The sequence below is a fragment of the Sciurus carolinensis genome, unplaced genomic scaffold, assembly GCF_902686445.1.
Source record: "Sciurus carolinensis unplaced genomic scaffold, mSciCar1.2, whole genome shotgun sequence".
NCBI classification, from domain to species: domain Eukaryota; kingdom Metazoa; phylum Chordata; class Mammalia; order Rodentia; family Sciuridae; genus Sciurus; species Sciurus carolinensis.
This window is the reverse complement of record NW_025920127.1, coordinates 1,648,313-1,720,401: the sequence shown is the minus strand read 5'-3', so window position 1 is coordinate 1,720,401 and position 72,089 is coordinate 1,648,313. Positions and strand designations below refer to the sequence as shown.

Here is a 72,089-nt window from a genome sequence, read left to right as displayed (position 1 = left end):
AACCTTGAAATCCCCTCATTTAACAATTTGATTTTAGCCTGTGAGACTCTGAGCAAAGAACCTCGTCATTTTGTGACTAAGAGTCCTACAAAACTTTGGGAAAATAGATATCATTTTAATCTGCTAAAGTTGAGGGAAATATTGTTCAGGAATAGAAAACTAATGCACACTAATAGTTTCAAATGTTACATTTCTTGTATTTGGCATTTTTATTATTTAGAAGTTTTCAGGTTTTCCAATTTAATTTTCATGGTACTAGGTCAAGAGGGACAGTAAAATTGTGAATAATAGGGATCATGTTATACTTAAAGTGAACTACAACATTTGTAAATTTCAGAGTCTCTCAAGCAGAGAAATAGTAGATAACTTATGATTTCATACTTCTTTATTATGTTGTCTATGTTTTCAATATCATAGTAATGACAGTCATATATTAAAAAATGTAAAGTCCATTGTTTAAAATGAGTCAAAATTTTCCCAACATATATTCATTTATTTTACATTATATCATGGTCACATGTATTTACTTCTGAGAACATAATATAGAATTTTTTTTCAACTTTCCTAACACTTCCAGTTTTGAAACTTTGACTAAGGAACAGGGGATTCTGAATCACACCTAGTCATGATTTCTTTTTAACATGAGAAACAGTAAGAACAAATATAATTTGTGATACTGACACCAAGTAGACTCTGTTCAATATTCTGGTATGTGAATTATGCCATGAATTCATAAATATAACTTTTCCTGAAGGCAAATGTGTTAAACAGGAGATTTAAAAAATTACTACAGTGCTGCCTGAGCACAGTCTCCTGAGTTCTAGAAAATATCTTGTCCCATCGATTCTAGTGAAATGAAGGGGCTGAGCAACAGGAAAATACTGTGTGTGGGATACACTCCACTAAATAGTCTGGAAATATTATTTTGTACTTTGTGCAAAACATTTCATAAGCATTACCTTTTAAATCTTCATGGCCAGGCTATCAAATAAGTACCATCACTATCCCATATTGGAGATGAGTTTATTGGCATTTAGCAAGGTTAAGTAATTTGCCTAAGATCACCTGGTCAGCAAGCAGCTATGCCAAAATGTCAGTCACACTTACTTTCTTTGCTTACCTACTGTCCAATTCTGACTCTGAGTAAGAGGAATAGGAAACTTCAAGTTGAATGAAGTTACTTCATAAAAGCTGATGTTTTAAAACCTTTTAGAAAATTTTATATATGGCAGGTATTGATTTTAAATTTGATTAGATGTCTATTCAGAAATTTTAGAAAAGCAACTTCTTGGTTTTTATTATTGAATTATAGTTATACATAATATTGGGATTCATATTTGATACAATTGTACATTCATGGAATATAATTTCTACATCAGACCTCAATACTCCTCCTTTTCCCTCCCCTTCTCTCTCCCTCTGTTCCCTTTTCTCTATACTACTGGTTTATTTATACTTTCTTAAAATCATTGCTTTATAGATATGCATGAAGGTAAAGTTCACTGTGGTGTATTTTTATATGCACACAGCACAGTTTGAGCAATTTCATTCCACCATTCTCTTTTCTTGTATCTCCTCTCTCCCCCTAAGTATACTTTTTTATGATAGAATCTGTATGTATTTCACTATGCCACTCCATTTTCCTGTTATCTTCCAATATCATTAGCTTTTTGAACTGTTGCCAATGAATAGAGACTGATAGATTACAATGCTACAATATTTTAGTAATCGCCACATATGCGGTTCTCTATGAAGCTCCATGAGAAGCTCCATGCAGACAACCTGCTCTGCCACCATTGGCTACAGGTGTGCATGAACAACATCAAACCGGTCCTTTGGTAATTGCAATACTGAGCCCGCCAAGTCCTCACTGTGTTTTCTGCTTATTTTATCACCTATTGAGAGTTTTGCTAGGATTTTGGATTTGCCTATTTCTTCTCTATTTGTTAGGTTTTTCCCTATTTTAGTTTAAACTTAAGAGCTTCCATTCATATAGACTTAGAATCATTGTATTTTGCTGGAGGATCATTTCATGAAAGGTTCATCCTTGCCTTTTAAAAAATTTTGTTTGTCCCCAAGTCTCTTTAGTCTGATGGTATTATAACTATGCCACCTTTCATTGACTAGGTTGATGCTAATTATATTTTCCTATCCTTTAACATTTTTGTGTTCTTGTATTTTTTGTAAGCAACATATGTGTGCATTTTATGTTTAATCCAAACTTAGAATTCTAGATTCTAAACAAACTATATAGTCTAAACCTAAAATTTATTATTAAAACAATTTTTCTATTTATTTTCTCTTGGACCTATCAAGACATCAATTACTTTTTTGTTGTTGTTGAATAAAGAATGAACAGAATACATCTTATCTGTTTATTATTTATTTCTTTACTCAAAAATGAAATAAATTTCTCCTTCCTGCTTTATTCAACATCATCTAAAATTGTTTTTATCCTCTTTTCCTTTGTGGATTATCTAGAGATCATAATATTATCCTTAGATTAATTTTAATTGAATACAAAGTTTATCTCCTCTCCAATCAAATGTTATAAAATTTGAAACCCTTAATTACAGTATGCCCACCTTGATTGTTATTGTTTCATGTACCTTGACTGTACATGTATTTTAAACAGCACAAGATGCTACTGACATTTTGTATAAGTGATATCTGCTTTTATTTATCTACATATTTGCCCTTTGGCTGTCCTGATCGCATCTTGGAGTTCTGTGTTTCTTCTTAAGATTATATTCCTTCCACTGAAAGGAATGAACTGAAAAACTCCATTTTATAATACCTTTTACTAAAGTTCTTCTGGTGCATTAATCTTTTAGCATTTATTAGCTGCAAATATCTTTGTTTTGTTTTACTAGGGCTCACTCAAAGGTAGTGTGTCCTTTGTATCCTTCGGTTGCTTTGTAGAATTTTCTATTTGTTTTTAGATTTTGGTAGTTAATAGCAATAACATCATTTGAAAATACATATCACATTGCAAACTGCACTTTTGTATGTGTGATAAAAACTAAAATATATGCAAAGGATTTAATTTAATTAATTCATATTTTGTCTTATGTAGAGTATTACAATTTATAAAATTTAGGTGTATTAAATATTTCAGCATTAGTACAGGCTTACAAATTATATTTAAAATACTTATTTAATATGTCTAGTATGTGACTATTTTCTAATCTCTTTAAATATTCCATAGTGTGGACATAAAAATTACTCTCACAGGATATTACTTGGTATGTTTGCATTAACTTAATGTACACATACACACACACACCACACATTACACACATTTGCTATATATGTTCAGGAAATTCCTCCAAAGAAAATGGGCAATAAAAGGTTTATGTTTCCAAGTTACCATTAAACAGTGGCAGGATAAATGATCTTTCTACAGGGACATCTTCTACAGGGGTTTTTATATTCTTTTCTTCATGCTGAAAGTTTGTTCCAAAACTAATGCAGGATTGTCCATTTCTGGACATTTGTTGATTAAAAGAGAGTATGTCCTGTAACCTCCATACTCCTATCATAGTACCTTATATACAATAAGAGCTCAAAGAATAACTGTTGAAAAAACAAAAGAAGATATGTTTGGATGAAGGAATGAATGCCTCTGAATCGGAGTTTTCTGACTGGGTCCTCTCTCTTTCAAGTTACCTCCAAATTCATTGTTTTTATCTGGCCACTATACAGTTTTACACTAATTAACAACCTTCTCCCTTCATTATATACTTCCTCATGTATGATGACTTTATGGCATACAGTTTGTATGAGGTGCTGATTGGCATATTGTCTGGTCTCCATATCTTATGCCAGAGAATGCCAGTTGGGGTAGAGTCAGTGAGCACCTTGTTGATATCAAAATTACTGAATTCTCCAAGGCAAGTTTTTAAAAGACCTGGTGTTCCCTGACTTCATATGCTTTGTCTGACTCTTGATGTGAGAGGATGAAATGTTTTTTAGATTTATCCATGAAATATTGAAGAGAAGCAGAATGAGTTGCTATTCTCCCGTACCAAATGGCAGTGGAAATATCGCCAACAGACTCAGGCTGGAAGACACAAAGGAAGTCAGTCTCACCTAAGATGTAGATAGCATCTGACTGTTATTATAACCAAATATGAAGCCAAATTATGAGAGCAGATGAGATGTCATCGAGGGAGTACATCAACTGGTAGGAAGAGGGAAAGACAACATAACAAAATCAATAGCAGTAACTGAGGTATTGAAACTTCCCATGTTTATTAAGCAAATAAACATCTTGGTTATTTAAATAGCTGATTTAGAAATATAATGTCCATAATTTAAAAAGATAAGTTACATCAAAAAGCACTGCAAATGTCATATGTAGAATGTGCCTAGTGAATTGTGACAACTGAAATACACATTTTATGAAGTATTTTCATATCCAGAAACAAAAGTAAATACAAGCATTTTTAAATGTTTTTTAATTAACATTTAAACTTTGGAGTATGCGAGTGTCACCCATTATTGACAAATACATAGGAATGCTTCAATACATTTTTACTATATTTGTAATGTAATAAAACACAAATAAAAACAAGAATTAACCCTTATTGGAGAGTAACAATGCATAAGGGATGGTATTCAGTATGTTACATTCATTATTTATTGAATCTCATGATAATCCTATGAGATTGCTACTATTTATTACCTTCATTTTACCATTGACAAGTCATTATCACTCATGGAAAAGGCAGGTATTAGTAATTTCATGTAAAAATATTAAAAATTTTCTAAGACAGTGACTAAAGACATGATAGTCAGCCATGTTTTAAAAAATAAAACATCTAGCTATAGTATGTTATACTACATACTTTGGGGATTTTACATCAATGGAAATAGTTTTAATTATACAATCCTAAAATACTTGTTAATTCAAAAAATCTCATTGTATAATTTGTACCTCAGAGTTTTCCATTTTTTTCCCAGGACTATTTCTTATATGTTCCATAATGATTATCAAGAGTTACTTTTTTAGTCACCCAAAAATATGTTTACTTTTTATTTTTTTGTTTTTTTTTTACTTTCTAAAATTTTATAATCTTCTATAATACTGAGCACAAGAAAAAATATACAGTTTGATACAGTAAGAAAGTGGAATGCTTTGAATATACAAATACCTTCTTTATTACATATTTTGAGAAAATTTTATCGTATTAGTGTTTTACCTATGCAAAAATATGCAGAAAGCACATATGCAAAAAATACACAATTTAAGCCCTATAGCAGGAAAGTCAATAAAACACAGATGCTTCTTTTCATTACCAAAATGAAAGGGGGGAGACAATAACTAGTCTCAAAATAGGAGAACAGCAAATTGATTTCTCTTAGTGAAGCCATTCTGAACAAATGCAGAAGGGTTTTTTAATTTTTTTTCTGCAGAACCAGTTGTGAATGAATTCATAGTATTTAGGATGCACACTATGATACACTACCTAGATTCCCCTTCAGAAATTAAGGATTTGTTCTCCCCCTGTGGAAGTATTGTCACCTTTGAGGCTTGACTAGTTCGAGAAGCACTATTTTATGTCAGACCCCAAAGTTAGGCAGACAATGAATAATGCCGGATCAACGTGTTTTGTCAAGCCCTGGCCTTTAACCCCCACTGAGGATAATTTTGAATGAATAGTCCGGCCTCAGCCTCCACTGAGACCTTGTCAAACTTCAACTTCTGTCCAGTCCTGCTTCTACTACATCCTTTCCACAGGTGTTGGCCTTTAAAGCTTCCTACAAAACTTCTTGCACGCTAATAATCTCCATCTCAGCCTCAGCTTTCTTGGAACCCAGGCTGGGAAAGTGTTCTATGATTTGCTCTGTTATACTGAATAATCCACGAGGTGAAGCATTCTGGTGGCAGCGATAACTACTGGATGGGAACAACTGATAAATGTACCTCAGAATTAAGTAGCCAGGTCAGTGCCTGAGTCAGACAGTGCAAGCCACAAAGAATATGCATCCCTTTCAGTTTTGTTCTGGAGGAAGAGGCTATAATGATCCAGACTAGGATTCCAGGGTCACTGTCCTGTAGAAAGACTTGCCCAGTTTTGAATTTAGGCATATTTCATTATTATGATGGATACTTGAATAATGAAAATAAGCTTTGATAAATTTGGTATTTTCTAACGTGACAATCATATTTTTCCTTATCAGTACATGTTTCTTTTTAGTTCAAGTACTCCAATACATTTATTTTTAATTTCCAAATTTGAAGAAACACTACCAAAACCCTACAAATTTAATATTCCCTATAAATAGTACCAATGCAATACAATATGAGAACAATAGCATTGTCTAAAATTAAACATGGATTTAGAACTGCAAAAGGTTCAGTAAGATATATAATTATTCCAAGGTCTCAGTTTTATTGGTTTTTGTTTTTTTAATGTAAATACACAAACTTGAAAGACGTGTTGTTCCTGTGAGGTAAGAATAAATGGATTTGCATTTAACTATATTTTATTTTGGCCAGATTTATGTGAAAACTTAGTAATAATTTAAATAATAAAAATTTGTTATAAAATTAATATTGTAACTCTAGTTTGACGTTAAAAAAAAAACCTTAAAAATGCAATGTAAACCTGAATTGCTCTTTTGAAAATGGGTGGAACCTCGGGCCCCATAGAACCAGTGTTTCTGAACAATTGCTTTGAAGTAAATTTACTCATATCTATCACAAGGTAATTAAATTGAATTACTTTGACTTCACTTTCTGCTTACAAAGCTGCATTTCTTACCTTGCCTTCTCCTAACATAGAGTAAAGGAACAAAATTCCTTATAACTATTGTCTATACTGTGAAAGAAAAGATGAGTGGATTTAAAATGAGTTTGATATTTCTTAGGATTTTTATGGTGTCTCCCAAAGGTCCGAATTGATCATTTCCATAAGGGATGTGGTCAAGCCCTGATTTTTTACTCTTCCTTATTCCAATGAATCTTTACCTTTTTCATGCTTCATTTCATCCAGCTATAAATCTTCCACATGGATAATAATACACCAACAAATCAGTTTAAAGAGTTTGGCCCATCTTCCTGATGAGTCTTCAGGACTTAATTACTCAAGATAATACAACATAGTAAATAAAATACACCATTAGGTTTCGAGAAGTTCCAAAACCTTGTATTCATTGTCTCACAATTTCCACTTCTAGTACTATATCACAAAAAACTAACTAAAATTTAACACCATTCATAATATTCTATACCCAAAATTGCTGATTAAAACTAAATGTATACTATAGGATCACAGTTAAGACTCAGTGTTATGCAACTATTGAATGCAAAGAATTAAATGCAACATTTTCTAAAATCATGGTATATAAAATAAAGGAAAATGTACATTGTTTTAGTCAACCTTTTTTGCTGCTGCAACTGGCATACCCGACCAGAACAATTATAGAGGAGGAAAAGTTTATTTGGGGGCTCAGGGTTTTGGAGCTCAGTCCATAGAAGGTCAGCTTCATTCCTCAGGGCTGATGATGAAGCAAAGTATCATAGAGGAAGAGTGTAGCAGAGGGAAGGGGCTCAAATGATGATCAGGCTGCAGAGAGAGAGACTGCACTCTCAGATATAAAATATATACCCCAAAACCAATGTACTACTTCCTCTGGCCATGCCCCACCTGCCTCCAGTTACCACTCAGTTAATCCCATTAGGAATTAATTCACTGATTAGGTTAAGGTTATAACCTGTCACAGGAATGAGCAACTGAAGTTCCAAACCTTTGTTCTTTGTTCCAAAGAAACACAAAACAAAAACCATGCAAGAGAACTTTATTATAAGTAAAAGTAAAGTAAGGCTCAAACAAAGAGCACTCTCACGAGAGTGGGTTGTCTCCCAGCAGAGAACAACAAAGAAAACAGTGCTGTCTCCAAATTTATTGATGTTTTATGGTTGCCTTGAGAACTGGGTCTAACTTCACCACTCTTTGCCAATCAGGGGTTCAACTTCTAATTTACATTGATTGGTGGAGTTTTTGACCCTCGTTGCTCCTCTCCAGGCTTGTCATGATGGTCATTCTGTTTGGGGGGCTTCATTTATAAGTCAATCCTATGTTAACATGAGTATTGGGGTCACTGACCACATGGAATTTACCTTAGCACAGTTTCACTACTAAGAAAATTTCTGAAATATGTAGAGACACCTGTGGTCATATATTCTAGCTTTACAACAACCCCAGTTGACCCTGCCAAGGGTTAGTAATAGCTCCATTAATCTTTCCTTCTGCATATTTTATTATTTGACTCTCTTTGGTGCTATTTATTCACAAAGTTTGCCCACCTGTTGTTTTTCTATGTTATCCGATTATCCACTGCCTTAAAAGTAACTTCAAGAAAACCCATGACCTTACCATATTGTTGGTTTGCATTTCAATGCTCATTACTAACCACACCCCTGACCAAGGTCAGAAACCCTTAATCATATAGGGAATAAGGGGTGACAAAATCAAATTATTATCTACTTCCTGCTGATCAGGGTAGGTATCTCCAATACTGCTGTCAGTGAAGTGCTCTACATTTTGAGTTAAGGCCTATCCAGGGGGCCATGATATCTGATACAGGAGAAACAATTTAAACCCAACTTAGAGGCAAATGTTCTACAAGAAAAATGAGAAGACATAAGTATCAGAATAAGATTGATTAGCTATAATGAATTGTATCTAGACACTAGCAATTTCCTCCACTGGAAGTGCCAGAAATTCAACTAAAAAGTTGTCCCCGTGGCAAGACTGCTGAGAACATAGCATCTAGTGGGGAACGCAAGTCTTTTCTTTTCTTTTGTACTGGGGATTGAACCCAGGGGCACTTAACCGCTGAGCAACAACCCTACCCATTTTTATATTTTATTTAGAGACAGGGTCTTGATGAGGTGCTTGGGGCCCTCACTAAGGTGCTGAGACTGACTTTGAACTTGCAGTCCTCCTGCCTGAGCCTCTCCAGCTGCTGGGATTAGAGGCATGCACCACTGAGGATTTGAGTCACGGTGCCAGATTTGTCAAGAATGTAAACACAACACTCAGTCTGATTGATGGCACTTGTGTCACCCTGAGCTGTTGTGAGAACATCCAAGGCCATTCAGTGTTGTAAAACAACTTTTTTATGAGTGCCATCTCTGCAATAAGAAGAGAAATACCTTTCTCAGTGACATCAAGAGCTTTCTGAGTGTAATTGGCCAGGGTTTCCACATTCCAGGTTACATCCTCTAGACCAGTTGTTGGAATAAACAGTGAAGTTAATGATCCTATGTTGCCACCCACAGCAACAATCCCACAGGAAGGAATCAGAGGTGGACTGGGAATGAACTACTTCTATTTCTGAGCTGCTTCCTTGCTTACTTGCTTGTTCACTAGTTTATAGAGGAAGAGAGGCTTTGCTTAGAGGAAGAGACGCTTTCAGAGGAAGAGAGGCTTTGCTTAATTTTAGAGGTGCTACGCTTTCAGAGGTCTGCTTCTTAAAGGTGAGTCGCTTCTTGGAGGTGCAGGGTGTGGCGTGCGGCCTGCAGCCTGCAGCCTGCGTCCTGCAACCTGCGACCTGTGACCTAGAGGTGTGTGCTTAGTCCCGCGTTCTGCGATCTTCATTCTGCGATCTGCCATCTCCTCCCAGGTTAAGAGAATGTCTTATATACTAAGCCAATCAGCTTAGGATTAAGAGGCACGGTTGGAGCATGCACCATGGTACCAATTAAGAATGAGGAACATCTGTTGACCACTAGCGCAGAAGAGACATCAACCAATCAGGCAAAAGGTCATGAAAGATCACGCTGTGTTAACACTAATTATGTGCCACCTCTTCACCCAACGCCAGCCGCCATCTTAGGGCTACTCAAACATATCTCTACAATCCTACCAGTGAAAAACAAATCATCCCCATCAATGCTCTCTCGAGACTGGAGAACTGTGCAGGGTGACCTGTTAATTGTGTCCACCTCACTTGCATCCATGGGTACACCATAGTATATCCTCTCTTGCAGCCTAGAGGAAGCCAGGCTGGTAAGTTAGTCCCACCCATAAGTTTGGTCACATTTGGTGCTGGTCATCTAATTCCAGATCTGAAGAACCAACTAGTCCCAATTCAATCATCAGCATGTAAAATCACAATATGTTGACATTGAGATTTGGGGGTCTAGTCTGACTCCCAAATGGAGCTAGGCCACTTATTCTAAGTTTGGTTATGTTGCTTGGAACAGATTGGGGTCTTCTGATTTAGATGTCCTGTGGTGGGTTTAAGTCATATGCATTCATCCGAAATTTCATGGTAACCATTCTTATATCTATGCTATTCTGGCCTTAAGAGTGGAAGACAATGTGAAAATGGACTCAAATGTGGCTTAATGACTGCAAAAGCTTGGAAATTGGTTTGCTCTAAAGTGAAGATTTTCCATGACAGAGTGACGCTCATGATTTAACATCTGCAGAAGAAGTGTTTCATAGTGAGTCCATCATTCCCTTTTGTTCTAGCATTAGAGACCATAATTCCACCCTACTCATTCCCTTATAGGGAGACACCCAACAACATAGGGTCAAACAGTTGTTCTGACTGTTTGACTCCAGACATCAAAAGAAAAGAATTTGGTGCCTTGATGGAAAACTTAGAGAAACTTCTAATTTTGTTAAGATATCATGATCCACTAATGCAGGTGGATATTTAGCCATTAGCAAAAAATATAAGAGAATATTCTTTCTTTCCAATTGCAACATGGAAAAGAACTAAAATTGTGGTGAGCCGCCTCGCCACCATAATAAGATGGCGCTGGTTTCCTGAAGTGCTTTCTAGGTAAACAAGCCCATATTTGGTTGAGCTAACTGTTGCAAATGGGAGCACCTATGAACATAGGCCAAGTGGCAGGAGTAGATTGGCTATTGCAAGAGTATAAAAGGGTATGAATTCAGCTCAAGAGGTAGAAGAAGAAAAACCATGGTTTTATAATATTAAGGTCCTTATTAAACTGCTGAAGGAAGATTCCTGTGTCGTGCTTTCTTGCAGGCAAGGGACACGACAAGTGGTGCCGAAACCCGGGAATCAGAACTTTCAGTGGTCAGGGGGTGCACCGGTAAGTACCACAGGTAAGTGGGGTCTATGGAGCTTCTCTGAAAGAGAGAGCGGGAATCAACTTTGCATAGTCGATCAACAAAGATTTAATCGACCTTGCATAGTCGATCAACAAAGAAAAAGATTTAATCGACCTTGCATAGTCGATCAACAAAGAAAAATATTTTGTTTTTGCTTTCATTCTGCTTGCTCTGAATGCTGCTTTCATTATGGGCAATTCTCCATCTAGTTCATTAGTACAGTCTTTAGATTTTTTGTTGCGCTCTAAAGAGCTCAAGGTTAAACGCAGTACTTTAGAAACATTCCTTGTAAGAATTGATAAGGCAGCCCCATGGTTTGCTGTCTCCGGAAGCTTGACTCCTGCCAGCTGGGATAAGTTGGGAAAAGATTTGAATTTCCTTCAGGAGCAGGGACATTTGGAAAAAGGAGTAATACCACTATGGAAATTAATAAAAGGATGTATTCTTGATGGTAGATGTCAGAAAGCTATTCATAAAGGACAGGAAGTTCTTGAACAACTACATAAGAAGAAGTCCAAGGATTCTATGAGTACTTCCAGTAAACATAGTGCAGGAGAGCAGCTTTATGAAGCTATTCCAAAGAGGAGACTGTACCCAGATTTAAAAGCCCTTAGAACACCAGAAGAAACGGGGGAGTCAGAATCAGACGGTAATAAGAAAGTGAAAGAGCTAACGCAGCACTTACGGAAGGTGAAGATAAAAGAAGGGGGAACTAAGAGGCAAAAAGATTTCAGACAGAAGGACTATGAGGAAGAACAGAAGCCAGCTCTAGCCTATGATCCTCCCCCATATGTGGGAGGGGTTCCAGGCACAGGTAGAGCTTTTAACTCTGCAGCTTGGAGGGCTGCCCATGTAAAGTTGAGGTTTGCCTGTCCTGTATTCCAGGACAATGATGAAGGAAGACATCAGGAACCCATAGAATTTAAAACAATAAAGAATATAGAAGAATCTGTCCGCACTTATGGTGTGGATGCTGCTTTTACTATTGTCCAAATAGAGGGGCTCAATAGATTCTGCATGACCCCCTCGGAGTGGGCCAGTTTAGTGAAAGCTTGTGTTTCCCTGGGTAAATATTTAGACTGGAGAGCCTTCGTGTTAGAGGGGGCCAATAAACAGGCTGCATGCAACCAAGCTATGGGCAAACCTACCTGGGATGTGGATATGCTTCTGGGGCAGGGTAGATTTGCCAATCAGCAAACAGGCTTTCCATTAGAGGTTTATGAACAAATTAATAAGATCTGCATTGCTGCCTGGAAAGCACTCCCTAATAAAGGAGAAGTGCAAAGTAACTTAACAAAAATTGTCCAAGGCCCCACAGAAGCTTTTTCAGATTTTGTGGCTAGAATGGTAGATGCAGCAGGAAAGATCTTCGGGGATGCTAATGTAGCTATGCCTTTAATTAAACAATTAGTATATAAACAATGTACAAGAGAATACAGAAATGCTATTAATCCATTTAAAAGCAAAGGCATAGAGGCATAAATAAAAGCTTGTAGAAAAATAGGCAGCCCATTAACAAATGCAGGCTTAGCCGCTGCCTTACTTCACATGGAAGGACTATTAAAGGCTTTATTAAAGGCTAATGGAGCACCTTTAGAGGTTTCCTCAGCTAGGAAGTTTTTAAAAACTGTAGAAGACAAAGCCCCTTGGTTTTTAGATAAGGGCTTGTTGGATCAAGAGAAACTATCACAAGAGACAGAAAAAGGCCCCCCTCCTGATCCCTTCCACGCAGCTCCATGGCCACCTAGGGAGGGAACACCCATGTCCTTGAAGCAGTCCTCCCCCTAGGCAGAGATCTCAGCAGCTCCATTCCTCAAAAGTAGTAAGAAATAATGTTTTGTGATTTTCTGCATTCAAACCTAACCTGATTTCTCAACCAGGAAAAAAAAAGGGTTAAAAAGTCCTGGGTGATCCTCCCTCCCCCCTACCTGGCCTTGCTGAAGCCTGCATTGGAATGTAAACTGCAACAGTCTCAGCGGGAAAGGGGGGTAACCTGAAAATAAGAAAAAGAAAACAAAATGGTGTCTGTTTTAAACTTCTGGGTTGCTACACAGAACTAACTCATTTTCCAGGATTCTTGTTTTGTTTTGTTTTTCTTTAATGCTGTATTTTTGAGCTCATAATTTTCATCCTGCATACCTAGGTTAATGATTTTTTTTTCTTTTTGATCAGTTCTATTTTTTATTCAACTAAAGTTTTTGAACATCTGTTACATTGCAATGGAGATTCACCTATAAAGTTACAAGGCCTTTGATTTTGTGTTATTTGTATGTCATGCTGTCTGGTGTCATGTTTTGTCTGTATCAAAACTGAGCGCTCCTAAAATTAAAATTTAAAAATGGATCCAAATACTTTTATTCACGTGATTTAAAAAGGTTCAATTTAATTGAGTAAACTAATAAAAGTGAAATGTCTTTAAAAATAACTTGCAAGTCTCTAGGTGGTCAAACTAATGGAATGTTAAACAATGTCTAATATCAATTGTTTCTAGGACTTTTCTTCAACAGGAAAGATACAGCAAATACTGTTCAGGACACCTGCCTGCTTTCTTGGTTTTTACAGAATAAGTGAATTAGAGTTAACATATATGGTATCACTCAAATGTGTTTGTAGAGACATCTGATTAGTTTGCAAAGTTAAAATGCTAATTGTTAAATAACATCAAGTACTCTTAACTCCTTAAATTCCATGAAGTATCATACTTAAACATTATTGGTGTTTTCATAGGTTGGTAAATAAAAAGGGTTTAAACTTGCTTTGTGTCATCACTAAATTAAAAACAAGGTTACTGAAAGTTATGTCTTAACAAGTACAATTCTATATACAAAGGGTTCTAAAGGTTTCAACTGTGTTTCAATTAGAGTACTATAAACAACAAAATATTTAATCTTATTAAAGAGCAATTTATCTAAATTCAGAAATTTCATAAGAGTTGTTTCAGAATGTGAACAAAAAGGAGTCAACAGATAGGAAAGAGAAAATAAAAGGGTCTAAGTATGAAAATATATTTAGTAAAAGGGAAAAGGAAATGTTTCTAGGTAAAAAAGTGCTTGTATGATGAAATACATGAGGGTCTAAGTAAGTGCTAAGAAAGTCTATGTAAGTAAAGGGCAAGTTTCAACATGTTTGTGTGAAACTAAGTTGGTTGTATGTATGTGAGACAGCTAAAGCTATTAAAGGTTTTTCCTAAGGTGACATACTAATGTTCTGATATAAACCAAAGTTTAATCTACATGGTAAAATGACATGGTAAAATGGCAAGGATTTCTTAGAAACACTAATTTACTCTTAACTTTGTGTCTATTAAGTTTTATTCTTTAGAACAATTAGTCTTAAAAATTGGGGTGTATACAATTATGGTTAAACAACCATACTGTGTTTACATTCTGTACTGTGTTACAGAATCTACATTTTTCTTTAGAAACTAAATTTGGTAAAAAAAAGTGTCAAGGTAATTGTGAAATGGTTTCTAGTTATATATGAAATGTATTCATATTTTCCAGGTACACAAGTTTTAAAGCAAGGAATTTATTAATCTCTGCTATTCTCCAGATTAAACTTGTCTGTAATGGTAATCTTAAACTCATAAAGAGTAAATTTTAATTAGGGATTTATTTCTATCATTTAATGTTCTATTATAGGACCTGCTATCAATGGGGTACGTGTAAAATTTGTTACTTTTTACATTGAGATAAAGAACTTCAAATATAAATGTATTTATAAAAGTTAGAGCCTAACTTGTTTAAAGGTTAGTTTTGTGAAACATGAAGGTATTTTGCCACTTTATCACACAAAAGGAAAGTTAAAAACTCTCAGCCTTTCTTTAATTCTTGTTTTAGATACAATGTTAAATTGTGTTAATTATAAAGTTTATATAAACTCAGGCAACAGTATATGTAGACTACTTAATGATATTTTAGGAAGAAGCTAAAATCAACATCAAAATTAGAACACTTATGATTTGTAAGGAGCCACGCCTTACCTGAGATAAGGCTCTGCCTCCCACCTTACTGCATGTTAAAGTGACTCCAAAATAAGTCAGACTTCAGCTTATTTAAAGTTATAATCAAAAGATTGGTTTTTTGTTGTAAAATTACTGTGATCTCAAATAGGGAATATAATGTGGTTCTCAGTCAAAATTCAAAATAGCTATTATACAAGCAGAATATATTTTTACTCTTACTTATTTCATTTTGTAAAACTGTTACCTATTAATGTTTTGCAGAAGTAGCTGCTTCAAGAACACGCAACCTAGGTAACTTGTAATAATAAGCCATCACCTAACAAATAATGGTAACAGATGCCAGAACAAATAGTGGTAACTTCCAGAACTAATGCAGACTCCAGTTAGATAAAAGGGTAAATAACTGTAAAGTTACGGACATTAAAGTTAAAGCCCAGTACTCTTACTTTATGACTAGTAAGACTGGCTTGCTGGATGATTAAGATCAAACTTAGAGAGTGGAGTACAGAAGGCAAGATACACCAGTATTTGGATCTTTTGCCCTCAGTCAGCCTAAACCCAGGGAATAAAAGGACTTCTCTAAGGAGCACTTAAGGTGTTGGAAACTGTAGGTGCCATCAATCCTAACAACAAAGTTTCATCTTTATTTACTCAGTTATAAAATTTGATTTTGGGCCGTTCTGCACCCTTTTATCCTGTACATATAAGAACTCATACGTCTCTCCCTGGACCTATTGTTGAAGGAAACGCAAGGGCAAATGCCGCTACCCGCACAATTTGTTTTCTTTCTTCTCTTAACAGTGCTCGAGACTTTCATAATAAGTTTCATGTTAACTCCCAAACTCTTCGTAAGCGCTTCTCTATTCCTCGAGCAGAAGTGAGACAGATTGTCTTAGATTGTTCCCATTGTGTTCCATTTCACCATCTCCCTTCTCTTGGTGTTAACCCCCGAGGCTTGCGACCTCTTACAATTTGGCAAATGGATGTTACTCATATTGCAGAGTTTGGTTTCCTAAAATATGTTCATGTCTCAGTAGATACTTTTTCTGGAGTTATGCATGCCTCTGCTTTGGCAGGAGAAAAAGGCCATCATGTCATCTCCCATTGCCTAGAGGCTTGGGCCGCCTGGGGCCTTCCATACTCCTTGAAGACAGATAATGGGCCAACGTACACTGGTCAACAATTCACCTCTTTCTGCTCCACTATGGGAGTGCAACTGACTCATGGCTTACCTTACAACCCCCAAGGTCAGGGAATCATAAAAAGAGCTCATAGAACAATTAAAAAACTTTTGCAAAGACAAAAAGGGGAAATAGGAGCAAGCCATACTCCTAAAGAGCGTTTGTCTTTGGCTCTTTTTACCATTAATTTTTTAACTTTGGATGCACATGATAATTCTGCGGCTGACAGACATTGTTCGCCGCCTGCCCCCCCTTTTTCTATTTCTATTATCAAACAGTTCAGAAGTGATTTTAAATTGTTCTAATGACAATATTACCTGCCTGCTTTCAGAGTGTTGGAATGGTAGTGGATCTGTTGCTGTGATTGTAAAAGTACCCACCTTTGTACCTGTCCCAGTGGAGGTCAATCCAGATAATTTTCCGTTGGTGAACCTCTTCAGAGAAAAGAGAGACTTTGGCATTACCGCAGCCATAATAACTGCTATTGCTGTCTCTGCTGCTGCAGCCACTACCGCTGCTCTAGCCATGACCAATCAAGTTCAAACAACACAAACCATTAATCAAGTCATACAGCAAACTGCACAGGTGTTAGAATCCCAGGACCGCGTCAACAGACATATCTTATCTGGGATTTTGGCGGCGTATCAAAGGATCGATTTACTACAAGTACAGTTGGATGAACTTTTCAACATTGCACAAGTTGGATGCATTGGGAATCATAAACACATGTGTATAACTCCAGTAAGATATGAAGAAGCAAAGAATCAAAGCCACTTGATTTCCGCCTTTCTTGCAGGCAACTGGTCCCTAGAAGCTAAGAAGATGATGAATCAACAATTATTGCAGATTGCGATTTTAAATGACACTCGCGTTGAGCCTGTTACTTTGAGTCAGTTCTCTAACTGGCTCACCTCTGCCTTTAGTTATTTTAAAGAATGGGTTAATGTGGGGATCTTTGAATGTATTTGTTTTGCAGGCATTTGCCTTTGCCTTTGGTTTATTTGCAAGCTAAGAGTACGTCAAGCACGTGAAAAGGCGGTGCTAATTCAGGCTGTGTTAGCCATTGAACAAAGGGTATCACCTTCTGTGTGGTTGGCTAATCTGGCACGGGAATAAGTGGCATTTTTAGTATATCTCTGTTAGAGTTAGAATTATCATTTACGCTAGGTGTCTGCAGGGTATTGCTGTAATTACTATGTACTTTTCTTTAAGGACTGTGAATTTGCATTCTGGGGATTTCTTGTACTAATTAAGGCTTCAATTGTCTTGTAACTTCCACCTGTGATCTTGAGCTATAACAATAATGTTGGAGGAGAGAACTGTTACTGTATGCCTTGTGTTCATTATGGTGCCCCTGTATTGTGCAGCATTGGCAAGAAGGGTAATGTGTTTTCCTACCTCAGGCCTTTACAGTTGCGTAAGCTGGATAAGCTCCCCCAAGTATGGTTTTCCATACCACTATGTCTTCATGGACACAGGATGCAAAGCAAAGCACTGCACTTGAGAGTTTTATTTTTAAACCTCAAGGAAGGCATGCCCTATTGCATGTGGGTTTGATGTCCACGTCCCACCCTACGAAAAAAGGCATCGGCTTAGGTGATATCAGGCCCGGAGAAGGCGCCACTCTGGGACTGACGTTCACTATTTGCCACTTTTGCACAGTAGGATAGGGCCTCTACCTTCACCTGTGTTCATAAAATAAAGAAGGGGGAGCTGTGGTGAGCCACCTCGCCACCATAATAAGATGGCACTGGTTTCCTGAAGTGCTTTCTAGGTAAACAAGCCCATATTTGGTTGAGCTAACTGTTGCATTGGGAGCACCTATAAACATAGGCCAAGTGGCAGGAGTAGATTGGCTATAGCAAGAGTATAAAAGTGTATGAATTCAGCTCAAGAGGTAGAAGAAGAAAAACCATGGTTTTATAATATTAAGGTCCTTATTAAACTGCTGAAGGAAGATTCCTGTGTCGTGCTTTCTTGTGGGCAAGGGACACGACAAAAATGTCTTACATTGGGTATTCCATCAACTCCTACTAACAAGCAGGAACCAGCGGAAAGTTGTCCAGGGAATAAGGTTGAAGCACTGTAGGTGGTACCAGTATCCTAAAGGAATTGAATGACCCTATTTCCCACCTGCAGAGTTAGCCTTTGTTCAGACCCTGTGATGGTGACGAGGGTGCTGGCTGATTCCAAAGTCTTCCTGTCTATTGGGTCATCATTTTGAGAGTGTCTGATCTGAGACTGCCTCTACCCTCAGAGTGGTGAATTATCCAGTGGCCTCTCCTACCACACATAGGGAAAGAAATTTTTAGAAGCCTGCCCTTAATTAGGTGATCTTTCTTCTAATGTCCTTTCTTTCTGGAATGATAACAAACATCTTCAAGGCTCAGGGGTTCTGCGGAGGAGGAAAGGCATGGACATTAAGAGCTGCAGTCAGTAAGTACTCTGGTCTCTTGTCCCTCTTTTATCCTTTCTTTGGTCCCATAACGTTTTCTTCTGGTGTAATCATAAAAACCCTGAGTGCCTACCTTCAAGAGAAGTCCCAGGGCCTGCTTCCAACAAAATTAGTTATATCTCTCCAGATTACCTCAAAACCTGGGTTAAATGATGGAATCCATCTGTATACTTGTTAGGGTCATGAGAAAAACTTCCCAAATCCTGTTGGATTTATTTTTGATCTTGCATAGAAAAAGGCACCTGTATTCTGATTCCCCATTTGTCACTTGTCATGGGTGTGATGTGGCAATGGACTCAGTAGAGATAGGCTTATGTTGAGGAAAACCAGGAGGTGGGAAATGGGAGAAATAGTTATGGTGCCTACAGAGGAGAGTGGGAGAATGAGGTTTTGGCAGACCTGAGCGTGGAGTACATTGTTGAGAGGAAGGAGGGTGTAGCTCTGAGTGATCCCCTAGGCCAGCAATTGCAGAGACATGTTTAAGCAGCTCTAAGATGGCGGCTGGCATTGAGCCAAGAGGTGGCGCATAATTAGTGTTAATATGGCGCGATCTCTTATGACCTTTTGCCTAATTAGTTAATGTCTTCTTTGTGGTCAACAGATGTTCCTCATTCTTTCTTGATTGGTACCATGGCGCATGCTCCAACCGTGCTATTTAATCCTAAGCTGATTGGCTGCCTTATGGTATATAAGACATTCTCTTCACCTGGGAGGAGTTGGCAGTACGCAGGACGCACCACTAAGAATGCACCTCTGGGTTGCAGATCGCAGAACACAGGACTAAGCAGACACCTCTAGGTCGGGCTGCAGGCCGCAGGCCTTACACCGTATGCCGCACCCCGCACCTCCAAGAAGCGACTTACCTCTAAGAAGCAGACCTCTGAAAGCATAGCCTCTCTGAAAGCGTAGCACCTCTAAAATTAAGCAAAGCCTCTCTTCCTCTAAGCAAAGCCTCTCTTCCTCTATAAACTAGCAAACAAGCAAGTAAGCAAGGAAGTAGCCTAGAGAAAGATAATAGAAGTAGTTCATTCCCAGTCCACCTCCAATAAATTCCCGCGGGATTGTTGCTGCAGGCGGCAACAAGCAATGTTGTGACTCTTCATTGCTAGAAGGGCATCATCAATGCTGCACTTAGCACATAAATCCTTTTGATCCCTTACTAAAATGAAAGCCTGTATATAGGGACTTCTGGCCATTTTCCTTCCTTTCTGCAACTAATGTCATGGGGAAAGAAAAATATAGTTTAGACTTCCATTAGTGGTCATTTCTTTTTATCCCCTAATTTATATTGAGGCCAATCAATATTACAAAAGAACATTAATCTCTTCTTTAGTGTCTCCAGGCAAAAATGGTCCCATTTTACATAATGTACCCCAAGGAGGTGGCAGTTATATCAATGGTTGATTTCCTGTGTGTAAAATAAAGCCAGTCACATGTGATGGCACACTCCTGTAATCTCAGGGTCAAGGGAGGGAGAGGCAGCAGGATTGTAAGTTCAAGACCAGTTTCAGCAACATAGTAGGGTCTGAATAAACTTAGCAAGACCTGCCTCAAATTAAGGAAATTAAAAGTGCTTGGGATGTGGTTCATGGTTAAGTACCCCTGGATTCAAACCCTGGTACAAAACACACACACACACACACACACACACACGCACACACACACACACACAGAGAGAGAGAGAGAGAGGGAGAGAGAAAGAGAGAATAAATAGATGGATGGGTGGATGGATGGATAACAGAGCCTATCAATACACCAGGAGTCTCTCAGCAGGATTGACATGCAAGAGAGAGGAATATAGGAAGGCAACCCACCCATACATTTCATTTCACACACAGAACCAGGAGGCATCCCTCTGTGATTCCCCAGGACTCAGTGTAGCATGCCTGTCCAAATTGAGCAACTCATGCCTTATTTGCTGAACTCTATTGCTCAAGCCTGTAGTCTTATTGAAGAAACATGTGCCACCCAATTGACATCTCTTAGGGAAGTGACCCTTAATTTTTTTGCACAGAATTGGTAGAATAGGATGGGCCTGATGCTGAAAAGAGGCTTTTGTGCCACTCTGCTGGAAACATAGCAAGTCCCAAAAATAATAACATGATAAGTGACAAAGAGCAAGGACCCTTGTATTGCTTGGCTTTCCCTTGGAATAAGACCTGTTGGGGGCAGAGTGTCCATACAGAGTCACTACATAGTAAGGATAAAAACTGCCATTTTGGTTAAGAAAAGAAATCAGTTAGCAAATCAGCAAAGGGAGGAATTACCCTAAAGGAAATGTCAAATAAAGGAGGAACCAAGTTGTGTCAAAAAAATAAATAAATAAATAAATAAAATTTAAAAAATGAACCAAATGACCACGAATACAAATCATATCTCAATAATAACTCTGAATGTTAATGGCCTGAATTCATCAATCAAAAGACATAGACTGGCAGATTGGATTAAAAAGAAAGATCCAACAATATGTTGCCTGCAAGAGACTCACCTCATAGAGATACCCATAGACTAAAGGTCAAAGGATGGGGAAAAACATACCATGCACATGGACTCAGCAAAAAAGCTGGAGTATCCATCCTCATTTCAGATAATGTGGACTTCAAGTCAAAGTTAGTCAGAAGGGATAAAGAAGGACATTTCATACTGCTTAAGGGAAGCATAAATCAGCAAGATATAACAATCATAAACATCTATGCCCCAAACAGTGGCTCATCCATGTATGTTAAACAAATCCTTCTCAATTTTAGAAACCAAATAGACCGTAACACAATAATACTAGGTGATTTTAACACGCCTCTCTCACCACTGAACAGATCTTTCAAACAAAAATTGAACAAAGAAACCATAGATCTCAATAACACAATCAATCATTTAGACTTAACAGACATTTATAGAATATACCATCCAACCAAGAGCGAATACACTTTCTTCTCAGCAGCACAAGGATCCTTCTCTAAAATAGACCATATATTATGCCACAAAGTATCGCGTTCCCTCTGCCCACAGAGAGAGACACGACAAACGTCTGAAGCTTTGGAAGTTTATTGTGCACAGTCTTCCTTTCTTTCCCTCTTTTCTATCCCCTTCTCTCTTTTCTTTCTCTCACTCTCTTTCCCTCTGCTTAACTCTCGCCTGCTCCGGTCGCTCCGCTTCTCCTGCTCGGCTCATGCCTGCTTCGGCCACTCCGCTTCTCCCACTCGGCTCTCGCCCTCCCTCGCACTCTTCTTCCTCGCTTCTACTCCTCCCTCCCAGGAAGTTACCAAGCTTATATACACTTCAACCAATCAAGGGAGAGTACACGAGGTAAACGGCAAACAGCTGTAGGTATAGAATAGGCACACGAGAGAGGCATGCACTAATCACATTGTTAACTAGCTAATACTGTATAGCCAACTGCTTTTGGCTCAGCGCCAGGCGCCATCTTGACCGTGCCCAAGGCTAGGAGTCCCGGGTACCCCGACAACAAAGCTAATGTTAGCAAATACAAGAAGATACACTACCTTGTATTCTATCAGATCATAATGGATTAAAGTTAGAAATAAATGAAAGAGTAAAAAAGAGAAACCACTCCAACACCTGGAGTTTAAACAATATGCTATTATATAATGAATGGATAACAGAAGATATTAGGAAGGAAATTAAAACATTCTTAGAGGTAAATGAGAACAAAAAAAATCATATCAAAATCTCTGGGACACTATGAAAGCAGTACTTAGAGGAAAATTTATTTCATGGGAGCACATTTAATAAAAGAAGTAAAACTCAAAAAATAAACGACCTAACACTACAGCTCAAAGCCCTAGAAAAAGAAGAACACACCAACACCAAAAGTAGTAGAAGACAGGAAATAGTTAAACTCAGAGCTGAAGTCGACAAAATTGAAACAAAAGAAACAATACAAAAAATTGACAAAATAAATAGTTGGTTCTTTGAAAAAATAAACAAAATTGATATACCTTTAGCCACACTAACAAAGAGAAGATGAGAGAAAACCCAAATCACTAAAATTCAGAAAGAACAAGGAAATATCACAACGGACATGACTGAAATACAAAACTAAATCAGAAGCTATTTTGAAAATCTATACTCCAACAAAATAGAAAATTTCGAAGACATCAGCAAGTTTTTAGAGACATATGAATTGCCTAAACTGAACGAGGAGGACATACACAATCTAAATAGATCAATTTCAAGTAATGAAATAGAAGTCATCAAAAGCCTACCAACAAAGAAAAGTCCAGGACCAGATGGGTTCTCAGCCGAGTTCTACAAAACCCTTAAAGAAGAGCTCATTCCAATACTTCTCAAAGTATTCATAATATAGAAGAGGAGGGAACCCTTCCAAACTCTTTCTATGAAGCCAATATTACACTGATACCTAAACCAGACAGAGACACATCGAGGAAAGAAAATTTCATACCAATGTCCTTAATGAACATCGACACAAAAATTCTCAACAAAATTTTAGTAAATCACATACAAAAACATATTAAAAAGATAGTGCACATTATCAAGTGGGTTTCATCCCAGGGATGCAAGGTTGGTTCAACATCAGGAAATCAATAAATGTAATTCACCATATCAATAGACTTAAAGTCAAGAATCACATGATTATTTTGATAGATGCAGAAAAAGCATTTGATAAAATACAGCACCCCTTCATGCTCAAAACACTAGAAAAAATTGGGATAGTGGGAACATTCCTTAACATTGTAAAGGCCATCTATGCTAAGCCCATGGCTAATATCATTCGAAATGGTGAAAAACTGAAAGCATTCCCCCTAAAAACTGGAACAAGGCAGGGATGCCCTCTTTCACCACTTCTTTTCAATATCATCCTTGAAACCCTAACCAGAGCAATTAAACAGACCAAAGAAATTAAAGGGATATGAATAGGAAAAGAAGAACTCAAACTATCCCTATTTGCTGATGATATGATTATATACTTAGAGGAAACAGGAAATTCCACCAGAAAATTTTTAAAACTCATAAATGAATTCAGTAAAGTAGCGGGATATAAGATCAATGCACATAAATCTAAGGCATTTTTATACATAAGTGATGAATCTTCAGAAAGAGAAATTAGGAAAACTACCCCATTCACAATAGCATCAAAAAAATAAAATACTTGGGAATCAATCTCACAAAAGAGGTGAAAGACCTCTACAATGAGAACTACAGAACACTAAAGAAAGAAATTAAAGAAAACCTTAGAAGATGGAAAGATCTCCCATGTTCTTGGATAAGAAGAATTAATATTTTCAAAATGGCCATACTACCAAAAGGGCTATACCGATTCAATGCAATTCCAATTAAAATCCCAATGATGTACCTTACAGAAATAGAGCAAGCAATTATGAAATTCATCTGGAAGAATAAAAAACCCAGAATAGCTAAAGCAATCCTTGGCCGAATGAGTGAAGCAGGGGATATCGCAATACCAGATCTTCAACTCTACTACAAGGCAATAGTAACAAAAACAGCATGGTATTGGTACCAAAATAGAAAGGTGTATCAATGGTACAGAATAGAGGACACGGACACAAACCCAAATAAATACAATTTTCTCATACTAGACAAAGGGGCCAAAAATATGCAATGGAGAAAATATAGCCTCTTCAACAAATGGTGCTGGGAGAATTGGAAATCCATATGCAACAGAATGAAATTAAAGCCATATCTCTCACCATGCCCGAAACTTAACTCAAAATGGATTAAGGACCTTGGAATCAGACCAAAGACCCTGCATCTTATAGAAGAAAAAGTAGGTCCAAATCTTCAACTTGTTGGCTTAGGATCAGACTTCCTCAACAGGACTCCCATAGCACAACAAATAAAAGCAAGAATCAATAACTGGGATAGATTCAAATAAAATGCTTTCTCTCAGCAAAGGAAACTATCAGCAATGCGAAGAAAGAGCCTACAGAGTGGGAGAAAATCTTTGCCAATCATACTTCAGATAGAGCACTAATTTCCAGAATCTATAAAGAACTCAAAAAACTCTACACCAAGAATACAAATAATCCAATGAACAAATGGGCTAAGGAAATGAATAGACACTTCACAGAAGAAGATGTACAAGCAATCAACAAACATATGGAAAAATGTTCAACATCTCTAGTAATAAGAGAAATGCAAATCAAAACCACCCTAAGATTCTATCTCACCCCAATTAGAATGACGATTATCAAGAATACAAGCAACAACAGGTGTTGGCGAGGATGTGGGGAGAAAGGTACACTCATACATTGCTGGTGGGGCTGCAAATTAGTGCAGCCACTCTGGAAAGCAGTGTGGAGATTCCTTAGAAAACTTGGAATGGAACCACCATTTGACCCAACTATCCCACTCTTTGGCCTATACCAAAAGGACTTAAAATCAGCATATTACAGAGATACAGCCACGTCAATGTTCATAGCTGCTCAATTCACAGTAGCCAGATGGTGGAACCAACCTAGATGTCCTTCAATTGATGAATGGATAAAGAAAATGTGGTATATACATACAATGGAATATTACTCAGCCATAAAGAATGATAAAATTATGGCATTTGCAGGCAAATGGATGAAATTGTAGTATATCATGCTAAGTGAGATAAGCCAATCTCAAAAACCAAAGGACGAATGATGATGCTAATAAGTGCATGATGACACATAATGGGGTGTGGGAGGGGTTAGTGTTAGGGTTAGAGTTAGGGTTAGGGAGGGGGGCAAGAATGGAGGAAGGAAGGACTGTATAGAGGGAAAAGAGGGGTGGGAGGGGTCGGGGGAAGGGAAAAAATAACAGAATGAATCAAACAACATTACCCTATGTAAATTTATGATTACACAAATGGTATGCCTTTACGCCATGTACAAACAGAGAAACAACATGTATCCCATTTGTTTACAATAAAAAAAAAGAAAGCAGCTGTGAGAAATCTTAAACTATCAAGTGCCCCGTGAGGTGATTTATAAGTAGGTAAAGATGGAGAACTCACTGCCCTCCAGATCTGGACACAGCCTCTAAATAAGGTGTATGATGCTCATTACTGAAGAGAGTCAGGGAGCACGGTAAGGCAACAGTCAAAACAGTGGAGTCTCATTGCCTCTCTGGTGGCCTTGCTCAAAAAGATGCCACAAAAATGAGAGGGTGTACATCTGCCTGTCAGCAGGAAAAATAAAGGTGTCACTACCTTTATTGAGTGGAAGAAAAGATGAACAAAGACAACACAGATGACATCAGAGCACAGCTGTGACATATGGAAGAACTTTTGGAAGAGGAAAGAATACAGAGAAGCCCAAAGCAAAAGGCAAGATATCAGAGGCTGTGATAGACATCATCTCAACCAAAGCTGGGAGAGGAACAAGGTGAAGTTCAAATACGTGTCCTGTAAATGACTGTCGATCTGAGTGGAGGCACTGGGTTAGATGTCACAGGACATTGGGGATTTGGAGCTCCAAACCTCAGTTCTTGTGTTCCAAAGGGAGAAACTTTAAAGATAGACACTGCAAGCCATGCAGGAGAACTGTCATGGTGCCCATCTTATTTAGAGATGGGGCTTCATTTACTAGTTAATCTTATGTTGATGTATTGGCGTCACTGACCAGAGAGAATTTACTTTTGTGCTCCTGCACTAAGAAAATTTCTCTTCCAAAATATATTGAGACACCCATGGCCATAAATTCTAGCTTCACAATGACCACAACTGATCCTGTCAAGAGTTAGTAATAGCCCCACTAGTCTTTCTTGATGTATATCTTAATTGGATCTCATTGTTCTGTTTCTACATCTGTTGTTTTCCTTCATTATCTGATTACCCACTTGCCTTAAATAGAATTTAAGTTTTTCCTGTTAAAAATGGAATTAAAACATTAAATATTATTACAGCATGATATTAGGAAAATACAAAATGCAAACATGGCATTCGGATTTCTCAAAAAACACATTTTCCCCCAGATTAAAAAATGTTTACTCTGATATATCATTTGTATATCTTTAGCGGGTTTAACAAGGCAATTCAATATATGTATACAAGTTTTATCATGCAACATTGACTTTACTTCCAGGAGGTCACTATAGTGCAAACTCCTATGAGTTTTTTTGTGATTAATGACTTCCATAGAATTTATACAGTGGCAGAGTTAGAGAGATGGTCTCTGTGTGCCTGTGGAGAATGGGGACACTTTAGCATTTCAAGCAGGCATTGATGTAGAACAGGTGAGGCTGGACATCTGAGAAACTTGCAGGAAGCAGTTTTATATAGGCTTCAGCAATCCAGCATGGCTAAAGCCAAAAAGTCTCTGGACCCCAGATCTGGAAATTCTCTGAGATTTATACTGTGTAGGTGGTTACACAACAGGATGGTTAACATAACAGTTACTCTTCATTCCACATTCTTAGAAGGTTTCACAAGATTTTATTAAGAAAAGAGAAACACTAACAACAAGCTTGATTGAAGACTAACTTTTCTTTTCTTTTCTCTTCTTTTTTTTGCTGTAAAAGAGCTCAATACCTTTATTTTATTTATTTATTTTTATGTGGTTCTGAGAATTGAACCCAGTGCCTCACACATGATAGGCAAGTGTTCTAGCAATGAACCAAAATACCAGCCCTAACTTTGCAAGAGAGAGAAACCTGGCCTTAACAACAAAGATGTGCTCAAACCAAAGAGCATCATTATTTTCTTGGCTTAACGTTTTACATCATGTCATATCTTAGGTGCTGTCTCTCTCTCTCTCTCTCTCTCTCTCTCTCTCTCTCTCTCTCTTTCTCTCTTTAAATAGCTGCTTCCCATAATAATCTCAATAGTTTTAATGTGAGAGGAGACAAAGTAAAAACAATAGCATAATCTCTGTTATGTCAATTCAGCTTTTGAATCCACCAAGAACAGGAAACCATCCTCCACATAGCGAGCTTGAACCCCAAGCCTCGATGGTCTTTCAGGTTTGAACTGGTACAAGTGCTTGTTTCCTGACATTGTCAGCCTTTTTTTTTGATTGTTCTCAGGCCTGTAGTGAAGACGGAGGAAAGGACAATGTAGATGATAGAAGCAATGGGTGTCAATGGTCACAGTATGAGAGCCATCTTAGAGGACAAATCAGTCCCTTTGTTCTGCTGCTTACTTTATCTTCCACCTTGCATTGAGCAGCCAGCCCCCAAGTGGCTGAAGCAGGGCTGGTGTTTCCTCAAGCTTTGGGGAGCACAGGCTGGTCAGCTTCCAGAGTGACTAGAGCAGGCTGGTGTCCTTCAGATCCTCAAGTTTGTCTGCTGTTTCCTTCTTCCTGATGGTCAGCTGAAGGGGAGCAAGTTGAGGGGCAAAGCTGAAAAAGAACATATAGGCAAATAAGAGATTCTGTTTTCAAAAGGTCCCCAAACAGGCCAAAATGGAGTAAAATACAGAATGTATATCTGTGTACATGTATATACAAATATTGATATATTCGGTGACACTGTAAAGGAGAGTAAAAAATTGTGGGCAGTGTGTGTGGCAGAGCAGGGGGATATCCCAGGAGGCTTACACTACACAGATTTATCTCCATGTAACTTTCAACAAATTTGAAAACAGTTTATCATTTCATGAACCTGACCCAAAATTTCCTGCTTTATCTTATGAACTTCCACATATTATTATTTCATCTAAAATTGTAAAGTGAATTTTGAGTCCCTACCTCACAGGTCAGTTGTCTTCCAAAAGTACATTTCTAAATGTGTCTCCTTTAATCTCAGCATATTTCTGCATGGAAATAATGCTGAATGCCTATCTTGCTTCCAAGTTCAGGTAGAGCACAACAGCTTAATTTACACCTGGCTTATCATCCTCACCATCTTTATTTTACAAGATGTAAAACCAAGATTGTACCTAGTTCTGTGCCCTGGTCAAGGTCACCCAATTAAGAGGGATTTGAATCCAGCTCTATGAACCCCAAAGTCCTTGCCTCTCCTCACACTACACTTCAGCATGACAAAATTTGCTAACATATTTTTTTCTTTCTTGATAATCTCTTGGAAGAAGTCATATCAGGCTAAATTTGGTAGATCTAGGAGCATATTTTCCCAAGTGGCAGCTTTTCATCAAGTTCAGGTGTGTGGAGTCTGGCAAGTCTGGCATCCCCAGTCTTGAGCAATGTACTTGGGCCTCGCATTGCTGCCCAGAAGCCCAGTGCCCAGATGGCCCTGTCTCCAGAACCCAGAGTCCTGCTCAGGGAGGAGTGGGGGTGGTGGAGGAAGGGGATGGGTGGGAAGCTCAGGAGAAAAGACCAGAACCAGAAGGTGCTCCTAGGGCTGAACTCCCAAAGCAGCCAGAGATCCCTCTCCAGCCTGCCCCATGGGTCAAGGGCCAGACCTGGCCAGTAGCACCCAGGTCCCGCCCCTCCCCCTCACCACTGGGCTAGACCCACCTAGCCCTGCCTACTGCCTGCTGTGTGCACTGCAGCCTCTATTTAAATTACTCACTTGTTTCCCTTAGGTGAGTTCCCTGAAGTAGTGCCCCAACTCCTCAAGGAGCCAGAAGGATGGGTTCTGGTCCTGGGGGATGAAAGGCAGGTGACATGCAGTGGATGCTGCTGAGGCGACTGTGATGGAGAATGCCCAGCTTCCAGCTCCTGCCTTCTTGGGCAGCACAGCAGCAGCCTTGGGGTCCAGTGGCTACAGCAACAGCATCATGGAATGGCGGCCTCTAGTGGCAGTAGCGGCAACACGCAGCTGCGTTGGGCATAAGATGTCCTGTGCCCAAGGTCAGTAGTTGAGTGTTGGCTCAGGGCGTCTGTGGAGGTGCATCCAGCTGCTGTATGGGAGTGTGGTGGCCGTGTGGTTACGTGGCAATGGCAGCAGAGGGGTATGGAAGTCACAGTGGGGACAACGGAGGTGTCCAGACAGGAGCGTTTTTGTCCTGCAGTGCTGACAGGCGTCTGGCTGCAGTTGTGATGACGTCGGTGTCCAGTACTGTCTGGTGTCCCTGTTGGAGTTTGGTGGCAGCAGCCTGGAGCTCCAGAGTGGCAGCCACATGCAGCTGCATCGGGGTCTGGTCAGTTGCAGGGCGCCAGGTGTGGGTGTGGGGTGACGTGCATGGACGTTGGGCTTTGGTGGGCAGCATCTGCATCCAGCCCGGGTTTGGGAGTTTGGTGCTGGGCAGGTTGGGGGCCCCAGAAGAGTCCGGAAGCAGGGGCAGTGGCCACAGAGGCATCCAGCCCTGAGCATCTTCATCCTGCTGTGGTGACAAGAGTCTGGCTGCAGGGGCAGTGAAGGTGGCATCCGGCGGCCTTGTGGGGAGCCCAGTGGCTGCGGTGAGGAGCTCCAGGCTGGCGGCGGCGGGGAGGGCGAGGGGCCATGGGCGTCAGAGTCAGATGGCCACCAGTAGCTGGGGCTGCCTTCGAGGTGGCTGCTCTAAGGCCTTGGCCTTGCTCCTGGCAGAGCCTGCCTACTCAGGAAGCAGAACAGGAGGCGGAGGTGCCCAGGCAGCTGCCCAGGACCTTATGCTGCCCACACCTCTGTGCCTCGCACTGGCCTTGAGCCCCCTGGGTGGCTGCTCACCCCACCCTTGCTACGACCTCTACAGGGGAGCTAGGCCATCTGCCAGGTGTGGCACCTTGGGAGAGGACCCCCTCCCTCCCCAGCCACATCCCACGTGGGCTGTGGGGCAGAGCCCCGAGGACCTAGGACATCTTCCTCCTCAAAGCGCATTTCTGTGGCTGAGGGTGACAGAAGACCAAGACCAAGGACTCTGAGCCTCACTCTCCCTCTGCCGCCTCTGCCCTCCACCATCCTCCCGCCACAGGGATGAGCTTTGAGGGTGAGGGTTTTCTAGGCACCTCCCCCCCCCAACTACTGCTCTCCACCACAGCCCAGAAGAAATGGGGTTGGGGAGGTGGGTGTCCCCCTCAAAGGCTGCCTCATTTCCTTAGCCCATGTATTGATTGGGTCCTTGTATTTTTGATGTAAAGTTTTTTAAATTCTTTATAATAAAAAATATAAAGAATTCAACCAATAGGTGGACTAAGGAACTGAGCAGACACTTCACAGAAGAAGATATACAAACGATTAACAAATATATGAAATAATGTCCACATCTCTAGCAATTAAAGAAATGCAAATCAAAACTACCCAAAGATTTCATCTCACTCCATTCAGAATGGCAATTATCAAGAATAGAGCAACAATAAGTGTTTCTGAGGATCTGGGGAGAAAGTTACACTCATACACTGCTGGTGGGACTGCAGATTGGTGCAACCACTTTGGACAGCAGTATGGAGATTCCTAAGAGAACTTGGAATAGACCCACCTATCCCACTTTTCGGTTTATATTCAAAGGACTTAAAATGGGCATACTACAGTGACATAGTCACATCAATGTTTATAGCAACTCAATTCATGATGACCAAATTGTGGAACTAACTTAGATGCCCTTAAACAGATGAATGGATAAAGAAATTGTGGTACACACACACAGTGGAATATTACTCAGCATTAAGGAAGAAAGAAATTATGGCCTTTGCAGGTAAACAGATGGAACTGGAGAATGACAAGTTAAGTGAAATAATCCAATCCTCAAAATCGAAGGCAAATGTTTTCTTGGGCAAGCAGATGCTAATCCATAGTGCGGAGTGGGTAGGGAAGAATAAAGGAACTGTGGATCATGCAGAGGGGAGTGAGGGGAGGTGTGGGGTGGGTGGGATTGGAAAGGACAATAGATTGAGACAGACATTATTACCCTATATAGAAATATAAAATTTTTTAAAAGTATCACTGTGAAAGAAATTCGCAGGCAAATTTCAGTTTTTATAAGTAACATGTTGATGCAAACATTGTCTCTCTGCTTAATTAAAAAAAAAAACTAAAAACATTACAAAGAACCCAATCAATAAATGTGTTAAAGGACTACACAGACACTTCACATTATACAAGTGATCAGCAAATATATGAAAAAACATTCAACATCTCTAGTAAACAGAGAAATGCAAATTAAAACTACCCTAAGATTCCATCTCACTCCAGTCAGAATGGCAATTATCAAGAATACAAGCAACAATAAGTGTGGGGAGCCATCCTTCTGTAGCAGAATCAGACAAGGTTGAGCCATGGGACACAGAGGCCTGGCTTCTAGGAACTGGCAGCCACAGAGGTCTGTCCCAGATTGCTGGGATGTATGTGGTGCTGTGTGGGAGTGGATCCTTCTCTGGTCCTGAGATAGTTTCCCTGAGAAAATGGATCCCCTAACTCCACCCATCCTGTCCATCACAGAAGAAGCCCCTCCCATTCTGGACCCCTTTACCTGTGTCTTTTATAAAGAAGAGAGAGTTGGGCTACTCCAGGTTGTTAGAAGCCAGAACTGGCATGGCCAGACCCATCACGCCCCTCTCATTTAAAAAGAATATTGGCTCTTGTGTATTTATTGATTAGATAAGTTTATGGGTAGTCAATTTATTTATAGCCAACATCATCCTCTGGCAGGTAACCCTCTTCTCAGACATGCGGACTTGGCAGAAACACCAATAGCTGAGGATGTGGGGAGAAAGGTACACTCATATATTTCTGGTGGGCCTGCAGATTGGTGCAACCACTCTGGAAAGCAGTACGGAGATTCCTCAGAAAATTTGGAATAGACCCATCATTTCACCCAGCTATCCCACTCCTTTGTTTATAGCCAAAAGACTTACAATCAACATATTACAGTGACACAGCCAAATCAATGTTTATAAAAGCTCAATTCACAAGAGCAAGAGATTGTGGAACCAACCCAGATACCCTTCAATAGATGAGTGGATAAAGAAACTGGTACATTCACAAAATGGAATATTTCCCAGTCATAAAGAATAAAAAGACTATGGCAGTCACAGAGCAAGCTGGCGTGTGAGTCAGACCACCTGCATAGCAGAAGTAGCAAGTGGGCAACCCAACCCGCCTGCCTTGCAGAGCTAGGGAGCAGGCAGCCAACCCACCCAACCACCAGGTGAAGACAGACACCATCACTGAGGAAACACACCCAGCCACCACGCCAAGGTCTGTTGCCATCATGGAGCAAGCTGGCAGATGAGCCAGCCTACCTACATTGTGGAGCTAGCCAGAGGCATCTTTATATGCTGTTTCAGGCATTTTGAATTATTCCTGAGGGTGTGGCCATCATCACTGGAAGGACAGCTCCCTTCCTGAGACACCTACAGGAGATTAGAGGACCTTTGACAAGACCCAGGAGTCAAGAAGAGGAGGTATTGAGAGACTCGGGACCAACTTAGACCAGGTGAGTCTCTCCCACTGGTCAGGCTCCCCTGATGGGGCAGTAGTCCCGAAATGCAGGGAACTTCATGAAGTAGAGTGCCCCAGTGAGACTCCCCTGCTGGAGCCGAGAACCCAGTCAACCAGGAGCATTGCAGAGGAGGGCCACACAGTGAGAGGCTTTGACACAGAGGGTCAGAGGTCAAGGTGGTAGCTCCAGTCCCCAGGGAATGTAGCAGAGGAGGGCCACTCAGAGAGGGAGTCCCTCACAGGCACAGATTCCCCAGCCCAGGTGGTAGGTCAGGACACCTGGGAACATCACAGAGGAAGGCTTCCCAGTCCAGCTGATAGTTCTAGACCGAAGGGAACTTCTCAGAGGAGAGCTGCCCAGCAAAACATCCCCATTGGTTACTCATCCCCACAGGGCGAGGCTTTCCCACCAGGGCAGTAGAACCACAGACACAGACCCAGATCAGACGTGCCTGACTCTGCAGTCTAGTCCCCCTTTGACTGACCATCAGTCAACAAGTGGAGGCGCCTCTGCCCACTGACAGGGAATATACCCCACCTGAAGGCCACCACCCCTAGAGGGGCAGCTTCCTAGTGGAGCACCACATTATCAAGTTCCTCCAAGACTGCAGACTACTAAAGGCTAAGAGGTGAGTTATTGGAAATCTACAGAGACAATATTAGTCAATAGAGGAAATCTACAATATCCCAGAGTTTCTCTACTAGAGGGGAAGATACCTGACCAATATGAGAAAACAGGGAAGAAAATGTCCCAAACAAACCTAGATGGTATAGCAATAAAATCCAATGACATCATGGCAGAAGATACGACAGAAAGGGAGTTCAGAATGTACACAATTAAAAATGATCAGAGAAGAAAACGAGGACATGAAAGAGCAAATGCAGGCATTGAATGATGAGATGAAAAACAAATGCTGGCATTAAATGATTACACCAATTGATAGTTAAAAGAGCAAATGCAGGAAGCAAAAGATCATTTCAATAAAGAGTTTGAGATATTGAAAAAGAAACAAACAGAAATCCTTGAAATGAAGGAAACAATAAACCAAATCAAAAACTCCATAGAAAGCATAACCAATAGGATAGAACATCTGGAAGACAGAACCTCAGATATTGAGGACAAAATATTTAATCTTGCAAACAAAGTTGACCAAACAGAGAAGATGGTAAGAAATCATGAACAGAATCTACAAGAATTATGGGATATCATGAAAAGGCCAAATCTGAGAATTATTGGGATTGAGGAAGGCTTAGAGAAACAAACCAAAGGAATGAACAATCTATTTAATGAAATAATATCAGAAAATTTCCCAAATTTGAAGAATGAAATAGAAAATCAAGAACAAGAGGCTTATAGGATGCCAAATACACAAAATTACAACAGACCCACACCAGGGCACATTATAATGAAAATACCTACCTACAAATTAAAGACAGAAATTTAAAGGCTGAGAGAAAAGAACCAAATTACATTCATGGGGAAACCAATACGGATATCAGCAGATTTTTCAATCCAGACCCTAAAAGCTAGAAGGGCCTGGAACAACATTTTTCAAATCCCTGAAATAAAATGGATGCCAACCAAGAATCTTATACCCAGCAAAACTTACTTCAGATTTGATGATGAAATAAAATCTTTCTATGATAAACAAAAGCTGAAAGAATTTACAAAAAGAAAGCCACCATTACAGAACATTCTCAACAAAATATTCCATGAGGAAGAGATGAAAAACAATGATGTAAATCAGCAAAGGGAGGAACTACCCTGGAGGAACTACCCTAAAGACCAGCCAAATAAAGGAGAAACCAAGTCGTGTCAAAAAAAAAAAAAAAAAAAAAAAAAAGAGTCAAATGACCGGGAATACAAATCATATCTCAATAAAAACCCTAAATGTTAATGGCCTGAACTCCTTCATCAAAAGACATAGACTGGCAGATTGGATTAAAAAGAAAGATCCAACAATTTGCTGCCTACAAAGACTCATCTCACAGAAAGGGATTTCCCACTGAAGGTGAAAGGATGGGAAAAAACATACTATGCACATGGACATAGCAAAAAAGCCAGAGTATCCATCCTAATATCAGATAATGTGGACTTCAAGTCAAAGTTAGTCAGAAGGAATAAAGAAGGACATTTCATACTGCTTAAGGGAAGCATAAATCAGCAAGACATAACAATCATAATTATCTATGCCCAAACAGTGGCTCAACCATGTACATCAAACAAATCCTTCTCAATTCCAGAAATCACCACAATAATACTAGGTGATTTTAACACACCTCGCTCACCACTGGACAGATCTTCCTGACAAAAATTGAACAAAGAAACCATAGATCTCAACAAAATCAATGGTTTACTTAATGGAAATTTATAGAATATACCATCCAATAAAGAATGAATACATGAATCCTTCTCTAAAATAGACCACATTTTATGCCACAAAGCTAATGTTAGCAAGTACAAGAAGATAGAGACACTACCTTGTATTCTATCAGATCATAATGGATTGAAGTTAGAAATAAATGACAGAATAAAAAACAGAAACAACTCCAACACCTGGAGATTAAATAATATGCTATTGTTATGATGAATGAATAACAGAAGATATCAGGAAGGAGATTGAAAAATTCTTAGAGGTAAATGAGAACAAAGAAACATCGTATCAAAATCTCTGGGACACTATGAAAGCAGTTATTAGAGGAAAATTTATTTTGTAGAGTGCATTCAATAGAAGAAGAAAAAAATCAACCATAAATGAGCTAACACTATAGCTCAAAATCCTAGAAAAAGAAGAAAAGAGCAACACCAAAAGTAGTAGAAGACAGGAAATAGTTAAAATCAGAACTGAAATCAACAAAATTGAAACAAAAGAAACAATTGAAAAATTAACAAAATAAATAGTTGGTTCTTTGAAAAACTAAACAAAATTGATAAACCTTTAGCCACACTAACAAAGAGAAGGAGAGAGAAAACCCAAATCACTAAAATTCAGAATGAACAAGGAAATATCACAACAGACACGATTGAAATACAAAACATAATTAGAAGCTATTTTGAAAATCTATACTCCAACAAAATAGAAAATCTCGAAGACATCAACAAACTTCTAGAGACATATGAAGTACCTAAACTGAACCAGGAGAACATACACAATTTAAATAGATCAATTTCAAGTAATGAAAAGAAGTCATCAAAGCCTACCAACTAAGAAAAGTCCAGGACCAGATGGGTTCTCAGCCGAGTTCTACATAACCTTTAAAGAAGAGCTCATTCCAATACTTCTCAAAGTATTCCATGAAATAGAAGAGGAGGGAACCATCCCAAACTCATTCTATGAAGCCAATATCACCCTGATACCTAAACCAGACAGAGACACATGGAGGAAACAAAATTTCAGACCAATATCCTTAATGAATATTGATGCAAAAATTCTCAAAAAAATCTTAGCAAAATGCATACAAAAATATATTAAAAAGATAGTGCACCACGATGAAGTGGGTTTTATCCCAGGGAGGCAAGGTTGGTTCAACATTCAGAAATCAGTAAAAGTAATTCACAAACTTAAAGTCAAGAATCACATGATTATTTTGATAGATGCAGAAAAAGCATTTGATAAAATACAACACCCCTTCATGCTCTAAACACTAGAAAAAATAGGGATAGTGGGAACATTCCTTGACATTGTAAAGGCCATCTATGCTAAGCCCATGGCCAATATCATTCTAAATGGTGAAAAACTGAAAGCATTCCCCCTAAAAACTGGAACAAGGTGGGGATGCCCTCTTTCACCACTTCTATTCAACAATGTCCATGAAACTCTAGCCAGAACAAGTAGACAGACCAAAAATTAAAGGGATATAAATAGGAAAAGTAGAACTCAAACTATCCCTATTTGCTGATTACATGATTATCTATTAAGAGGTACTGGGAAATTCCACAAGAAAAGTTTTAGAATTCACAAGTGAATTCAGTGAATTAGCAGGATATAAGATCAGTGCTCATAAATCTAATACAGTTTTATACATAAGTGATGAATCTTCAGAAAGAGAAGTTAGGAAAACTACCTCATTCACAAAGCTTTGAAAAAAATAAAATACTTGGGAATCAATCTAACAAAAGAGGTGAAAGACCTCTACAATGAAAACTAAAAAACACTAAAGAAAGAAATTAAAGAAAACCTTAGAAGATGGAAAGATCTCCCATGTTCTTCAATAGGCAGAACTAATATTGTCAAAATGGCCATACTGGCAGATCCAACATGGCGGACTACAGGGAGACTGCATTCCTTGTCGCTCCGTAACTGATTTCAAGCAGAGGATATCTGTTTCTTGGTGAGGCAGTTTTTGCTGCTTATGGATCCCCTGCTGTTTACCCCATTTATCTGCTGTGATCACCTGCAGTCTGCTAGCATATCAACGTCTTTTTTGAGTGCAGATTGCTCACTGTCAGGCACCTATCATGTGCCATTTGCCTGCCTCTCGCATGTCCATCGCCTGCCTTACACCTATCCATCACCCAGTGCACAAGGCTCACCTCCCAATCGTCCGACAACAGTCAGCAAACTGATCGCCGACCGCCAGTGGAGTACCAGCTGCCTTCTGTTGCCTGGAAGTTCACTGTTACAGTACCTGCAGGTTTGATTACACGTGGCAGCCGCCATTTTAAGACAACAGCCAGTCCCCATAGGATTCCTGGCCAGACTGACTGAGCCCCGTCTCCAGAATACCGAGACGCCAGACTGACTGATTACACCAGGCTTCCAGGAACCCGCAACCACACCAAGCACACCCAACCTCCAGAACCCCTGCCTGATCAACCATATCCCACCTCCAGAACCTTCAGCTGACCACGTCCACACACTGAGCTGCAGCTTCCAATTTGCCAACACATTTGGAAGCCAGAGCGGCCATCTTGAATAATCCTGGAAGCTGTAGCTCAGATCTTTAGGTGGGGCAAATCTCATCCTGAGACGCCTGCTGGAGACTTGAAGCTCATTGACAGGTAACTCTCATGCATCAGGCGACTGAAGACTGGGAAGTTTCATTACTATACAAGTGTTATACTGTAGATTTTCTTTTTTCTCCTCATTGAAAAATTTTAAGTTTTTATTTCTTTATTTGTCTTGCTCTCTTTTCCTTTTGTTTACCTGTTCCCTCAGAGTCTCTTTCTCCCTTTTTTGCTTCCTAACATTCAATTTCTTTTGATTATACTCTCACCCTTTCTATTATCTAGAACCTCTGTATATTCATTTCTTATCCCATTGACAGCCACATTCTACATCCCTCTGCATCCTCTTTGTCCTCCATTAGAACTGCTGATCTTATAGCAAATCTGTTTGTTTTACTGAAGATAATATTTGAACTCATTCTGTTTATTATGACAATTTTGTTATTGTCCTCAAAGGAGCTATTTGGTCTAGGATTGCATAGTGTCTGAATTGGGCACTGCTAATATTGATCTCCCCTTAAGGAAAAGGTATGGGAACCTATAGGGCCACTATAAGCCTATGGGGGAAAAATGCAATACCCCAGATCTGCACTGCTAGAGGGGAAGATACATGATCAACATGAAAAAACAAGGGAAGAAAATGATCCAAACAAATCTAGATTCTATATTAGTAGAATCCAATGACAGTATGTTAGAAGAAATGTCAGAAAAGGACTTCACATTATACATGATTAAGATGATTCCTGAAGCAAAGGATGAGATAAGAGAGCAAATGCAGGCAATGAATGATAATACAAATAAGCTGAAAGAGCACTTGCAGGAAGCAAAAGATCATTTCAAAAAAGAGAGATTCTCAAAAAACACCAAATGGAAATCCTTGAAATGGATTAAATAAACCAATTAAAAACCTCAATGGAAAGCATCACCAAAAGACCAGATCATTTGGAAGACAGAACCTCAGACAATGAAGAAAAAATATTTAATCTTGAAAATAAAGTTGTCCAAACACAGAAGATGATAAGAAATCATGAACAGAATCTCCAAGATCTATGGGACATCATGAAAAGACCAAATTTAAGAATTATTGGGATTGAGGAAAGCACAGAGATAAAAACCAAAGGAATGAACAACCTATTCAATGAAATAATATCAGAAAATTTCCCAAACCTGAAGAATGAAATGGAAAATCAAAAACAAGAGGCTTACAGAACACCAAATGCACAAAATCACATCAGATCCACACCAAGGCATACTATAATGAAAATGTCTAACATTCAAAATAAAGATAAGATTTTGAAGGCCGTGAGAGAAAAGCGGCCTTCAAAAAAAAATTACATATAGGGGGAAACCAATATGGATAGCAGCCGACTTCTCAACCCAGACTCTAAAACCTAAAAGGTCCTGCAACAACATATTTCAAGCTCTGAAAGAACATGGTTGCCAACCAAGAATCCTATACCCAGCAAAACTAACCTTCAGATTTGAAAATGAAATAAAATCCTTCCATGATAAACAAAAGTTAAAAGAATTTACAAATAGAAAGCCTGCACTACAGAATGTTCTCAACAAAATATTCCATGAGGAGGAAATGAAAAACAACAATGGAGGTCAGCAAAGGGAGGAACTACCTTAGGGAAAAAAACACTCAAAGGAGAAACCAAGCCAAATTAAAAACCAAAAATAAGCCAAATGACTGGGAATACAAATCATATCTCAATAATAACCTGAATGTTAATGACCTAAACTCATCAATCAAAAGACATGGACTGGGAGAATGGACTAAAAAGAAAGACTCAACAATATGCTGCCTGCAAGAGACTCATCTCATAGAAAAAGGCATCCACAGACTAAAGGTGAAAGGATGGGAAAAAAACCTACCATGCACATGGACTCAGTAAAAAAGCAGGGGTTTCCATCCTTATATCAGATAAAGTGGACTTCAAGCCAAAGTTAGTCAGAAGGGATAAAGAAGGACATTTCATACTGCTTAAGGGAACCATAAATCAGGAAGACATAACGATAGTAAATATTTATGCCCCAAACAATGGTGCATCCCTGTACATCAAAAAAATCCTGCTCAATTTCAAGAATCACATAGACCACAACACAATAATTCAGGTGACTTTAACGCACCACTGTCACCACTAGATAGATCTTCTAAACAAAAACCAACCAAAGAAACCATAGAACTCAACAACACAATCAATAACTTAGACTTAATAGACATATAAAGAATATACCGTCCATCAACGAATGGGTTCACTTTCTTCTCAGCAGCACATGGAACCTTCTCGAAAATGGACCATATGTTATGCCACAAAGCAGCCCTTAGGAAATGCAAAAAATTAGAGATACTGTCTTGTGTTCTATCAGATCATAATGGACTGAGAGTAGAAATCAATGACAAAATAAAAAACAGAATTATTCCAACACTTGGAGACTAAATAATATGCTATTGAATGAAACATGGATAACAGAAAACATCAGGGAGGAGATGCAAAAATTCTTAGAGGTCAATGAGAATGATGATACAACATATCAAAATCTCTGGGACACTAAGAAAGCAGTACTAAGAGGAAAATTCATTGCATGGAGTGCATTCCAGGAAAGAATGAAAAGTCAACAACTAAATGACCTAACATTACAGCTCAACACCCAAGAAAAAGAAGAACAGAATAACAGCAAAAGTAGTAGAAGACAGGAAATAATTAAAATCAGAGCTGAAGTCAATGAAATTGAAACAAAAGAAACAATTCAAAATATTGACAAAACAAAAAGTTGGTTCTTTGAAAAAGTAACCAAAATAGACAAACCCTTAGCCACACTAACAAGAGAAGGAGAGAACTCAAATTACTAAAATTTGTGATGAGAAAAAAATATAACAACAGACACCACTGAGACACATAACATAATAAGAAGCTACTTCGAAAATCTGTATTCCAACAAAATAGAAACTACAGAAGACATTGACAAATTTCTAGAGACATATGCTCCTTCCAAACTGAACCAGGAGGACATACACAAATTAAACAGATTATTATCAAGCAATGAAATAGAAGAAGCCATTAAAAACCTACCATCCAAGAAAAGCCCAGAACCAGATAGATTCTCAGTCGATTTCTACGAGACCTTCAAAGAAGAACTCATTCCACTACTTCTCAAAGTATTCCAGGAAATAGAAAAGGAGGGTACCCTACCAAACTCATTCTATGAAGCTAATATCACCCTCATACCCAAACCAGGCAAAGACACATCAAGGAAAGAAAATTTTAGACCAATATCCTTGATGAATATAGATGCAAATATCCTTAACAGAATATTGGCAAACCATATCCAAAAACATATTAAGAAAATTGTGCACCATGATCAAGTGGGGATCATCCCTGGAATGCAAGGATGGTTTAACATCCATAAATCAATAAACATAATCCATCATGTCAATAGACTTAAGGATAAGAATCATATGTTTATTTCAATTGATGCAGAAAAAGCATTTGACAAAATACAACACCCCTTCATGCTCAAAACACTAGAAAAAATAGGGATAGTAGGAAAATACCTGAATATTGAAAAGGGTATTGATGCTAAGCCCATGGCCAACATCATTCTTCATGGAGAAAAACTGAAAGCTTTCACTTTAAAAATGGAAACAAGACAGGGATGTCCTCTTTCACCACTTCTATTCAACATTGTCCTCGAAACTCTAGCCAGAACAATTAGGGAGACTAAAGAAATTAAAGAGATATGATTAGGAAAAGAGGAACGTAAGCTGTCACTATTTCCTGATGACGTGATTCTATATTTAGAGGATCCAAAAACCTCCTCCAGAAAACTTCTAGACCTCATCAATGAATTCAGCAAAATAGCAGGCTATAAAATCAACACCCATAAATCTAAAGCATTTTTATATGCAAGTAATGAAACAGCTGAAAGGGAAATGAGGAAAACAACTCCATTTGCAATAGTCTCAAAAAAGATAAAATACTTGGGAATCAATCTAACCAAAGAGGTAAAAAATCTCTACAACGAAAACTACAAAGCATTGAAGAAAGAAATTGAGGAAGACCTTAGAAGATGGAAAGATCTCTCATGTTCTTGGGTAGGCAGAATTAATATTGTCAAAATGGCCATACTACCAAAAGTACTATACAGATTCAATGCAATTCCAATTAAAATCACAATGATGTACCTTACGAAATACTTTATAGAGTAAGCAATCATGAAATTCATCTGGAAGAATAAGAAACACAAAATAGCTAAAGCAATCCTTAGTAGGAAGAATGAAACAGGGGTATCGCAATACCAGATTTTCAACTATATGACAAAGCAATAGTAACAAAAACGGCATGATATTGGCACCAAAATAGACAGGTAGATCAATGGTACACAATAGAGGACACGGACACAAACCCAAATAAATGCAATTTTCTCATACTAGACAAAGGTGCCAAAAATATGCAATGGAGAAAAGATAGCCTCTTCAACAAATGGTGCTGGGAAAACTGGAAATACATATGCAACAGAATGAAACTACACCCCTATCTCTCACCCTGCACAAAACTCAACTCACAGTGGATCAAGGGCCTTGAAATCAGGCCAGAGACCCTGCATCTTACAGAAGAAAATGTAGGTCCAAATCTTCAACTTGTTGGTTTAGGATCAGACTTCCTTAACAGGACTCCCATAGCACAAGAAATAAAAGCAAGAATCAATAACTGGGATAGATTCAAACTAAATAGCTTTCTCTCAGCAAAGGAAACTATCAGCAATGCGAAGAAAGAGCCTACAGAGTGGGAGAAAATCTTTGACACTCATACTTCAGATAGAGCACTAATTTTCAGAATATAAAACGAACTCAAAAAACTCTATATGAAGAATACAAATAACCCAATCAACAAATGGGCTAAGGATATGAAAAGATACTTCACAGAAGATCTACAGGCAATCAACAGACATATGAAAAAATGTTCACCATCTTTAGTAATAAGAGAAATTCAAATCAAAACTACCCTAAGATTCCATTTCACCCCAATTAGAATTGGGATTATCAAGAATAGAAGCAACAATAGGTGTTGGAGAAGATATGGGGAAAAAGGTACACTCATACATTGCTGGTGGGTTGCAAATTAGTGCAGCCACTCTGGAAAGCAGTGTGGAGATTCCTTAGAAAAATTTGAATGGACCCACATTTGACCCAGCTATCCCACTCCTTGGTCTATACCCAAAGGACTTAAAATTAGCATACTACAGAGTTACAGCCACATCAATGTTCATAGCTTTTCAATTCACAATATCCAGACTGTGGAACCAATGTATATGTCCTTCAATTGATGAATGGATAAAGAAACTGTGATATATATATATATATATAATGGAATATTACTCTGCCATAAAGAATAATAAAATTATGGGATTTGCCGGCAAATGGATGAAATTGGAGAATATCATGTTAAGTGAGATAAGCCAATCTCAAAAAACCAAAGGACGAATGGTCTTGGTGATAAGCGGATGATGACACATAATTGGGGGTGCGAGGGGAGCAAGAATGGAGGAATGAGGGACAATATAGAGGGAAAAGAGGGGTGGGAGGGGGGGGCAGAAAAAAATAACAGAATGAATCAAAAACTATTACCCTATGTAAATGTATGATTACGCAAATGGTATGCCTCTACTTCATGTACAAACAGAGAAACAAAATGTATCCCATTTGTTTACAATAAAAATGAATTTAAAAATAATAATAAGACTATGGCATTTGCAGGTAAATAGAGTTGTAGAATATCATGCTTAGTGAAAGAAGCCAATGCCCAAAAACCAAAGGACGTATGAATAAGTGGATGCTGATACAAGAAGGGGGGCACAGAGGAGGTGAGGGAAGAAAGGAGGAACATTGGATGTGTAAAGGGAAATGAGGGGAGGGAGTGGGTGGGGGAAGAAAAGATGGTGGAATGAGAAAAACATCATTGCCCTGTGTACATGTATGATTACACACATAGTATGGCTGCACATCGTGTGCAACCAGAGAAATGAAAATTGTACCCTATTTGTATACAATTAATCAGAATTCAATCTGTAAAAATAAAAAAAAATTGCTCAAAATAAAAAAGGGGGGCTGCCCCAGCTGGCAGCGAACCTAATCCCCCTGCAGAGGCTGCAACCCAGGAAGGGCAGGGTGAACCCGGGGGCCAGACAAACGACCAGCAAGTGGGCTCAAGGCCAGTTCCAGGCACAGTTAGCCTGGGCAGCATAAGGTCCTCAGAGGCTGTCTGGGTACTGCTGCCTCCTGCGTCCTGCCTCCCAAGCACACAGGCTCTGCCAGGAGCAAGACAAGTGACCTGGAGCAGCAAAGCAGAGGCCACCCCAGCCTCCAGTCAACCTCTGACTCTGAGGCCCTCTGCCCCAAGTTGTCCCCGCCACCACCACCAGAGCTCCACACTGCAGCCACAGGAGTCCCCACATGGCCACCCAAAATACCACCCCAACCACCAATGCAGTGTAACCAGACTCCCTCCACTGGCAAAGGAGGAGGATGCTCCCAGCTGGACACCTTGCCTGCCATTGCTGCCTCCAGACTCCTCACTTGCCTTGGCCAACACTGCCATAACCATACTCTGGACATCGTTGCCTCCATAGATGCCCAGAGCCAAGGCTGCACTGCCCTTTGCACTGCCCTTTGCAGCTTCCTGTGGTCAACAACACAGCCTGAGGTGAGTCTCCTTGCCGACACAGATACAACAGGACTCCCCACATAGTCTTTAGATGCCGAGGCTCGCTGATCAGTGCCTTCCCTGCAGATGGATGCCCCTGCTGCTGGATCCTGACACTGCCCATGGTTGCTGGGCACCTCCAATGTGGAACCCTGCTGTGGAACCGATGTGGAGCTGAGGATGGCCACTATTCACTTCAGATTCTGCAACTGGACTTCTTTCACAGTCACTGGATGCCTCCACAGGTGCCATCTACACCTCCAGGCTTGGAGAGGGTCAAGGGCGTCCCCTTCCATGCGTGCCGCCTGCTCATCCCTGCCAGGGGAGTAATGCACTGATTGGGTTCAGCCTCTCATAACCAAATCATTTCACCTCTACCCCTTCTTGCACTGTCTCACCCATGAGCTTTTGGGGGACTCCTAGTACCTGAACCACAGCACATCTTCATCAAACAGCTGAGCAACAGCGTAGCTTCTCCTCTGCACTTGCTGTTTCAACTTGCACTTTTATCTTATGGAGATGGCCTCTTGCCTTAAACATCATGAACCAAATTCTGGCACCTTCAAATTCCTTCTGGAACTTTCTCTCTTCTCTAGGCATAGGACAATCTGAGTTAGGGTCTTATCTGGATTTGACCTTGGATTAAGGGAATGTGCCTTGTTTCATCTTTTCTCCAGATGATGAAAACTTTTTCCATATCAGCCATAGGACTCTTTGGCTTTCTTATTACTCACATATGCCCTGGGGCAGCGCTTGAATTTCCTTTGAATTTTTAGTTAACTGACTACTGCAAGAGGCACAGCTTGTCATGTACCATGCAAAACATGAGACACTTCCCTTGATTAAAACAGTACAGGCCATTACTGAGTTATAAACTGGTCCAACTTAAATGTTGTGTCTTGAGGAACAAGAGGATGGCAAGACATTATCTGTGGAGCAGTAAGAACACACACACTAACTTTGCTGTCTGATGTGGACAGGGTGTGTAATGGCACGTGACAGTTAACATAGTTAACATCACAGGTCTGAATAAGAGATCTGAAAGCCTGAGATCCTCACCACTCCTTACGCAGTCACCTGTGCCCCATACCCAGGGGTCTCCAGCTCACCTCCTCCAGGATGGCCTGTGTGCATATTCCCCCACAGGACCCCTGTGCTCTTCGGGGGTCCATCTTCAGCTACATGGTGCTGGTGGTGCCACAGCCTGGGGAATGGACTGAGAACTTTTATGTCAATATAAAAGTTACTAAAATTCCACAATGTCATCCTGAACAAATAAAATAATTAACATCACAAAAATTAAAAGAAAATTTCAGAGGTGAGAGAAAGGATGGCTGTGGTGGGGGATCTGGGACTAGGAGCTCAGGGACTCACAGGTGGGGGGTGTCATAGGGGACTTCAGGACTAGGGCAGTGGGAAAATCTTCCAGGAAAAGGAGGACTGCTGACCTGATAGTTTCTTGACCTCCAGCCTCTGGTGTTTTGGTGCCTGAAAAGTATGTTGCTGCCAGGAGAGGTGGTTCTCTTGGAAAGGGTGGGATGGCAGCTTGGATCACCATCCATACCAACTGAAAGACAATGTGCAGTGTCCTCTGGGTTGCTTAGTGGCAGCTGAGTTGCCTCCTCTTCCTGAAGAGTCACAGTGGCCACTGGTGGCTCAGTCTCTCCCTGTGTGGATGGTGCTGGAGTTGGGCCATCCTCCAGGTTTGAGGGCTATCCTTCCTCCATCACAGGGACTTTGGTGATATGCTGTCTGAAGTGTAAGCAGGTGACCTGGGCCACTGCTGCTGGAGGCTGCTCTATCACTTGAGGTGGTACTAGAGCTGGAGGAGAAGCACCCCAACAGGACTGCCTTTCCCTGGGCCTTATCCCAATTCACACAACAACAATGCTTCTGAGAAGAGCCTGGCCCCTCTCCCCACAACAGGACATCTTCCCAGACTAGTGTCCACCAGCTGCAGGACGTCAGGATTGTCTGACTGGAGACCAAATGCCAGATCCCACTGACACCAGCACAGATTCCTCTGCACACACCTCAGTCACCACCTCAGTCCCTATCATCAGAGGGCTCAGACTCACTATGATCTCAGTTCTCCAGCTGTTTAAGGAGTCTCTGGACATGGAGGGTCACCTCTGATTCAGGCATGATGAGCAACAGGAAGATCCTGAGAATCTTCAGGTTGTCCAAATCCCGGGATCTCAAAAACTCTTCTGGGTTGAGGTGTAGCCATATTTCAATGATGAAGCAGAGGGTGCTGTGGAGTTTGGGGTGCGATAGGGAGCAATAACGGGAGAACTCCTTTAACTGGAACCTCCCAAGACCCACTGCATGGTGGTCTTCCCAAAGAGTGGCCAAGCAGGTCACATGCAGCAGAGCAAAGGGGAAAACTGTGAGGTACATTTGTGGGTAAAGGGCTCCCCATACTTGCTTCCCAGTCTCTATACAGAGAAGCATGGACATTCTGAATGGGATTGATTGTGTTGGGAAGGGATCCTCACAGGGCCGGTTCTGAGGCCCTAGTCACTCTTTTGTTCTTTGGGTTCCCAGAATCCCACCACAGCTTGCTATGATCCCTCTACAGGATAAGCCCCACATTATCTCAGTCGTCTTCTGGGAATCACACAGGGTGGAGCCTGGGGTTCACCCAGCCATTCTCTCCAACAGACCCCTAGGGACCTCTCTGGAGACAGTGGCCCTCCCTCTTGGCCCAAAGACCGCTCACTCCTTTCCTTCAAGGTGCTCCCCCTCAGCATCTGGCTGAATGTGTCCATGCCTAGAGAAGGCCAGGAGGATGTCACCTCTAACATCCTTTGACCCTCATCTACCTAGATGCCCATTGGGCTCAACTAGCTTCCTGAAAATCATGGAAGCTTCATGAGGGCTGGGAGGTTTTTCTGATCTTGTTCCTAAGTGATGGGCCAAGTGCCTGCCAATGGTAGGTGCTTCACATACATTTGAGCCATGAATCAACCCCACTACCTACTGCCTAGCAGCCTCAGGCCTCAGCCCCTTCAGTCCTCCCAGGGCTCTGTTCTAGCTACATGCAGATCAGGAGCCTTACCAAATGTGAAAACTGATTTTCATGAGACATCAGATTAGTGAGGCATGAGGAAGAAAAATCCTCACAGGGCGGGACAGGACCAAATGGGAAGGCCTGGGCCCTTGGTGGCCTGCTCCACAGGACCCAGCCTGAGGCAAACAGACCTGGGGCTCATCCTACTTGGTTTCCTAAACACCCAGCAGGGCTCTCCTCTGAAACCCTACTTTCCACAGAGCTGACTGATATTCAGAGGGATGCCTGCCATTCCCAACACCTATCCAGGAGATGGCCATGTGCCAGGGATTGGAGGTGATAAATACCTTTTACACAGCAGCTGCAATACCCTCTGGGTACTGGATGAATTTTGGTAGGAATACAAAAATTCTTGGATATAGCAGGTGTTCACCTTCTACAGGGCTCTGTAGAATGAGTGCTGTCGAGTATTCCCCTAGTCAGGACACTAGACTGATGAAATTGGTCATCTTCTTCCTAGGTTGGGGGGTCAAAGAGGGACATTTCAACATAGAAACAGTAGCCATCTGAAAAATGAGTCACTGCCATATGCCAAATGAAACAAAAGATTTTCCCTCAATATTCTCAGGGGATATGAGACACACATACACACAACAATAACAACAAACCTGGTGAGGGTCTGGGGCTATCAAAAGGGGATTCTAAGTGGTAGGTTAAGAGTGTCATCAGTTGCAGTGATCTATCCTGTATCACCTCATGTCTCCTTGGGAACAATTGCCAGTCATTGGGACCCAGTCCTGAGCCACCAACTCCAGTCCAGAAGGTCTCATACTCAGGTCTTTCCTGAGTCCTGAGTATCCACAGATTGGTAGACCACAAGAAGTCAGGGCTGTTGGCTTGATATCTCAACACCAGAGAGCAGACTGAGAGTGTATGTGTACTGGTGGTGCCTAGCTACGAGGGTTCCATGTTCTGTGTGTTTCATTGCCAAGGAAGTGAGGTCACTTCCTTGTGGACTCCTTATCTCATACAGGATGGTGCCAAAGGTCCACTGGGATGCAGGATGTGCCCTTCTTCTAATGACATATGCACAAGTGGATGCAGTTACCTCAACACACCCTAAATCAGGGGCCCAGACAGGCCCTGGGATAGTCAGCACACCCAATTGGGGAGACAAACCTTGTTTCATATCCATCCCCTCCTGCTGGTTATGTGGGTGACCACAAAGATGTAATTGTGCCTTGCAGGGCCTCCATGACTTCCCACCATGTTCCCTAGGGATCATTTTAGCATCTGCTTTTGAGGTTGGCATTAGTTGTATGTGTCCATATATACATGGATTTCCTGAGAAACCCTAATGTGTCATGTGTCTGTAATGCACAAACATACAGATGGACAAAGGATGACATGCTGCTCTAGCATGACCTAGTCTCACAGTGAGAGAGGGAAAGTCAAACTGTTCTCCTGCACACTGTTCCTACTCTGCTCCACTGGAAAGCTCTAGTGTGAATTTCAGAGAGAGCCTTCCCTTTGCCATAGACTGCCAATGGCTCCTGTGATATTTAGGATTGTCCCAATGTCTCTTCCCATTGTATGATGTGGGTACACAACAAGGGATCCCAAAACCACAGCATCCTGGTGCCCAAGGTCTGTAGCTCCCTCCCATTTCTAAATTCATCCTAGTTCTTCATCTTTCACTTGTCCTATCTCAGTCCCTCCTTCTACACCATGAACTCCAGGAGGACAGGGTCATTTCTCTGGCTCACTGTGGTCTCCGCAGCACTGGGGAGGAGGACTGAGTTGCTGTGGAAAAATAACACAGTGAGGATACAATGAGAAGCAGTCTCTCTTCCCCCTGGGGAGGACCCTAGCCAGACCCTGTCATCCTGGCTCTCTGATCTTGGCCTTCCAGCCTCTAGATCTGTGAAATATAACTTTCTATAGTGTAAAGGTCACCCAGCTGATGGTTATTTTTCACAACTCTCTACTGATTCCAACACAGGGAATCTGAACCAGATTTGGGAACTGCCTGTGGGCCATTGGAGGTACCCAGGAAAGCTGAGTACCACACAGTAAGTAGAGTGTCTGCACAATTTCAAGGCCTGCACACCCTGATCCTGTGGACACCAGTCACAGAGTAACATGCAGGCAGCACTCAGAACCAGGGACAGGCACAGGGGAGAGGACAGCCACCTCTACTGCAAGAGGCTGCCCTCCAAATTCAGCTGCCATCACCCTTCAGTGGGCGCCTCTGTGGCTTGCCTGCTTGACTTCCTTCTCCCTGCCTCACCATTTCATCTGGCCTCTCTTTGGTGTCCCTTCCTTTTTCTCACAGGATGACTCTGACCCTCCAGGCTTGACCCTCCAGAGCAAACTATCTCCTGTGATGGACGCAAAGGAGCACTGATCCTGGATGGTCCAGTCACACCCAATCCCATGACTTCCACTGAAATTATTAGTCAGGGGAAATGCTTCCCCTGCAAAGCTAAGTGGATGATGACACATAATGGGGGGTGGGAGGGGAGCAAGAATGGAGGATTGAGGGAATGTATAGAGGGAAAATATGGTGTGAAGGGTTGGGGGGGAAATAACAGAATGAATCAAAACCTATTACCCTATGTAAATGTATGATTACGCAAATGGTATGCCTCTACTTCATGTACAAACAGAGAAACAAGATGTATCCCATTTGTTTACAATTAAAATGAATTTAAAAAATAATAATAAGACTATGGCATTTGCATGTAAATAGAGTTGGAGAATATCATGCTAAGTGAAAGGAGCCAATCCCCAAAAACCAAAGGACAAATGAATAAGTGGATTCTGATACAAGAAGGGGGGCACAGAGGAGGGAAGGGAAGAAAGGAGGAACACTGAATTGTGTAGAGGGAAATGAGGGGAGGGAGTGGGTGGGGGAAGAAAAGATGGTGGAATGAGACAAATATCATTGCCCTGTATACATGTATGATTACTCATATAGTGTAGCTGCACACCGTGTACAACCAAAGAAATGAAAATTGTACCCTATTTGTGTACAATTAATCAGAATTCAATCTGTAGAAATTTTAAAAAAAGATTGCTCAAAATAAAAAAGGGGGGGGGCTGCCCCAGCTGGCATTCAACCTACTCCCCTTGCAGAGGCTGAAACCCAGGGAAAGGCAGGGTGAACCTGGGGGTGGGGCAAGCAACCACCCATTGGGCTCCAGGTCAGTGCCAGGCACAGTTAGCCTGGGCAGCATAAGGTCCTCAGAGGCTGTCTGGGTACCGCTGCCTCCTGTGTCCTTCCTCCAGAGCACACAGGCTCTGCCAGGGGCAAGACCATTGGCCTGGAGCAGCAAAGCAGAGGCCACCCCAGCCTCCAGTCAACCTCTGACTCTGAGGCCCTCTGCCTCAAGCTGTCCCCGCCACCACCACGAGAGCTCCACGCTGCAGCCACAGGTGTCGCCACATGGCCACCCACAATGCCACCCCCACACCCGCTGCACTGTAATCAGACTCCCTCCACTGGCAAAGGAGGAGGATGCTCCCAGCTGGACACCTCGCCTGACATTGCTGCCTCCAGACTCCTCACTTGCCTTGGCCAACACTGCCATAACCATACTCTGGACACCGTTGCCTCCATTGATGCCCAGAGCCAAGGCTGCACTGCCCTTTGCACTGCCCTTTGCAGCTTTCTGTGGTCAACAACACAGCCTGAGGTGAGTCTCCTTGCCGACACAGATACAACAGGACTCCCCACATAGCTTGTAGATGCCGAGGCTCGCTGATCAGTGCCTTCCCTGCAGATGGATGCCCCTGCTGCTGGATCCTGACACTGCCCATGGTTGCTGGGCACCTCCAATGTGGAACCCTGCTGTGGAACCGATGTGGAGCTGAGGATGGCCACTATGCACTTCAGACCCTGCAACCGGACTTCTTTCACAGCCACTGGACGCCTCCACAGGTGCCATCTACACCTCCAGGCTTGGAGAGTGTCGAGGGCGTCCCCTTCCATGCGTGCCGCCTGCTCATCCCTGCCAGGGGAGTAATGCACTGATTGGGTTCAGCCTCTCATAACCAAATCATTTCACCTCTACCCCTTCTTGCACTGTCTCACCCATGAGCTTTTGGGGGACTCCTAGTACCTGAACCACAGCACGTCTTCATCAAACAGCTGAGCAACAGCGTAGCTTCTCCTCTGCACTTGCTGTTTCAACTTGCACTTTTATCTTATGGAGATGGCCTCTTGCCTTAAACATCATGAACCAAATTCTGGCACCTTCAAATTCCTTCTGGAGCTTTCTCTCTTCTCTAGGCATAGGACAATCTGAGTTAGGGTCTTATCTGGATTTGGCCTTGGATTAAGGGAATGTGCCTTGTTTCATCTTTTCTCCAGATGATGAAAACTTTTTCCATATCAGCCATAGGACTCTTTGGCTTTCTTATTACTCACATATGCCCTGGGGCAGCGCTTGAATTTCCTTTGAATTTTTAGTTAACTGACTACTGCAAGAGGCACAGCTTGTCATGTACCATGCAAAACATGAGACACTTCCCTTGATTAAAACAGTACAGGCCATTACTGAGTTATCAACTGGTCCAACTTAAATGTTGTGTCTTGAGGAACAAGAGGATGGCGAGACATTATCTGTGGAGCAGTAAGAACACACATGCTAACTTTGCTGTCTGATGTGGACAGGGTGTGTAATGGCACGTGACAGTTAACAGTTAACATCACAGGTCTGAATAAGAGATCTGAAAGTCTGAGATCCTCACCACCCCTTACGCAGTCACCTGTGCCCCATACCCAGGGGTCTCCAGCTCACCTCCTCCAGGATTGCCTGTGTGCATCTTCCCCCACAGGACCCCTGTGCTCTTCGGGGGTCCATCTTCAGCTACATGGTGCTGGTGGTGCCACAGCCTGGGGAATGGACTGAGAACTTTTATGTCAATATAAAAGTTACTAAAATTCCACAATGTCATCCTGAACAAATAAAATAATTACCATCACAAAAATTAAAAGAAAATTTCAGAGGTGAGAGAAAGGATGGCTGTGCTGGGGGATCTGGGACTGGGAGCTCAGGGACTCACAGGTGGGGGGTGTCATAGGGGACTTCAGGACTAGGGCAGTGGGAAAATCTTCCAGGAAAGGAGGACTACTGACCTGATAGTTTCTTGACCTCCAGCCTCTGGTGTTTTGGTGCCTGAAAATTATGTTGCTGCCAGGAGAGGTGGTTCTCTTGGAAAGGGTGGGATGGCAGCTTGGATCACCATCCATACCAACTGAAAGACAATGTGCAGTGTCCTCTGGGTTGCTTAATGGCAACTGAGTTGCCTCCTCATCCTGAAGGGTCACAGTGGCCACTGGTGGCTCAGTCTCTCCCTGTGTGGATGGTGCTGGAGTTGGGCCATCCTCCAGGTTTGAGGGCTATCCTTCCTCCATCACAGGGACTTTGGTGATATGCTGTCTGAAGTGTAAGCAGGTGACCTGGGCCACTGCTGCTGGAGGCTGCTCTATCACTTGAGGTGGTGCTAGAGCTGGAGGAGAAGCACCCCAACAGGACTGCCTTTCCCTGGGCCTTATCCCAATTCACACAACAACAATGCTTCTGAGAAGAGCCTGGCCCCTCTCCCCACAACAGGACATCTTCCCAGACTAGTGTCCACCAGCTGCAGGACATCAGGCTTGTCTGACTGGAGACCAAATGCCAGATCCCACTGACACCAGCACAGATTCCTCTGCACACACCTCAGTCACCACCTCAGTCCCTATCATCAGAGGGCTCAGACTCACTGTGATCTCAGTTCTCCAGCTGTTTAAGGAGTCTCTGGACATGGAGGGTCACCTCTGATTCAGGCATGATGAGCAACAGGAAGATCCTGAGAATCTTCAGGTTGTCCAAGTCCCAGGATCTCAAAAACTCTTCTGGATTGAGGTGTAGCCATATTTCAATGATGGAGCAGAGGGTGCTGTGGAGTTTGGGGTGCAATAGGGAGCAATAACGGGAGAACTCCTTTAACTGGAACCTCCCAAGACCCACTGCATGGTGGTCTTCCCAAAGAGTGGCCAAGCAGGTCACATGCAGCAGAGCAAAGGAGGGAAACCTGTGAAGTACATTTGTGGGTAACAGGCTCCCCATACTTGCTGCCCAGTCTCTACACAGAAAAGCATGGGCATTCTGACTGGGACTGACTATGTTGGGTAGGGATCCTCACAGGGCCTGGCTCTGAGGCCCTAATGACACTTCTGTTCTTTGGGTTCCAAGAATCCGACCACAGCTTGCTATGATCCCTCTACAGGATAAGCACCAGATTACCTCAGTCCTCTTCTGGGAAACACACAGGGTGGAACCTTGGGTTCACCCAGCCATTCTCTCCAACAGAACCCCAAGTGACATCTCTGGAGACAGGGGCCCTACCTCTTGGCCCAAAGACCACTCACAGCTTTCCTTCAAGGTGCTCCCCCTCAGCATCTGGCTGAATGTGTCCATGCCTAGAGAAGGCCAGGAGGATGTCACCTCTAACATCCTTTGACCCTCATCTACCTAGAGGCCCATTGGGCTCAACTAGCTTCCTGAAAATCATGGAAGCTTCATGAGGGCTGGGAGGTTTGTCTGTACTTGTTCCTAAGTGATGGGCCAAGTGCCTGCCAATGGTAGTTGCTTCACATACATTTGAGCCATGAATCAACCCCACTACCTACTGCCTAGCAGCCTCAGGCCTCAGCCCCTTCAGTCCTCCCAGGGCTCTGTTCTAGCTACATGCAGATCAGGAGCCTTACCAAATGAGAAAACTGATTTTCATGAGACATCAGATTAGTGAGGCATGAGGAAGAAAAATCCTCACAGGGCGGGACAGGACCAAATGGGAAGGCCTGGGCCCTTGGCAGCCTGCTCCACAGGACCCAGCCTGAGGCAAACAGACCTGGGGCTCATCCTACTTGGTTTCCTAAACACCCAGCAGGGCTCTCCTCTGAAACTCTACTTTCCACAGAGCTGACTGATATTCAGAGAGATGCCTGCCATTCCCAACACCTATCCAGGAGATGGCCATGTGCCAGGGATTGGAGGTGATAAATACCTTTTACACAGCAGCTGCAATACCCTCTGGGTACTGGATGAATTTTGGTAGGAATACAAAAATTCATGGATATAGGAGGTGTTCACCTTCTACAGGGCTCTGTAGAATGAGTGCTGTCGAGTGTTCCCCTAGTCAGGACACTAGACTGATGAAATTGGTCATCTTCTTCCTAGGTTGGGGGGTCAAAGAGGGACATTTCAACATAGAAACAGTAGCCATCTGAAAAATGAGTCACTGCCATATGCCAAATGAAACAAAATATTTTCCCTCAATATTCTCAGGGGATATGAGACACACATACACACAACAATAACAACAAACCTGGTGAGGGTCTGGGGCTATCAAAGGGGATTCTAAGTGGTAGGTTAAGAGTGTCATCAGTTGCAGTGATCTGTCCTGTATCACCTCATGTCTCCTTGGGAACAATTGCCAGTCATTGGGACCCAGTCCTGAGCCACCAACTCCAGTCCAGAAGGTCTCATATTCAGGTCTTTCCTGAGTCCTGAGTATCCACAGATTGGTAGACCACAAGAAGTCAGGGCTGTTGGCTTGATATCTCAACACCAGAGAGCAGACTGAGAGTGTATGTGTACTGGTGGTGCCTAGCTACGAGGGTTCCACGTTCTGTGTGTTTCATTGCCAAGGAAGTGAGGTCACTTCCTTGTGGACTCCTTATCTCATACAGGATGGTGCCAAAGGTCCACTGGGATGCAGGATGTGCCCTTCTTCTAATGACATATGCACAAGTGGATGCAGTTACCTCAACACACCCTAAATCAGGGGCCCAGACAGGCCCTGGGATAGTCAGCACACCCAATTGGGGAGACAAACCTTGTTTCATATCCATCCCCTCCTGCTGGTTATGTGGGTGACCACAAAGATGTAATTGTGCCTTGCAGGGCCTCCATGACTTCCCACCATGTTCCCTAGGGATCATTTTAGCATCTGCTTTTGAGGTTGGCATTAGTTGTATGTGTCCATATATACATGGATTCCCTGAGAAACCCTAATGTGTCATGTGTCTGTAATGCACAAACATACAGATGGACAAAGGATGACATGCTGCTCTAGCATGACCTAGTCTCACAGTGAGAGAGGGAAAGTCAACTTCTCTCCTGCACACTGTTCCTACTCTGCTCCACTGGAAAGCTCTAGTGTGAATTTCAGAGAGAGCCTTCCCTTTGCCATAGACTGCCAATGGCTCCTGTGATATTTAGGATTGTCCCAATGTCTCTTCCCATTGTATGATGTGGGTACACTATAAGGGATCCCAAGACCACAGCATCCTGGTGCCCAAGGCCTGTAGCTCCCTCCCATTTCTAAATTCATCCTAGTTCTTCATCTTTCACTTGTCCTATCTCAGTCCCTCCTTCTACACCATGAACTCCAGGAGGACAGGGTCCTTTCTCTTGCTCACTGTGGTCTCCGCAGCACCGGGGAGGAGGACTGAGTTGCTGTGGAAAAATAACACGGTGAGGATACAATGAGAAGCAGTCTCTCTTCCCCCTGGGGAGGGCCCTAGCCAGACCCTGTCATCCTGGCTCTCTGATCTTGGCCTTCCAGCCTCTAGATCTGTGAAATATAAGTTTCTGTAGTGTGAAGGCCACCCTGTTGATGATTATTTTTCACAGCTCTCTACTGATTCCAACACAGGGAATCTGAGAAGATTTGGGAACTGTCTGTAGGCCATTGGAAGTACCCAGGAAAGCTGAGTACCACACAGTAAGTAGAGTGTCTGCACAATTTCAGGGCCTGCACACCCTGATCCTGTGGACACCTGTCACACAGTAACCTGCATGCAGCACTCAGGACCAGGGCAAGCACAGGGGAGAGGACAGCCACCTCTACTGCAAGAGGCTGCCCTCCAAATTCAGCTGCCATCACCCTTCAGTGGGCACCTATGGCTTCCCTGCTTGGCTTCCATCTCCCTGCCTCACCATTTCATCTGGACTCTCTTTGGTGTTCCTTCTTTCTCTCACAGGATGACTCTGACCCTCCAGACTTGACCCTCCAGAGCAATCTATCCCGTGTGTTGGACACAAAGGAGCACTGACCCAGGATGGTCCAGTCACACCCAATCCCATGATTTCCACTGAAATTATTAGGCAGGGGAAACGCTTCTCGTGCAATGCTAAGCGGATGATGACACATAATGGGGGGTGGGAGGGGAGCAAGAATGGAGGATTGAGGGAATATATAGAGGGAAAATATTGTGCAAGGAGTGGGGGGGAGAAAAAATAACAGAATGAATCAAAACCTATTACCCTACGTAAATGTATGCTTATGCAAATGGTATGCCTCTAGTTCATGTACAAACAGAGAAGCAAGATGTATCCCATTTGTTTACGATAAAAATGAATTTAAAAAATAATAATAAGACTATGGCATTTGCATGTAAATAGAGTTGGAGAATATCATGCTAAGTGAAAGAAGCCAATCCTCAAAAACCAAAGGACAAATGAATAAGTGGATGCTGATACAAGAAGGGGGGCACAGAGGAGGGAAGGGAAGAAAGGAGGAACACTGAATTGCGTAGAAGGAAATGATGGGAGGGAGTGGATGGGGGAAGAAAAGATGGTGGAATGAGACAAACATCATTGCCCTGTGTGCATGTATGATTACACATATAGTGTGGCTGCACATCGTGTAGAACCAGAGAAATGAAAATTGTACCCTATTTGTGTACAATTAATCAGAATTCAATCTGTAGAAATAAAAAAAGATTGCTCAAAATAAAAGAGGGGGGGCTGCCCCAGCTGGCAGTCAACCTACTCCCCCTGCAGAGGCCAAAACCCAGGGAAAGGCAGGGTGAACCCGGGGGTGAGGCAAACGACCACCCAGTGGGCTCCAGGTCAGTGCTAGGCACAGTTAGCCTGGGCAGCATAAGGTCCTCAGAGGCTGTCTGGGTACCGCTGCCTCCTGTGTCCTTCCTCCAGAGCACACAGGCTCTGCCAGGGGCAAGACTATTGGCCTGGAGCAGCAAAGCAGAGGCCACCCCAGCCTCCAGTCAACCTCTGACTCTGAGGCCCTCTGCCTCAAGCTGTCCCCGCCACCACCACGAGAGCTCCACGCTGCAGCCACAGGAGTCGCCACATGGCCACCCACAATGCCACCCCCACACCCGCTGCACTGTAATCAGACTCCCTCCACTGGCAAAGGAGGAGGATGCTCCCAGCTGGACACCTCGCCTGCCATTGCTGCTTCCAGACTCTTCACTTGCCTTGGCCACCATGGTCATAACCAGACTCCGGACACCGATGCCTCCATGGATGCCCAACACCAAGGCTGCACTGCCCTTTGCAGCTTCCTGTGGTTGTCCTCCCAGCCTGAGGTGAGTCTCCTGCCACCAAAGATACAACAGGACTCCCCAAACTGCCTTTAGACACCAAGGCTCGCTGATCAGTGCCTTTCCTGCAGATGGATGCTACTGCTGCTGAATTCTGACACTGCCCATGGTTGCTGGGCACCTCCAATGTGGAACTCTGCTGTGGAACCGTTGTGGAGCTGAGGATGGCCACTATGCACTTCAGATCCTGCAACCAGACTTCTTTCACAGCCACTGGATGCCTCCACAGGTGCCACCTACACCTCCAGGCTTGGAGAGTGTCGAGGGCGTCCCCTTCCATGAGTGCAACCTGCTCATCCCTGCCAGGGGAGTAATGCACTGATTGGGTTCAGCCTCTCATAACCAAATCATTTCACCTCTACCCCTTCTTGCACTGTCTCACCCATGAGCTTTTGGGGGACTCCTAGTACCTGAACCACAGCACGTCTCCATCAAACAGCTGAGCAAGAGCGTAGCTTCTCCTCAGCACCTATTGCTTCACCTTGCATGTTTATTTTATGGAGATGGCCTCTTGCCTTAAACATCATGAACCAAACTCTGGCACCTTCAAATTCCTTCTGGAGCTTTCTCACTTCTCTAGGCATTAGAGCAATCTGAGTTAGGGTTCATCTGTATTTGGCCTTGGGTTAATGGAATGTGCCTTGTTTCATCTTTTCTCCAGATGATGAAAACTGTTTCCATATCAGCCATAGAGGTCTTTAGCTTTATTATCACTCACATATGCCCTGGAGCAGCACTTGAATTTCCTTTGCACTTTCAGTGGACTGACTAGAGCAAGAGGCACAGCTTGTCATACACCATGTAAAACATGAGACTCATTCTTTGATTCAAATGGTACAGGCCATTACTGAGTTATAAACTGGTCCAAATTCAACATTGTGCCTTAGGGAATAAGAGGATGGTGAGACATGGTCTGTGGAGCAGTAAGAACACACATACTAACTTTGCTGTCTGATGTGGACAGGGTGTGTAGTGGCATGTGACAGTTAACATAGTTAACATCACAGGTCTCAATAAGAGATCTGAAGGCCTGAGATCCTCACCACCCCTTAAGCAGTCACCTGTGCCCCAGACCCAGGGGTCTCCAGCTCACCTCCTCCAGGATGGCCTGTGTGCATCTTCCCCCACAGGACCCCTGTGCTCTTCGGGGGTCCATCTTCAGCTACATGGTGCTGGTGGTGCCACAGCCTGGGGAATGGACTGAGAACTTTTATGTCAATAGAAAATTTACTAAAATTCCACAATGCCATCCTGAACAAATAAAATAATTAACATCACAAAAAATAAAAGATAATTTCAGAGGGGAGAGGAAGGATAGCTGTGGTGGGGGATCTGGGACTAGGAGCTCAGGGACTCAAAGGTGGGGGGTGTCACAGGGGACTTCAGGACTAGGGCAGCGGGAAAACCTTCCAAGAGAAGGAGGGCTGCTGACCTGATAGTTTCTTGACCTCCAGTCTCTGGTGTTTTGGTGCCTGAAAATTATGTTGCTGCCAGGAGAGGTGGTTCTCTTGGAAAGGGTGGGATGGCAGCTTGGATCACCATCCATACCAACTGGAAGACAATTTGCAGTGTCCTGTGGGTTGCTTAGTGGCAGCTGAGTTGCCTCCTCTTCCTGAAGGGTCACAGTGGCCACTGGTGGCTCAGTCTCTCCCTGTGTGGATGGTGCTGGTGTTGGGCCATCCTCCAGGCTATCCTTCCTCCATCACAGGGACTTTGGTAACATGCTCTCTGAGGTGTCAGCAGGTGACCTGGCCACTGTGGCTGGAGGCTGTTCTATCACTTGAGGTGGTGCTAGAGCAGCAGGAGAAGCACCCCAATAGGACTACCTTTCCATGGGCCTTTCCCAATTCACACTAGAACCCTGCTTCTGAGAACAGACTGGCCCTTCTCCCCACAACAGGAAATCTTCCCAGATGAGGGTCCACCAGCTGCAGGATGTCAGGATTGTCTGACTTGGGACCAAATGCCAGATCCCACTGGTACCAGCACAGATTCCTCTGCACACACTTCTGTCAGCACCCCAGGCCCCATCATCAGAGGGCTCAGACTCACTGAGATCTCAGTTCTCCAGCTGTTTAAGGAGTCTCTGGACATGGAGTGTCACCTCTGTTTCAGGCATGGTGAGCAACAGGAAGGTCCTGAGAAGCTTTAGGTTGTCCAAGTCCCAGGACCTCAAAAAATCTTCTGGATTGAGGTGTAGCCACATTTCAATGATGTAGCAGTGGGTGCTGTGGAGTTTGGAGTGAGACAGGGAGCAATGAGGGGCTGGGTCTCCTTTAACTGGAACATCCACAGACCCCCTGCATGGTGGTCTTCCCAAAGAGTGACCAGGTAGGTCACATGCAGCAGAGCAAAGGAGGGAAAACCGTGAGGTACATTTATGGGTAAAGGGCTCCCTACACTTGCTGCCCAGTCTCTATACAGAAAAGTGTGGGCATTCTGACTGGGATTGACTGTGTTGGGGAGGGATCCTCACAGGGCCTGTCTTTGAGGCCCTAGTCACTCTTCTGTTCTTTGGGTTCCCAGAATCCCACCACAACTTACTTCTACAGGGTAAGCCTCAGATACCTCAGTCCTCTTCTGGGCCCACACAGGGTGGAACCTGGGGTTCACCCAGCCATCCCTCATACAGACCCCTCTCTGGAGACAGGGGTCCTCCCTCGTGGCCCAAAGACCGTTCACTCCTTTCCTTCAAGGTGCTCCCCCTCAGCATCTGGCTGGAGGTTTCCAGGCCTAGAGAAGACCAGGAGGATGTCACCTCTAACATCCTTTGACCCTCATCTACCTAGATGTCCGTTGGGCTCAACTAACTACCTGAAAATCATGGAAGCTTCATGAGGGCTGGGTGGTTTGTCTGCACTTGTTTCTAAGTAAGAGGCCAAGTGCCTGCCAATGGTAGGTGCTTCACATACATTTGAGCCATGAAAGAACCCAGCTACCTACTGCCTTTCAGCCTCAGGGCCTGGGCCCCTTCCATCTTCCTAGGGCTCTGTTCTAGCTACATGCAGGTCAGGAGCCTTCCCAAATGTGAAAACTAATTTTCAAGAGGCCTCAGTTTAGTGAGACCTGAGGAAGAGAACTTCCTCACAGGGAGGGACAGGACAAAAGGGGAAGGCCTGGACCCTTGGCAGCCTGCTCCACAGGACCCAGCCTGAGGCAAACAGACCTGGGGCTCATCCTACTTGGTTTCCTAAACACCCAGCAGGGCTCTCCTCTGAAACCCTACTTTCCACAGAGCTGACTGATATTCACAGGGATGCCTGCCATTCCCAACACCTATCCAGGAGATGGCCATGTGCCAGGGATTGGAGGTGATAAATACCTATTACACAGCAGCTGCAATAACCTCTGGGTACTGGATGAATTTTGGTAGGAATACAGAAATTCATGGATATAGGAGGTGTTCACCTTCTCCAGGGCTCTGTAGAATGACTGCTGTCAAGTTTTCCCCTAGTGAGGACACTAGACTGATGAAATTGGTCATCTTCTCCCTAGGTTGTGGTGTCAAAGAGGGACATTTCAACATGGAAACAGTAGCTATCTGCAAAATGAATCACTGCCATATGCCAAATGAAAACAAAAGATTTTCCCTCAACATACTCAGGGGATATGAGACACACATACACACATGCGGCTGCATTTCATGTTGCTCCAGGATGCAAGATTCAAAAGAGGAGATAGTGAGAGACTTGGGACCAACTCAAAGCTGCCGGGTGAGTCTCTCCCATTGGGGAGGCGTCCCAGATGGGGCAGTAGCCCCGGAACACAGGGAACTTTGTGAAGTAGAGTTGCTCGGCGAGACGCCCCTCCCCCCCACTGGAGCGGTAAACACGGACAACTGGGATCAACGTAGAGGAGGCGGCTCAGCACAGTGCTTGGACTCAGAGCAACCACTGGGGCTCCGGGCAGCTGCCTGAGGAGGAGCTGTGTGGACGCAGAACGACCGCTTCTGAACACCGGGGGGTTGCCGGTAGGAAGAGGAGAAGCCCGGCAGGGTCGCTTGGTCTAGGAGTGACTGCATCAGAACCACAGGCAGTTGCCAGAGGAGGAGCTGCGTGGTAAGCTGTTTGAACTCAGAGCGAGCGCTCCTGAACACCGGGAGGTTGCCCGGAGGAAGAGGTGGAGCGCAGCGGGACACTTGGTCTAGGAGTGACTGCATCAGAGCCACAGGCAGTTGCCAGAGGAGGAGCTGCGTGGTGAGCTGTTTGAACTCAGAGCGAGTGCTCCTGAACACTGGGAGGTTGCCCGGAGGAAGAGGAGGAGTGTGGCGGGTTGGATATTTTGTACAAAATATGAAGTCTACATTTTTATTACTTATATAGGATATTTTGTACAAAATATGAAGTCTATATTTTTATTACTTATTACCATAAAACAAAGATACAATGTATGTACAGTACTAAAAGGAAGCCATACTATAGCCACAGTGGACAGACACTCGAACCAGGACACTTCTGGTGCACAGGGACCTTGTGGAAAGAGTGAGATGCCACACAGAGCTTTATGAAGAAAAACAGTCACCAGTTTATTTTCAATGCAGCACTTCTGAAATCAGTTTGGTACAGAATAAATAGTGTCTCTATATAATAATACATAAGTTGAACAATTAGCTCAGGAAATCCGAGTACTAACTAGGGAAACTTCCATAGGCCAAAATATCAAGTAATATTCTTGTCAAATAAAATTAGTTTCTCTCAAAACTCCCCCCCATTGATGAATGTTTGTCTTCAATAAAGAGCCAAAATAAAACCTAGACCAAAAGATGTTCTTACATGTCAAGCTTTACACAACCAGCCAGACAATGATATTTTGCTTTTCCCCTAAGGCAGAAGGAGAGTCTTCCCAGAAACCTTTCTCTCAAACATACCAAACATCCAGGATCAGGGATATGTAAGTACCTACAAGCTAAAGATGTAAGTTCAAACAATGGCATATCAAAATATGGAGGACGTTGCTTTATACAATAAAAGCACCCTTTTTCCCTCAAAAGGAGAAGGCATCTGAACTTTTTTTTTGAATCATAGATTTTGTAATGATAAAATGGATAGATACTTGTCAAATTTTTCAGGAAGCATTCTCTCAAGGTGGACTGACTTGTCCACTTCAGCTGGGGCTATCTTTTCCTTCAGTGCTTGCACTTGCTCTCAATGCAAGGAATCCCTTCCCCCAGATGGTTTTCCCTCAAGACACTGGGAAAACAGCATCATAAGTAGGCATAAAGGAATCTGGGCAGCAGGGCACTGCAGCCACACAGGACCCATGTCTGACTGCCACAGTCTTCCATGGATAACCAGAGGCCATGATTAAAACACAGATCCTAAAAGAAGTCACACTTCAACTCTTATGCATCAAGACATCTGACATTAGGTTATATGTATGCCACCATATGCTGTCAGAACAGCAGTACACACCTCAAGTAGCTTTCAAGCAGGATAGTTTGTCAAAATACTGGCCACCCTGAGAGAAATACAGAACAGACAAAGCACTAGGTCACAGGTTTTCATCCTTGTGCCATCCATCTGCACAAAAGCATACTCCATGCAAGACGTCTGGAGACACACAGCAGCACTGAGGACTGATAGGGACTCGCACTGTTCTTGCCTTATGGGATGGTGAAGTGTGCTCTTCCCCAGAGGAGGCCCACCCCATGCACCCTTGCTGGATTTCCTCTAGACTCTGAGGACTGTATCACAGCCACTGTGCCTTACTTGATGCCCAAAGGCACTGCAGTCTGCACTGGGCCAAGAGCTGGCTCAACTCAGATGATCTCATCCTAACTCTACAAAATGTGGACCTCCTAGACAACAAAATTTTATTAATTCAAGAGCCTTGTTGAAGGGCAACAATGTGTAAATAGATGAAAAATTGATTCTGCAAATAAAAATATTAACACATAATTTTAAAAATTCAATTCCAGTCAAGGTAGACACAAGAAAGCTCGTTTGAAACAAATTTCTCCTTTGAGCTTACCCCTGGAATCCTGGAGCTATTCCACAGACTCGGAAATATGGCTTTCAGTAGACATAAGAGGAGGACATGGTGTACAAGCCATTAACCAAAGAAAAGACACGCCTAGCAGGTGCCTGTGCCTGAGGACTGTCCTGTCACTCTCCCAGTAGGCTGTGAGAACGTGAAAGCAAAGAGCCAATTCTGTGACAACACAACACAAACTGCTGGCCTAACAATCACGTCAAACAATTTCAGAGGTTAAAGTCTTAAAAAACAGGTAATGCTTCTTAAAGTGTTCCTTTGATTTGAAAACATCACCACAGAATGGCCTTGTTTAAAGGCTCCCCGTCCCATGCAGGCAGGACATGAGGATGTGACAGGGTGCTTTCCAAGGTCTCTGATTCTGTCAGCTGGACTCAGGCTGTGCGGGGGTATGCAGACACTGAGGAAACCATCATGGCCTGGCTGGCTGTCAGGGTGAGAAACCACCATTGTTTGAACTCCTAATCTTGAGCTGAGGCGGGCAAATATTATTGCCTATGGATCGGGCCAAGGAAGCATTGCCTGTAGTAACTGACAGGTATTGAACAGACAGTGTATTTTCTACAGAACCCAGAAGTGCACTGGCATGGTGGTCACAAGCCTGGTTAATGCCCATCCTGGGAGACCAACTCTGCAGTGGGCGTCCAAGCCTTTCTTGGTGTGAGAGTACTGAGGGAGCTCGGACTTGCGGCACACAAGAGGACTGTTGTACAAAGATGGAAACATGATAGGCAGAATCTTTGCTGCATCATCAGTAATTAAACTCATAATGTACTCATTATTCCAGTAATACAGTGCTTGCTCCGCCACCTGAAGTGTGGACTGGAAACGTACTTGGCTAACTGCCGGAAGAGAGGCTCCATGATCTTCACAAATTCTGAGAGTTCAATGACATCTAAGATTTCTTCTAATTCATTCAAGAACACTACTTCTTTTGGACTGTGAGTCTTTGGCAAGTATTTGAGAAGTGCCATTACCACTGGTTCAGTGAGGGTGCTGTCCTTCTCTAGAAACTGTAGAACACAGTAGGCCAGCTGTGGATGGTAGACACTTTGTGCAAAGGTAGCAACACCTTCAATAGGAGAATCTTGCGCTCTTCTTTTAGTGGAAAGGCAAATCCATTAATTATACTTCCCGAAATTTCCAGTAATTCTGCTATGCCATTTTGATGCTCTGTTTCATAAATAAATCTATAAAATATATTATTTATCTGTTTCCTGATGTACACTCTCAGGCTAAGAACTTTCCATAAATTCTGTGAAGGGTGGTTTTCAGGAAATGTCTCTCCCGAGGATCCTCGCTGTCAAAGAGCTCTAAAAGCTGCAGATGTGACAGGGCTGCTTCTAACGTTGGTTTGTCTTCCTCTGGGTCAAATTTGGCTCCCGTAGGATTGGAGGAAGGTGGCAAGGTTCAAACCATGTTAACTGAAAACATAGGGACTACTTCTGGGTAAATGGGCTCTGTGATCACATTCCGATTGTGGGTGATGTATTCTACCATTTCACTTAGAGCAGCTCGATTTACTTCCTTCCACTTGAGGTCACTCAGTGGGTGGGAAACAAAGTCAAAGAGGACACAACACTGACGTAAATTCTGGGTAAAAAGCTTCTCTTGATCCTCAGGAGGAACATCATTGAATGATGGTGGTTTTTGCAGTTCTCTGTTATTGCTGGCACCAAACCGAGAAGAATTCTGCCGCTTGTCTTTTTTCACAATGGGCTGAGGGACTGGTACCTTTATTTTAGAAGATGTTGAAGACTGGACAGCAACAAGGCTGTTCTTTCTGCTGGAAATCTCTGATTCTGTGTCTTGTCCTTCTTTTGAACTTTTTCCACTTTTCCCTGGTTTGGGTGGTTCTTTCTCCTTCTTGGTTTTATTCTGCATGGCTAGTGCATGCCGCCACCACCACTGCCACTGCCGCAGCCGCCACCACCACCCGGGGACTGAGTCATCCGCTCGCTCTTGCTTTTCCTTTTCCAGGCTCTCAGAGGCTGCCGCAGCCCGGGAAGTGGCGGTGGCGGCCAAATAGTCAGTTTTTAATCTAGCAAGTTTTTGTCAAGGAGCACCGCCCACCATATAAATGTTTAACTCTGTGTAATTGATGTTTGGGAAGATTACAATAGGGAGTAGATCTTTGTATTTTCCAAAGTAAGTACTTGGATGAAGAAGTAACAGGAGGAATACACACTATTGATAGATCCCAATTTCCTTAACAAAGTGCCTAGCAAAGACCACACATCACACAGAAGTAGCATAGTAATATCAAAGAGCAACAAATATTTAATGAGTTCTTATTATGTGTGAAACATTGTTAAAGTTGCTTTGTATAAGCTAACTTGTTTGGTCCTCATCTAAGAACTCTACGAAGGATGTACTCATATTATCACATCTGCATTTATTATTGAGGAAATGGACACAGAGAAGGATGCAAGAAGTTTCCTAAGGCTGCCAGTCTTAGGAAATCAATCAGAATTCAAGATCATGTGGACCATTGCTACAGTCCTTGGTCTTATTCATGAACTTATTGTGCTTTCTCTCATGACTTCAGATTAATTCTTGCAATAAATATAGGAAGTAGGACTTGACTGAAGAGAAAACCAAGACTTAGCGAGGCAATAAAGAAATCATAGGAACTCAGGAATAAGTCAAGTCTTATGACTCCCCTCAGTAGGTTTATCTTCACATCCAAAGCTGTAATCCTTTATGGAATACTTGGCAGCCAATTTAAAGTCATCCATTTACAAGAACATTTTATAAGAGATTATTGTCCTCCAGGGCCCCTTTGCGTTCTTCATGCAAGAAATCCACAGGGCACAGAGTCCACCTGGAACCATGACAACAACCAGGTTTCCTGATGTCTTCTCCAGATGCAGGAGAGAGGTGGCTGTAGACGTTGCTTCTGGCGGGAAATCAACCAACAATCCTTGTTGGTGAGAAATGAAGTTGACTCACCTGCAGATTAATGCTGAAGTAACCACTTGACATCACTAACTATGGGGTCCTTGATGTTTAGGTTCCTTGTCCATGTCACTGACAGACACATCTAACCAATCATCAGTTGTTTTCTGATAACTGGATACTTCAGTTTCCTTGGAATCAAACTGAAGCATCAGTGAAGTCCATGACTCAGGTCTCAGGTGTTTCATGGAACCTTAAACCCACTAGTATGAGGAATCTGAGGAAAAATTTTCAAAATTATACAATTATGAAAAGTGATATATTTAATCACTAACTTAAACTTTAATATTCCTTTGTGAATGGAGATATAAGTGGAAAAGGATCCATACTCTTCACATGGGTGAGGGAAAAACAGGGAATTCAGGAGCACCCAAATACTGAGACTTATAGTTAAACCTAGGAATAGCCATAACTAGACAATTTGAGTTTCTTGTCTGAGAAAACTGATATGTATTAATTCATTCCCTTAATTATTGGACTTCTCTGAAACTCACCACTCCCTCCTTATTCTTGCATTGTTGAATGTCCTTAATATACTTTAACCTGTGATTTCATATTTCTATGTGCTTTCTTTAGTTTTGAGTGTGAGCTCAAGTACTCTGTATGTTTTCTCACCCTTTAAGCACCTATAAGAGATTCTGGCATATGCAATAATGTAAATTATTTTGATGTTCTATGGATGAATTAAATGATTAATGATTTTAGCTGAAATTCTTTAACTTACTCACACATTCATCTATGTGTCTGTTTTTATGCCTGCCCATCAAAGCATTCATCCTCCCATCCATCCATCCATCCATCCATCCATCCATCCATCCATTTATCCATCCATACATCCTCCCATTCATCCATCCATCCTCCCATCTATCCATTCATCCATCCACCCATCCTCCCATCCATTCATCCTTCCATCCTCCCATCCATTCTTCTATCCATCTACCCCTTCATCCATACATTCTTCTCTCTAATTTTATCCTGTTAACAATCTAGGTAAAATATTCAGAAAAAAATCACCAAAAAGTTAAGAGTAAGGACTTCCTATCCATTCTCTTTTCCTTTTTCCTGTTTATTTTTCTTTCATCTACTATCTTTCCCTTGTACCATTGCAAATCTCTTTCTTTTCTTTCTCAAAAGATTTGTGGGAATGGAAATAAGATGGGTCCTAAGAGCTGGTAAGGGGAGGAAATTGCTTGATGACAGCTTGGTTTCAGGCCCAGATGAAAACCCTAGCTTTAAGGAAAGTTCAGGGAAGCCCAATAAAAGAGCTGATGGGCAGTCTGACTTGTCGAGGGTGAAATCAATTAAAGTACATCAAATCCAGAGTTCATGCTTTCTTAGAGTGACAAATATATGCTGGAAACTGAGAAAGATGAAGGGAGAAAAATGCCTTAGACCTCTTGAAGACTGGCTGTTCCTTCTTTCAGGAGAGTCAGGCCTGGGCCAAGATGCATTCATGATAAATTTTAACATCCAGCCAAGGCAATTAAAAAAAGAATGGGGTGAAAAGATTACCAAAGAGACCCAAAATGTGAAGAATTCACCCAAAACATAAAGATACATCAATTCAGGGTCTGGAGTATTTGTGGCATGACTGTTCAAAAGTATTATGGACAGGCTCAGTTTGTTAGCCCAACTCTTTTGAGGAGGAGATGTACACAAACACACACACCCTGTTTACCAAAACATGGGAAGGTCATGAGAAGAGAAGGGTCACAAGATTGTCAGACTAACCTCAGAAATTTGAAAGCATAGCGTTTCTGAGTGATGCCATCCACTAAAGCTTTCTGTAGCGATGGAGATGTTCCACAGCTGATTATCCAATATGGTAGACGTCAGTCATATATGGTTGCTGAGCATTTGCAATGTGGCTAATGCAATTGGGAACTAGTTTCCTATTATTTCATTTCAATTTTAAAGGTTTGGAGTCACAGGTAGCTAGGAGCTACTGCACTGGATGGTGAATCTCTAGGATGCTTTTACCTTCAATGATATCATTAGATAAGCAGGGATGGGTTTAATATCAGATTGCAATACAATTGCTTGGAATTTTGCACAGTTCTTGGCAGCAACCCATTACACATATCTGTAATTCTTAGAAGTACATTTGATTTTTTCTATAAAAAGCAGAGATTGAATCTTGTTTTGAAGTTACCTCTCAGACAGCAGTTTCCCCATCAGTCAAATGGGCCTCCTATATTGAGAGGGCTCAGTAATGTAGCACATGCCATGTGTCTAGTTCAGTGTCTGACAACACTCCATAAAAGGTTTCTGTGGCTGATGTTATTGATATTGTGATTAAAAACCTAGTAGCTATTGAGAAGCAGAAATCCTTTGCTAATGAGTTGTCTCAGTTTCCTCCTGGATCCTCACTGAAATCACGCACTATGTGAACTTTTGTGCCTGGGTTCTATTGTTTAGCAGAGTGTTCTTGGGTTCTTCCAGGTTGCAGCAGGCATGAGAGTTCTTTCACAGCTGAGCACTTGCTGTAAGTATATCTCACATTTTATTTTTTTATTCATCTGTTGATAGACATTTGGTTGTTTCCATCTCTTAGCTACTGTGAATAGTGCTGCCGTGAACGTTTGTATATAAAACATTTGGTTTCTGTAACTCCTTTCAAAGTTTTTGGATATATATCCATAAGTGAAATTGATGGGTCAAATGTTAATTATATGTTTAATGTTTTATGCAGAACGATGAAACCACATTCCATAATGATGGGACCATGTTAGATGACCATCAGCAATGTATGAGAGTTCCAGTTTCTCCATGTATCACCAATATTTGTTATTCTCTTCTTTTTATTCTAGATATCCTGATATATCCTTGTAATTGTGACTTGTATTTCTTTAATGAATGATAATGCAGCCATTTGTGTCTTTGGAGAAAAGTTCACTCAAATTTTGTAATTGGTTTTGTAAATTTTGTAAATTTGTCTTTCTGTTACTGTTAAAAGTTCTTTATATGTTTTTGATACCAGATCCTTATCATATTAAATATTTTAATTTCAAATATTTTCTCCCATTTTATTTGCCTTTTTTTCTTGATAATGATATTCAATGCACAGAAGTTTTAATTTTGATGGATTCCATTTATCTATATTTTATTTTGTTTTTCATTTTTTTGTTTGTTTGTTTGTCTTTAAAATTTATTGGCTGATTTCCCAGTGGAGCTGCGACCCAGGACTGCTCAACAGCCTCCCCTGGGAAGGCATGTGGCATGGTGACTCCTGCTGCTCGTATCCCCAAGATTCTCTGGAGGAAACACCAGCTATAGGAACCATATCCTGGCTCCAAACTGCATGCCTTCACATATTCTATCACCTTGCTGCACTCCCATGGGGACACAGTAGTTGAGATCCAGGTGAGCGATGTTGCCCAACCACTCCATAGGACCAGCAGGTGCACTTGGCCAGTTGATGAATATGGGCTCTGGGGCCCTCCCCGTATTTGAGGTTGCAGAGGTTTCCCACGTTCAGAAAAAGTGGGTTCTGAAGAGCTCTCCAAAGCCGCCTAGCCTGGTCGGAAGTGCAGTGGGGTGTACAGGTCCAGGCCACCGGCCCAAGTAGCCCTCTCCTCCGAGGTAGTCCCCTTTGCTCTGGGTTCCAATGCTGTGCATGCTGAGTCCATGGATGCTGGTGGGTCCTCCGAGGTAAAACCTGTCGGCAATATTCGGTGGTTTCTCACCACTGTGCTCGAACATTCCACCCCAGAGAGAGGCTGAGAACACCGAATCCAACACAAGCTGCTTGTTCAACTGAAGCTCAAAGTCTTCTTTTAGGAAGCTCACATTCCCGCCAGTGTATCCCGCCAGTTCCTGGTTAACCTTCAGCAGGGCGCCTCTTGTTGGTAAGATGGAAGACTTCCCAGAGTTGATGACCATGGCATGTGAAAGGACGACGTCAGCAAATGCCCACTTTCTTTCTGCACCGTGAAAGATGCCGTCCTGGAGAGGCAGCCAAGCTCCCATCACCCGCCCTCCAATTTGATGGTTGTGGCTACTTTTCCATATGGGAAAACTGTACACAGTGGACACGCTCTGTCTGCCTCCCAAAGTGAGCTCCACGGGAACTGCCCAGTGACTTTGTACATGTTCACAGAGAGATTTCTCTTGAAGTTTCCAGGCTGGGATTTGAAGAAGGACAGGTCGTAGGGAGTTTCTTTGGTTCCATAGGAAAACTCAAAAGTCACTTTTTCTGAACATCCTAGAAGATTAGGGAGCTTGAGACTGAGTCCCATGCTGCCCTCATTGTTACCCACCATGGTGTTGTAGCTGCCCATCAGTCTCCTTAGCTCTGTCACCTCAAAGATGACATCTAACCCATTGTGCAGCATGTCGTCACCTTGACATGTGTGGATCAGAATGTCCACTTGTCTAAAGATCCCCAGATGCAGCAACTTCTCGCTGGCTTCGTGAGACTTCCTCATCACCTCAAAGATGTTTCTAGCCTTAAAAACATCTCCAATTTCATACATGATGACGTCATCCCTAGTCCTTCCAAGGCCATTGAAGTGAACATGCTGAACTATCATGTCTTTGTTTTCCATTATTTCCTGTTGAGCTTCAGGTTCAACTTCAACAAATTCGACTTCTTCACCTAATGCTCCAAAATCAGGCCCATTTGATGGAGGAGGCTCCAATCTCTGGGCGTGCACAGTCCCCATGGCTCCCTCTCCAATCGCCACCTTCCAGAGCTGCCCTGGACAGACCAAGGTTGGCTGGTGAGTGCAGAGGGAGCATCTGCAGTGGCCAAGCTGCTTGTCAGCATGCAACCTCATTGTTCATGTTTTTAATGTCATATGTAAGAATTTATTGCCAAATCAAATGTCATACCTGTATTTTATCCTAAGATTTTTATGATTGTAGTTTTTATATTTAGGTCCATAATATCCACACTTCAAGTTAACTTTTGTAAGTAGTGTGAGATTGGAACATGATTTCATTCTTTTCCATGTGAATATCTGGTTGTTCTAGCATCTTTTGTTGAAGAGACAATTATTTTCCCATTTAGTGTTCTATTGAAAATGAATTGGCCATAAATGTACAGGTTTATTTCTAAACCTTTAACTGTATTACATTTTCTAGTCTATATTTTTCCTTACATCATTACCACACTGATGTGATTACTGTGGTTTTTGAAGTAGG

The 72,089-nt window shown here is 42.1% G+C and overlaps 1 protein-coding gene and 1 pseudogene across 1 annotated transcript; both read right to left on the bottom strand.

Moving 5' to 3' along the window:
* Window positions 1-29,527: 29,527 nt before the first annotated feature.
* On the bottom strand, window positions 29,528-65,870 carry LOC124973978 (serine/threonine-protein phosphatase 2A 56 kDa regulatory subunit delta isoform-like). The gene is given in 8 exon segments (XM_047537578.1): window positions 29,528-29,981; window positions 44,423-44,553; window positions 46,708-46,831; window positions 51,134-51,264; window positions 64,617-64,798; window positions 64,801-65,037; window positions 65,040-65,222; window positions 65,225-65,870. Coding segments are annotated over 8 exon segments (2,088 nt in total).
* Window positions 65,871-70,214: 4,344 nt separating this feature from the next.
* Window positions 70,215-71,608, bottom strand: LOC124973958 (sorting and assembly machinery component 50 homolog; annotated as a pseudogene).
* Between the last annotated feature and the right edge of the window lie 481 nt (window positions 71,609-72,089).